This window comes from Oryza glaberrima, chromosome 8 (genome assembly GCF_000147395.1).
Source record: "Oryza glaberrima chromosome 8, OglaRS2, whole genome shotgun sequence".
Lineage (NCBI taxonomy): Eukaryota > Viridiplantae > Streptophyta > Magnoliopsida > Poales > Poaceae > Oryza > Oryza glaberrima.
Genome location: NC_068333.1, coordinates 2,081,529 through 2,153,617, shown reverse-complemented (window position 1 = coordinate 2,153,617; position 72,089 = coordinate 2,081,529). Strand labels below are relative to the sequence as shown.

The following is a 72,089-nucleotide window of genomic DNA, read 5'->3' as shown; positions in this document are numbered from 1 at the left end:
TTGGTGGGGTTGATACTATACTCATGGATACATGCCATCTATATATTTACAATGCCAAAGATATGAACATGTGCACATGCACTGACTTAGTACATGCCGATTCTTTCACTCACAGAGAAACTACTAGTGTTGTTTACACATAAATCCAGGTACAAGAAATGAAGCCAAAGTGGAATTAAATTACAGAACAGGCTGCTGCTTTGCTTTCTGAATGTTCATATATGTACACAAGAATATTCATGAGTTGGCATGGGAAGCTCTGAGAATTCAGTTAGGAGAAAGTTTCAAGCATTGATCAAGCTTGGTTGTTGATCCAGATTCCGGAGTAGCACTACACCATAATGATCAATTGTTCCAGTTGCTTTAGTTGGTGACTACTTTTTTATGACAAGTAAGTTGTTGCCAATAAATAAATCCTGCTGTAGTACAAACCATCAGCGATCTCCTCGTTGTGTACAATATGATAAGAAAAAAAAACAAGATCGGTGTTAGAAATAATCTTGTTGTATTAGGTGATCATGTTTATTTTGTTGCATAGCATCACACTTAGTTGTAGTAGTAGACTAAGTTCTCAGCTGCATGTAGTGGTTGTTGTGGTGTAGGGAGCTAATCTCCCGGGAAGAACAAAGTGGTAGAGAGTGCTTGTAGTAGATTGGCAGCCAAGTAGATCGTATATGCATGTTGGAATTAGTCTCATGCTTGTGCGGTGAATTAGTCTTGCATGGATTAGTTAGTTATGCATGCACGTGGTGGGTTAGCTCCTTGATGCATGCAGCAAGCACATCGTCAGGACTTGTGGAGATGCGACCAAGGACGTGGGGCATCGTGTGTGTAGAAAGTGGATCAAGTGGCTTCTCATCCAGTGTATGTGTGCATAATTAGTAGTGTATAAATAGCTGCTCATCGCAATCGTTTAGTGCGTTGTGTTAAGAAAAAACAAGCGAAAAGGCACTAGTTGTGCGTGGTGCCACAAATACTGTGTGTTGTGTTCTTCTTCTTCCTTGTGCTTTTCACGTGTAAGTGTGATTTGTGTCCACTGCGTTCGCATGAGTTGCTTTGATTCCCAACAACCGGTGCCCAAGTGTCTAACATGAAACATGAGATTAAAATTAGAAGTACAAGTTTAATTAAATCTGGAATTATGTGTCTCACTGAATGCTCACATGTTTCGTATATCCAAGCTTCAAGTGTCAAGAAACTTCTTCTATGTCGCATGTCCTCATTTGAGACTTTATGTTCCGTTAGTTTTTCACTGGATCCACTTTACGAAATGTTTCACCATGGTTTATACTAGAAGCTTGAAATTTCAGCGTCTTCCAAATCAAAATGCAGAACATAAAAATCTTGAATTTTCTTCATAGAGTGCATTTCATTTTGCACATTGAGAGCAGCTGCACCATAGTTTGCATGCTATTGCAGTGGTGTACAAAATAAACGAGAATCATGTCTTATATATTGGTTACTACCAAGCTAGCTAGGAAAGCACAAGTGGTATATGTGTTCAAAACCATTTGTTAATGGAGAAACTAGCTTGGTACCACTTATACTTACAAACCCAGGTATATATAAGAAATGAGGAAAGTGTCACTGGTTTGCAGCACAAGCTGCACGCTGCTTTCTGAATATCTTCATTTTTTTCTGAATATCTTAATAGAGAAGGATATAGATGAGTCGGCATAGGAGGCTCTGGGAACTATGTTTGGAGAACTTATGGGACATCATGTTTGGTTGCCAATCCATGCTTCAGCTCCACAGAAACACGATGATCGGATCGTCTGCTGGCTCATGTCCAGGATTAGTGAGGTCCCGTCTGCACCAATATCAGTCCAAGTCGATCTGTCCATGCGTACTAATGCATGTGTTTTGTGATTCAAGTCAGCCTTGATGTTTCTATACATATGGTGTGTAAGATGAGAGAACTCCCATCTATTGGCATGGACAGGAGGGTGAGAAAATTCAATTTCAAGAAGCAGTAGAGATGTGATGCTTGGGTTTCAATCCATGCCACACATCGATCCCAAGCATTCATCACCTGGCAATGAGCCCGAGCTAGTTTTACGATTGCTTTCTGATTCTTGTAACATAAATACAAAGACGAATGATATGTTTAATGAAGAAAACCCCCCATAGCATCGACTATAAAGGCAGTGTGGTGGGTACGACAGCTCCCAGACATTTTGCATAGAAGAGAAAACCCCGGAACCCCTACCCCACCCTTACACAGCGGCACCGTAGTCAACCTAGGTTAGACCTTAGACGTGTGCTTTGGCGTGGGACAGACGACAAGGGTATCTTTTTTTCACCCCAGCTTGAAATTGGGGCCCACAGGGAGTTGAACCCAGGACCTAAGGAGTGCTACTAGAGCCACGTAACATCGACTATAAAAGGCACATAAAGTAAATTGAGATATTCCTTGAGGTCTTATCTCTGTAAAAAAGAATATAAGATATGTTATATATGTTCCTCCCCAGACAAATCGATAAGAGTCACAATGCAATTAGAAAATGCATGCATAACTACTTTTGTTGTGATGCACAAGGACACCTGTAGGCACATAAATAATGCAATCTGCCAAGCTGATGTTCTTTCTGTGAATTGATGAGAAAGTAGGAAGGTGGAGTAGTGAGCAAAATTGCAAGGGTAGCTAGGCTGTCACATATAATTAGCATAAGCCTAGACATCCAATTCCATATTCTTCATTGATAAACAATTGGAGATGATAGAGGAAGAGCGTGGCGACCGTAAATGATAGAAAGATAGACTTGACCGATTGGCATGGTAGGCAGCTGGAATTCGGTCTTGAGGACTAGGTAACATTCAAGCTCGTGTTGGAACAGATCTTGTGCAGCTAGTATCAATAGACATCGTTCAATTGTATTGACTGTGATGATACATTGCCTCAGAATTTCTGCCATTAGTCGTGGTACGAGTCACGAGACAAGGGTTCCCAGCATGCTCGATTCTTGTTCATCAACTGGTTTGTGTGGATGTTGGGTGTGGATGTTGCTCAGCAACAGTGGTGACCGATCGAGTAGTGGCTAGCTCTTGATTGCATCCTTAATATATGCTGAATAAAACTTTTGATATTATGTTCAAACTATGTGATCAAGTGCCCATCTGATGTTCAAACTTTTACAGAAAGTAGCACATCAAGATTTTTTTTGTGTTGCAGCAGCTTCAAAGTTGGATGGTTCATATGAGTGGGACATGATTGCTATGGATTTGCGATAACCCCATTGAAGAGAGTTTTGGCAATACAACATCCTCCACGTGGTCCTCAGGCTGTGGTGATGTAGTTATGCTCTCCCTTGTTTATTCACTGCCTTGCAAGACCCATCTGACAGTTTGACAGCCTGACTGTAAAAGTCCATAGCTTCAGCTATAAAAAGCAGGCGAGTAAACTGAATTTGTAGAGATGTTAATGAATACAGATTTATTACTTGCATACATAAAAAGCCAATGGCATGTGTTGATTGTAAAAAGCAGGCAGGGTAAAACTAAAAGGTTCCTTTAGGTCTTACATATGTACCAAAATAAGAAATACACGAAGCATAAAGGAAAAGAGTCCATATGAGAGTTGCATTGAAGAAATGTGTAGAGAACTATGTTGTTATGATACTGGCCATGGGAGGCATCTGGAAATGAAGTGAAGCCATTGAAACTGTAGATCTTCTCATATACTTCAGGAGCAGCCGAAAGCTGTTTCGCAAACTGCCTTTAGGTAACACGCATCTTGCAAGCTGATGATGCAATGTCTGTGACTTGATGTTGATGACAGAGAGGAGTGATCAGTAAAACTAATTAAAAGGGTGGAAGCCATTGCGATATAAGCGTAAGCCTAGGCACTTGTCTTCCTCCATTCATTGTTGATAAATAGTAGTGTCTGATGATACAGGAAAAGTAAAGCGATGGAGAATCACAAACTAAAGTTAAATTCGACCGATTGGCATGGAAGGCAACTGGAATTCAGTTTTGAAGACCTTGTAACTCTCTAGATCTATCAAGATATCTTGCCCACTGAGTGGTATGAGGCATCACTCAGCTGCATAGACTGTTCTGATACCTTGTATCAGAATCTGTGCTGTCTCGCTCATTGGCTTGTTCGGATTGCAGCCCTTTCCAATTGGTTTAATGTTAACAATTATCCTTTCCCCTCAATGGTGGCAACTGATCATCGAGTAGTGGCTAGCTCTTGATTTGCATTGTTATTTCTGAAGAAAATATTTGATTTGATGTTCAAATCGCATGATCAACTGGCTACCTTTGTGCACATAAATTAAAGAGGGGTCCAACTCCAGTGGATCTGGGCCAGATCCCCTAGAGTTGAGGCCAACTCCACCTGGTGGATTTGAATCGATCTCAGCCATCCCAATTGAATCCATATCTCTTTCTTTTTCCTGGAAGCCACACAAAGCCACACAGCCACACACATGTTTGGATAAGGTAGTAGGCTAGCAACAGCAAGAGCCCAGGAGAGTACGCCGACGAGCTTCTCAAGAACTCCGGCAGCCACGCACGTTGGATCCTCAACTCATGGCCGGGGAGCGGATGATTCTCCTCCCTGGCATCTTTCTTGATGGTGTCAACGAGGTGGTCCATGCAATGGTGGAGAAGGCGCCAACGGCGTAGAACTGAGCTCGGTGAGGTCGGCATTCGAGAAGAAGTGTGTGTCAGTGACGATGATGTCAGGGCGAAGCTCCCTACTAGGGATTCCTGCGCCTCGAGTTGAAGCCCTCGACTGGCAGTGCCAACATCCCAACCCATCCACCTCAAATCAAAGCTCAATAATTTGGGGAGTAAGAGGAGACCTCTCTGAAAGGTACTAGCAAATAGGTGTTTGTGTTTTTTTATACTACTACTATGAATTAGTTAATGCTCTTATGTATTGATATGAGATTAGTGTGCACGAAACAAATATTAAATCATTTGCTTCATCGTTCTTGTTATGCAATACAGATATGCATGTGTGATTAAGCAGTCAAACACAAATTTAAAGGGCAATAGCATCCAATTAATTTTCCTGAAGAACGAAGTGCTATAGCATGTTCATGAAGTGCGCACATCTCCATTGAGGTCAACTTGATTCTCTTCTATTTGCATATGTGGAAAAGTTGTGGTAAATCTGTGTTGAAACTGATCAGCAAAAAGATAGGGTGGATTGTGTGGGGAAGAAGAGTGTATATGTTTTTTTTTACAGTGTGGCGGGAGTATAATCACAGTTTTGGAGGGAATAGCTAAAATGGTAAGTATTTTCCCTCAAAATCTACCTGATTAGGGGAGCTAATTAGGACAGAGATTCGGTTGGGTGATCTCAGCTGTAGAAACGAAGGGATGGCTGAGATTGAGGCAAATTCACTAGGTGGAATTGGCCTCAACTCCAGTGGATCTGGAGCCATTAAGGAGTTCTTTTGCAGTACACAATATCAATGATAAGCGTCACTAGCATAAGTAATTGCAGTACAACCATATCTATACACGTTCATTGTATGGGTATTTTCGTAATTGATGTGCTAAAGTAGAAAATTACCCACCATGCTATAGAGGGCAAATAGGTGCTCATCACGATATCGAATCTTCCAAATCGCGTCGCTCTTCTTGGTCGATCATCGGGATTCACGGATCTGTATTCTTTGCCTTTGGGTGGGTACGGCAAATTTACCTTCTACCATCCAAATTTACTTCCATGGCAACGGAGGGAGCCTATTAGCTAGTAAAAGCCATTGTACATGCCTTTTGTTCAGACAAGAAACAAAGATGTACATTTGATGGATGATTTACCATAAAATATTTGGTTCATTCTAGTCACAAACACAGTGAAGGCTGGTGATGCAGGTAGAACATGAAGATTTCAGTTAGTCTTAGCCTGTATTTATTTACAGCTCCCTCCAGTTATAAAAAGAACTAGCATGTCTCACATACATATCCTCTAGAGGAGCTGATCTGTTAGAATACCAGTACAAGAAACTGCAGCTTGTTTCTGCAGGCATGTTTCAGTCGGTGTGATTTAATTCATTCAATTCTTTTTCGGTTAATCCCTCATCATATGAATTAAAGGGGATTAAGTTGAACACAATATTCCCTATTATATTAGTCCATGTTCGATTAATCCCCAAGAGATAGGGATTGGAGGGGATTTATTTCCCACCTATTATGGTATGAAATTATTCTTCTAAATTCACTCCAATATATATATCCTATTCAATCCCCTTCAAACCGAACATAGCCTTATGGTGTAACCCCCTCAGTCGCCTTCCCAAGTCCTCTCTTGGGATTACCTGAAAAGGTCCTACCGAGGACAGGAGGCAGCAGGAGGTTACATTACTCGTTAGCGAAGGCACATGCGGGACTTTGGCCCTGTTTAGTTCCCAAAAACTTTTCACAAAAACATCACATCGAATCTTTGGACACATGTATGGAGCATTAAATATAGATAAAAAGAAAAACTAATTGCACAGTTTGCATGTAAATCGCGAGACGAATTTTTTGAGCCTATTTAGTCCATGATTAACCATAAGTGCTACAGTAACCCATATTTGCTAATGACGAATTAATTAGGCTCAAAAGATTCGTCTCGCGGTTTCCAAGCGAGTTATGAAATTAGTTTTTTCATCCATGTCTAAAAACCCCTTCTAACATTCAGTCAAGCGTCCGATGTGACACACAAAAAAATTTCATTTCAACAACTAAACAAGCCCTTTGTTTCTTTGATGTTGCTTCTTTTCCATAACCGCAGGTTGGAGGATTTGTCCCACTGCTATGATATTCCATTTTGTATTTATCTTTTTTTTTTTGCTTGGAGCATCATTTTCTATGTTAAGCCCAGTGATGCAAAATAACTTCTACTATAAAAAAGATAAGAAATGTAGTTTTTTTTTCTTTCTATGCTCTTATCATCGTCAAACGGCTCATCACATATATACTATGTAAAAATGATAGGCACATAAATTATTCCTACGAGACTTTTTACAGTCCTTGAGGGGAGGAGGTACTAAATCCAGATCGTCTATTTTGTAGGACCTAACGGCTGCAAAGCCTCGGTACCTCGCGGTACCGCGTCTCTAGGAGAGGAGGTACCGAGAGATTTTCGATGGTCTGTACTTTCGCATACCGAATTAGAGGGGAAACGCCACCTCCATCCACCGCGCTAGGTGCTGTCCGGCTGTCCCCGCCGCAAATCGAGCGAGAAACTGATGCGGTAGATGCGCACTACCAGAGAGTGTGAAGCTACCGAGTGCCATAGTAAGTTACCGTGAGTTTTTGTTGGAACTCGGTAAACAAACAAGCATACCGAGTGAATTTGAGAAAAACTCGGGAAGCCAACAGAAAATACCGTGTACCTGCCTAACAGACTCGGTAACCTTGGGACCCACCAATTTTACCGTGGCACGGGCAGTCCCTTTTGGTTTGGCGCGCGAAATTTCCGTTGGCGGGGTGAACGAGACGCGCGGAATTTCCGTTGGCGGGGTGGACGGCGTGTGAAATTTCTTTGGCGCCTGACGATTTCCGTTGGCGCGGGCGGATGACGCGCCACATTTTTGGCTGCACAGTAAATTTTCGAGTGGCCCAGTACAAAGTTGGCCCAAATAGCACCACAAAACCCTACCCCTGAACCGCTCCCCCTTCTCTTCTCCATTCACCCCCTCCGTCGCCGCCTCCTCACTCTCCTCTCATCGCCTCCTCACTTTTCCCCTCTCCGCCGGCCTTGTCGCAGGCAGCTCATGCGACCGCGCGTCCCCATCCTCATCCCTTCACACGGCCGGTGAGCACGGCACTGCACGTCCACGTCCATCCACTGTGATTTGTACGCCATTGTCTAGCCGTTCAGCAAGGCTCCCAATCATCATCGAGCTGGGCATTGAGGCCTGCTGCAACTGCTTCCTCCCAATCTGTGTGGTATGCGTATGTTGATTGGTTCTTGCATCTTTATGCAAATATGGTTCTTGATTTTGGAAAACTACACTTCATTTTCTCTTTGATCTAGTAATATGGTTATATCCTAATGGGAGCTCTGCTGCATCCAGGTCCCCGATGCCGTGACGCACCCCATCCAGTTGGAGGCTGCAGCTGGTGCCGTGCATCCCCTTTCCTCTCGGAGGGACGCAGCATTTTTCAGGTTGTACTGATTTCTCTCTATGTGCCTGCAATTTTAATTTACATGAGAGATGCTCTGAGCGACACAACGAGCAGCACAAGCATGCTGCGGTAGCTGCAGTCGAGAGGCTTGCCAGCCGGCTCAGGGAGTTGCTGTGCCACCGCTGTGCTAACGAGTAGAGCAAAGAGAAAGAATGCACAACTCTGGTTTCTTAACTTCTTCTCCTCTTTTTTATTTTCTATTGCTTAATCTTTGGTTAAGTGTTTCCCCGGTCGCCAAGTTTAGAAACTGTGGTTAGAAATTTCTAGTTCTGTAGTGCACATATGTATTTCAATTATCACAAGTGAAGTTTTGAATTCTAGCTCATCCTATTCTTAGTTAATACTCAATTATTATTTCTCAGTCATCAAAAGAACAAAGTGAGATAATTTTGCAACTAAAAAAATATTATTACAGCAAAAAGAATAGTTTATTTTCCATCCATATGAGAGGCATTCATTCTAGATGAAAAGTCAAATTTCACATCCGTATACTTTGTTGATCAAGTGCGGACAATGCATAATCATTTCCCTCGATACAAATGACACTGCTTAGCCTACTGGTGGCTGTAGACCATGCATATCCTCATATCATATTAGGAAATCTAGCTAGCTTCAGTTCTGAAACTCTAGAATAGTAATGCAAACCAATTAATTACTTGATAACTTTAGTTCTGAAACTCAATATCTTCATAATAAACAGTGCCTTGGTCAAGAACTTGACAATGATTTTGAGAAGGTTGCCACTAGCAGGAATAGCGAAGAAATTTGCAATGACAAGGACTTGAAGCTTCTCAATGGATCATCTGTTCAACACGACGACAATGACTACAAAATCCTACTGTTCTGATTCATTCATAGATAGAAATATCTTGTTTGACGAATATTTGTAAGGTACACACTTCACTTCTTAGTTGGAGATCACTGTGCAAAATTGCTATAACCTATCTCCCAAATGAAAATTTATTTTGTGAACTACCCACAAGTAGTGACCTCTAAATAATCTAGTTGTGTTGTAATCTTATTTGGCACTAAACATGTTTTTTTTTCATAATTTCAGGCATTTAACAATCATGGCAAAACACTAAAGAGTTGATTTGTGCTGTCAATGCACACATTTGGTTAGTCGGCCACTAACATTTGTCTATATATTGCCTCATTGGGAGAGGTTGTAAGAATTGAGAATCATACTATTTCTATTACATCATGTGCAGCCAGTTTGTAGATCCATTAAAATTTTGTTGTTGTACCGTGATGTTCCTATTAATACTGGGAGAATTTGCAGCTAATGTTCACTTGACATGTTCCTGTGATGTATCCCTACGCTCTGCTTTTCATGTTTGCTTGTTGCTGCGTTTCAGTGTAGTACGATAATGAATTTTTGAAATTCCTATAATCACGTATTCAATGTTACCTAGTGTTAGTAGCTCTCGGTAAGTTATCTAATGGTACCGTGTGTTTGAATACAACACGGTAACATTTTATTCCTTCCCGTGAGTTCCTACCTCTCGGTAACACCCTGTTCCGTTTCCGCAAGCCGTCCTATGCCGTTCAATACATTGTTACCGAGAAAGTGCTTTCACCCGGTAATTTTTCTTGTAATACCGAGTGTACAGGCGTAGTCTCACGGGAAAATTTGCACGGTAAAGGTGCGAGGCTGCCGAGTGTCTGTTCCCGAGAGTCTGCTCTCGGGAAGCTCTGTTCCCGAGTTTTTTGGGTATGTTACCGAGAGTTTTTGGCACACAGTAGCTTCTCGCTCCCTAGTAGTGGCGGCAGCCTCCCAGGCGGTTCGTGGTCCTATCCTGATCGCTGGCTCGAGTACTACCCGATCTCCTCCCTCCTCCTCGGTGCTAGTCCAGCGGAGGCGGCGGCGGACGACAGCTGCGGAGACCCCTCGGATGGCGGGGGCGGTGGTCAGGTGACGGTGCCTACTTCAGGGTAACCTCAGGGAATTGTTGTGGTTATGCAAGTAAAGAGAGGAGGTGGTCACTGCCCAGCCCTGCATCATGGTACGAAGTTGAGGCCAATAGAAGACAATAGCTCCACGTCCAGGATGAGGCGATGGAGAAATGAATGTTCTGAATGATTGAAAATTCTTGTTGAGACTGGAGAGATGAATTAGCCTATTGACTAGGAAACATACATATTACTTATCAAGAACTTCATATTTTGGGTTTCTCTCATCCAAAATTTTCAACAAGGATGAACATGAGAAATTGATTTAAATTGAACTCCCTCCTGCTGGGTCTGCATATGAGGTGTTGGGCACTTTGGCAGAGTGGCCAGGTTAAATTCAGTGGCCAAGCTATTATGGAATCAAGACAGCACGAAGCCGCATAGGAGGAGCTCTAAGCACGAGCAGGCTCGACTCTCGAGTGCACAGGCGGACAAGCTCGAGCATGACGGGTGGCGCGACGGGCGAGTTCGATAGGTCGGTGGATGAGCTCGACGAATCAGAGCAATCTGGAAGGAGGCGAGTCGGAATGAGATCGACGGCAGCACAAAGGGCGAGTTCCATAGTGGCGCTACGTTGAATGAATCCCACCTTGGTGTGGAGATTTTACTTCCCATCATACCCTTTGGTAATGGACGGTTGGATATGAATGGTATCTCATGGTACCTCGTACCTCATAGTACCTCATGGTACCTCCTCAAGAATGGAAAATATGCTCATATTTGTTTTAAGTAATGAAAATGATTTATATCTCTGACTTCTGCCATGAGGCACATAGCCAGAAGAGTGTTCAACAAATAAAAAAGAGACATAGGGTGTCCTTTGAAAAGAACGATGCTGACATAATCAGGAAGAACTCACGGTCCAATGTATTAATATTAATATATAGCACAAGTTCTGATCCTGTATGGTTTTGTATGTAGCCAAATATGATGTATGTATACTCGGCATGAGAGGCACAAGGAATTCGAATCAAATACATCACACCATGTCACCATGTGTATGTCATTGAGCCCCAAAACCATGCGCCATGGCTGGCATGTAATTACATTATCTAGAAAATCACTGCCAAGATATGCCGGCAACACAGTATCTTCCTTCTGAATTCTGATCAAGCCCACAGTTTCTTGGAAGAGACCTGTGTTTCTGAATTGCACACCTAGACTATTGATCAAGAAATAGATGCAGCTCAATTGATTAACTCTCATGCGTTCTTCCCAAGTGAATTGTGTAGATCTCCACCACGGTTACAGGGTTGAATGAAGGTGTGTATTCTTATGTGCTTCCAGCATATATCTCACTATAATTGTAATAAACGCCTACTTTTTTAGATAATGGGCAGCTCCTGGCCTTTGCATTATAAGGTGAATGCACACGGCCAAATAAAGTACAAATAGGTACATAGACCCTGCAGTTTAACAAAATGATGACACAACCAGCGCCTAAGGATTACATCCAAATAAGCAAGTTTCAAACACGCAAGAGAGGAAACTACATCAAAATAATAAATGCCTACTGATCAAACTACATCCAATAAAAGTGAATTCATGCATAGGTGCTAGTTTTTTTTTTTGTCAATGTGTTCAACATACAAGAAGGTGATAAATAAACTACTCTAAATAGGCATAACACATAAAGTAGCTGTTAGGCAGTGTTATAGTGTGTAAAGCTATTATAATCATTATATGCTTTTTGATCATAACTCAATACATAGTTCATTCCACATTTTTCTTCTCTTATAAAGTATTAAAGTCTAACAAAAGATAGTTCAATTTTTCCAAGAAGAACGTTTCAACTAGCATAGGAAAAAGTACGAATTACACCCCAAACTATCACGGTCGACCGAATTACCACCCTAAACCTAAAATCCAGACATCGTTCACCACGAACTTTCAATACTGGACAAATTACCCCCCTCGACCCAATCCAGAGCGGTTTTGTCCTACGTGGCGTACGCGTGGCAGTTCAGTCAGCATTTTATTTATAAAAAATGTGGGACCCACCTGTCATACTCCGCTTCCACTCTTCCTCTCTCTACCACTCTCTCTCTCTCTCTTCCTCTCTCTCTTCTCTCTCTCTCACTCTCTCTCTCTCGTGGGTCGGTGGTAGACAGTGGGCGGCGCGGGGCGCGGCACGGCTGCGATGGTGACCATGACGAGTAGCCGCCCCCTCGGTGCGGGGACGGACGGAGGCAGCGACGGCGATGCGGGACGCGGAGGCGACGTCGGCGGAGGACGCGGAGGCGGAGGCGATGGCGGTGCGGGACACAGAGGAGGGAGCGGGAGGGAACTCCGGTGAACTTCCTCCGGTGCAGGAAGGTCTCCGCCACGCCGTGCATGCCGCATCCGTGTCCGCCGTCCACGCCTGCCCACCGCTTGCCCCCGCCTCCGTTCGTTCCCATGCCGAGGGGGCGACTGCTCGTCGTGGCCTTCATCCATCCGTCCGTCCCGCGTCGCCGCCACCTCCTCGTACCCTGCCGCCGCCGCCTCCTCGTCCCCCACCGCTGCCGCCTCCTCGTCCCGCTTCACCCGCTGCCTCTGCCTCCACGTCCAGCGCCGCCGCCACCTCCTCGTCTCCCGTCGCTACCACCTCCGTGTCCCCCACCGCACCGCCTCCTCCTCCTCATCCCCCCCCCCCGGCACTGCCTCTGCGTCCCACGGTGCCGTCCACCGTCGTTCACAGTGAGAGAGAGTGAGAGTGTGTGTGTGTGTGTTTGAGAGAGAGGAAGAGTGAGAGAGAGAGTGGTAGAAAGAAAAGAGAGAGAGGAAGAGTGGAAGAGGAGTATGACTAGTGGGTCCCATATTTTTTTATAAATAAAATACTGACTGGACTGCCACGCCTACGCCACGTAGGATAAAACCGCTCTGGATTGGGTCGAGGGGGTAATTTGTCCGGTATTAAAAGTTCAGGGTGAATGATGTTTGGTTTTCGGGTTTAGAGGAGTAATTCGGTCAACCGCGATAGTTCGGTGGGGGGATTCATACTTTTTCCAATAGCATATATATGGCACAAAGCTTACTCAACTTGTAGCTACAGCCCTTATTACATACTACTTGGGTATTGTCATGGGAGGCAATGGGAATCCAGTTTCTAGAAGGAAGATCCAATATTGCTCGACGTAAAACTCAATCACAATGGCTAAGTCAAAATGGAGCTCACAATATAGTTGTTGTTCGAGCTGTAACTTCCTTGGTGGAAGACGCTCCAGAGTCCAAGTTCGTCAGTTGCAGAAAGGAGAGAGAGGAGTCGATTCGGTGCAATTAATCCATCATGGTGGTAGAGGCTGCAAACGCGTCTTGTGCCAAAACATGGTATTGCTCCTGTCAAAAAAAAAAAACATGGTATTGCTGATTTGGCAATGTATTAAACAAAATTTTCATTAATCATTTGGTTTTCTAAAATATTACTGTTTGGCATAGTCACCAACTTGCAGAATAAGGTAGTCTTGTTCTTTTTATTGGCAGGGAAGTGTATGACGATAATCGGTGAATACCGAAAATGTAACGAGGGTTAGTCAGCTTGATCTGGAAAATAAAAGAATTACTGAGAAATTAGAGCTAAGATAAGCTAGCCCTGCATGTTCTTTGCTCGGGTTATTACTTTGACTAAATTAGAATAAAAAAAATCCAGGTGACACTAAGGAGAAACTTAGCGTCAATTATTCAAGAACATGGGGCTGGGGCATCAAGCAGAGCCGCAACACATATTTTAAAGGGTAGTTGTATCATTCTTAAGAAAGCATCATGATGTACCATATTTTTTAATGTAAAGTTTAGTACCTCCAAATATTTTCTAATGTATCAAAGTGTAAATTTTATGTACCTCGAGATACCATAAAATTTCTTTATTTTAAAAGCTACATCTATCACGATTTAAAATCCGAATCATGGTTTATTCTTTAAGGGCTAGGGACGCCAGTCCCATGGTTGCCAAACTTGACTTTTCAAGAGAAACATACTAGCCTGTTCCAAAAAAGACAAACCCTAGCTACGAACCTGGATATATGCGTGTTTCAAAGTTGAAACCATGCCTACATAAACTTCAGTTTCAACTTTCAGAGGAAGAATGTGCTTGCATGGCAGTCCATGTTCCGGGGCTAAACAAGATTACATGAGTCATAACTCACTGACGCGTGCTTGTGCGCATTTCAACACTCCATTCGTTGTTCAGCAGGGATGCGTCTTCCGAATTCGTGTACCCTGTGGATGGAGAAATACGATTAGTAAACGTGTATATATGTGACAGTTTATTCGGAAAGGGAGGCTTCAGGAGATTAATTTTGAGAATGCGATGCCACAAAGGTGATTGAATGGGTGTATATAGTAGGAACATTTTCCATGGAAGCTTTGGTTTAAATTAGGAATTTGCATTGCAAAAGGATACATGCACGAGCCACTGGGCTTTCACACGCACATCAAGTTCCATTCGCGCCAGTCACTTCTCTCCTTTAATTATCACTAGGTGCGTGAGCAATGTATTAATTTGTCTTTTGCAAAATGGATTCCAGTTCGTTTAAAAGAAAAATATTCGACCTGAGTACGTTTTGTAGAATGAGAAGGAAATGGAACCTGTGTAGACTGAATTGTCCTGACAACGAAATAGTTACTTAGCTATATGAGAAATCAGAATATTGTTCTTGTATTTTAGTTATGCTTAATTATTTGATAGATTGATTCAGTAAGATATACTCCATCCGTCCCTAAATATTTGATGCCGTTGACTTTTTAAAATATATTTGACTGTTCGTCTTATTCGAAACATTTAAGTAATTATTAATTCTTTTCCTATCATTTGATTCATGGTTAAATATATTTTTATGTATATATATAGTTTTATATGTTTCATTAAAGGTATTGAATAAGACCAATGGTTAAACATGTTTAAAAAAATTAATGGCATCAAATATTTAGGGACGGGGGAGTACCTGGCTAGAACTATATAAGAAAATTCAGGTTTTTAACCTCCTACTACAGGCCAATGCTTCCCACATAACATGACCGAAACATGAATTAATTACCGTGTTTAATTATAGAGTGGCAAGAAACCTATTCAGTTTGGAAAAGAGACAAATTTAACAATGTTCACTTGATGGGGTAACAGTGTTAGTGGCTGGAAATTAATGCAGTCTGCTTCAGAAATTTGGATATATGCCATCGTCAAAAGTGGGCTGAGCTGGCATGTCATCCAGTGTGATTCGATAAAATGCTACTATTAACATGGCGCCATGTTTGGTAGAATACATTTCTACCATTTCTGGACCCCCCCCCCCCCCCCCCCCCCCCGGGTCTCTTCACATGTGTGCTGATGGAAATGCGCCACTGGATGAATTGACAAACCTGGGCACATCGAACATGGCTGATGACTTGCCGCATCACTGCATTTCGTCTCTGTCAGCCAACTTTTGACGATGGCATACATCTAAATTTCTCCCATGAATCATTGGGGGTCACGAGCGAGTGCATGTAGGTGTACGTTCATAGTGATGAGGATGCACGCATTATGAGAGCGTACTATTAGTTTTGTACTGTATTATTTTATTAAAAAAAAAGAAACGCTGATGGATCAAATGGGCCAACATCTACGGAGATTTTTATATGGGCATCTGTGTGCAACTCAGTTCACCTTCATGGAGAATATAGATGGGGAAAAGTCCACAAAATCCTTCTGTGGTTTGGGCTTGTTACATAATCCGCCTAAAGAAGGAATAAGTTCATCTGAGGTCCCTTAACTTGTCAACGAATCCGATTTTCGTCCCTCGAATGGAAAACCAGACACAACGGGTCCCTCAACTATCAAAACTGGCTCAGATTAGGTCCCTCGGCAGTTTTGAGGGTGGTTTTGGCTGACGTGGCGTCTACGTGGCTAATTTGACTAGGTCTTCGTATGACGTGGCATTGACGTGGCGCTTACGTGGCAATTTGATCCAAAAAATAATAAAACCCGTGGGACCCACATGTCAGTTTCATACACAAATTAATAAAAAAAATGGTGGGGCCCACGTGGGCCCCACATGTCATCCTCACCCCTTTTCTTCCTCCTCTCTCCCCATCTCCCCTCTCTCTCCTCACTGACCGGTGGAGTGGGGCGGCGGCAACCAGAGGCCGGTGGAGCGGCGGCGGCCGGTGGAGCGGGGCGGCCGAATCGGAGCAGGGCGGCCGCCCGGCCGCTCCGCCCGCGATGCCCAACCGGACGGCACCACCCCTCCTCGCTCGGTAGTCGCACGCACCGCCTCCCTCCTCGCCCGGCCACCTCCGCCGACGTCCTCAATGGTCACATCCGGGTTGGAGCTGCCCTTCGTCGCCCGGCCGCCGAGCGCCGCCTCTCCTCGCCCGGCCGCCGCGTGCCACCTCTCCTCGCCGGGCCGCCGAGCGCCGCCTCCCTCCTAACCGGGCCGAGCGCCGCCTCCCTCCTCGCCCGGCCGCCGCGCGTCGCCTCTCCTCGCCCGGCCGCCGCGCACCGCCTCTCCTCGCCGAGCCGCCGAGCGCCGCCTCCCTCCTCGTCGGGCCACCGAGCACCTCCTCCCTCCTCGCTGGGCCGCCACGCGTCGTCTCCCTCGCCCGGACGCCGCGCGCCGCCTCTCCTCGCCCGGCCGCCGAGCGCCGCCTCCCTCCTCGCCGGGCCGCCGAGCGCCGCCTCCCTCCTCACCCGGCCGCCGCGTGTCGCCTCTCCTCGCCCGGCCGCCGCGCGCCGCCTCTCCTCGCCGGGCCGCCGAGCGCGCCTCCCTCCTCGCCGGGCCGCCGCGCGCCGCCTCTCCTCGCCGGGCCGCCGAGCGCGCCTCCCTCCTCGCCGGGCCGCCGCGCGCCGCCTCCCTCCTCTCCCGGCCGCCGCGAGCTGCCATCCCTCACCCGGACACCGCGCCGCCTCGGGGATGGGAGAAGGGAGAGAGGAGGAAGAAAAGGGGTGAGGATGACATGTGGGGCCCACGTGGGCCCCACCATTTTTTTTTATTAATTTGTGTATGAAACTGACATGTGGGTCCCACGGGTTTTATTATTTTTTTGGATCAAATTGCCACGTAAGCGCCACGTCAATGCCACGTCAGACGAAGACCTAGTCAAATTAGCCACGGAGGCGCCACGTCAGCCAAAACCACCCTCAAAACCGCCGAGGGACCTAATCTGAGCCGGTTTTGATAGTTGAGGGACCCGTTGTGTCTGGTTTTCCATTCGAGGGACGAAAATCGGATTCGTTGACAAGTTAAGGGACCTCAGATGAACTTATTCCCCTAAAGAAACAAGTAAGTTTGGCCTTCTTTGGAGAAGACTATCCACCAGCCTTTTATTTTTGGATCCCATATATAAAATCCACCAGCATTTAGAAGCTTGACACAATCACACAAACCAGGGATAGTGTTTCCTGGTTTTCGGTATTTTTTTAGATAATGGAAATGGATTATTCTCTGGCCTCTGTCCGTAGGCACACAGCCAAAAAGTCCAGAAGTGAACAGCAAAGAGATTAAAAAAAAAGACGAGATAGGACAAACCCCCAACTTCTACCAATAATATGATCTACTAAAATAATGTTGATTTTCGGTATGGATTTACATTTACTAAGTTCATGGATTATCTCCAGCTAGTGAGATCGCACGAGTCATCACCAGGGTTTACCTTACCGCCGGTAACCGCGCGGTTATCGCGGTTACCGGGCTTATCGCGGGGTACGGTAATATTAATACCGCGGTAACCTCCTTAAATTCAAATAAATTTAAAAAATAATTTGAATTTTTGATAAATTTTGCACAGTTACCGCGGTTACCGCGCGATAACCGTGCTTACCGCTGGGGCGCGGTAACCCCGGCCCCGACGGTTTGGAAAACCCTGGACATCACAAGCACCAGCCGGGAGCTTGCCTTGTGAGTATATAAGATTGAACTCGTGTACACTTTCTTCATCAGTTATCATCACAAGTTCATAGGCCAAATTGGATGCTTCATGCTTGCATGGGTCACCAAACTGAAGCTCTAGCTTCTTCCTCTCTGCTTCTGTTTCTACAAGTGTTTCAGCTTCTGCTGCCTGAATCTTCACTGGCCTTTGATATCTGGTGGAGCCGTTGGCCGCCTGCGAAAACCTATTTGAAGCATGTCGAAGCCTGATGACTGATCTGGCTGTTACTTATTTTGTTTCAACAGGAAAAAAAAAACATAAACATTATTATTTAATGATTGATCACCCCAAACCTGGAATTAACAATCATTTATAGTGATTGTGGTACATATATGGATTGATGCTTTACCTACTGCAGGTAGGTAATCTCACAATTACATCCTCTGTTTTGAAATATGTGATGTATTGATTTTTTTAATAACATTTGACCATTTACTTATAAAAAAGTTAGTGAAAATATGCGAAATTATAAGCCATGCTGAAAAGTATTTTTAATGATAAAATAAGTCATACCAAAATAAATGATGATTACATAGTCTTTAATATGATGAATAATCACATATCATCTTCAGAACTCAACAACGATATGTTTTAAAATGTAGGTACGTAGTAATTTTCTTTGCATATATGGTACAATTTTTGTGAACTTTAACCGTGAACTCAGGACCAAAAGGTGGATAAATAGGGACAACACAAAGTAGTCCACTCTTCCAGGAAGGCGTCTTCCAACTGTAAATGTCACAGGTTTGAATCTTCACTGGCTTGCAGCTAGCTACAACTATTGATAACAATACATATTTGGCAATTGGTATGGGAGGCAACAGGAGTCCATCTTCTAGATCCTTAATCAAGTATGGCTCAGTGCAAAATCCGAACGGTATTACTGCCATACAGTGAAACTCAGCATCTGCCTTTGGCTCGAGCTCATACTTTCTTGGTGGAACTTGATCTCAGAGATAGTGCTGGAATATGCTGCTAAAAAGAGATGCAAGAGATCTGAGATGTGCGAGAGTCTAACAGGATGCTGTATATGGTTCTTGGCATTGAGGGAGAAGATCAAGAAACAGATAATTAGAGAGCAGATTATTATACCTGTAAACCACAGCCGGTGCTGTAACAGTTCATGAGCTATTGCAGAATACTTCTTTGCTGATCACATTTACTTAATTATTTATCTTATGTCAACACAAGAATTAGTAGAGGAACATCCGCACTATATATTAATAAAGGCTGATCGATCATCCCAAAACATAAATTAACGGTCATTGGGTTCTGAACAGGCAGTACAAATACAGTGTCGGTGTGGATTCATGCTTGCGCACTGCAGAAGTACATTAAATCTGAAAATGCATGTCGCATTGTCAAGTACAACCGACAAGCGTGGACAAAGCAGCCGATGGCATGAAGAAAAGCAAGAGCAGCCAATGGCATGAAGGGGATTACCGTTTGATTGCATTTGACGCATGAATGCAAGCAATGTCCAAGGCAGGAGGAGGTTGGAACAGAATGAGAATGCGTCTGCATTTGGCCGTTTTGTATATCTAAACCTAGGCAAGTTTTGTTAGGGTAAAGCAGCCTGTAGAATTCATGGATGAATTTGTGATGTCAATTCATGGATGATTTTGTGATGTTTCTATGTGGATGATTTTGTTGTTGAGTTCGGTGTGAAATCAATATGCAAGTAGAAAAAACAATAAAAAGAAAAGAAAAGAAAAGGAGGCGACAGTCACGTGGTGTTATTATTTTTACTCCCGGTTGGTAACCTCAACCGGGACAAAAGATGCATCTTTAGTCCCAGGTATTTGAACCGGGACTAAAAACCACCGTCTTTAGTCCTGGATTCTTCCTCTCAGTTCGCTACCCAGGAATAAAGGGGTTGCGAACCAGGAGAGAAGAGGGTATCTCCAGTAGTGCAACTAAAGCACATAATTTGGGTTATTAATTTTTTTTAATTCACTAGTATATTTGTCGGTAACTCGTTTCCCCGGTGATAGGGCGGGAGGCCTTGGTACTCTTTTTCGTCGGAGCCGGACCTGCCGACGCTGACGATGATGCCACCACCTATATCCTCTTTCTCTTATCCTTCTTCTCCTTCTTCTTCATTGGAGCCACTGCCACTCCCGTTCCTCTGCCGCCATCAATAGTATCCCTCGCTCTAGCTTGAGTCCACTTTCGGCCACTAGCCACCAGAGCCGGAGCTGGATTGCCCTCCGACGAGTTGCTTTCTCCACCCTCGGAGGGGGAAGGGGAGGATGGCGCTGCCCTCGTCGACGACGTCAGTTTGAGTGCCATCGTCTCGCCATTCGAGTTGCGTCGGAGGCCGAGAGGCGGCACTAGGTTTAATTACGATGGCGAAATCAGCTGTGCTGAAGCGGGCTGTTGTCATGCTGAAGCCCGTGAAGCATCCAACCAGCACAAGGTGGGAGGAGCTCTGGTTTGGTTTATGTTTTTGCCGATACAAAATTTTGGCATGTTTTTGCATGGCAAATTTTGGTAAGGCAAAGTTGTGCCTCGATGGAAGACAGAATAGTTTGTCAACTATTTTACTAGGCTAGCCAAAATTTGGCCTCAAACCAAGTAATGACTATTGAAATTCCCAAATATTGGTAAAGTGGTAAAGCCCATTTAAGCCACAAGCTAAACTAGCCCAAGGAGTCGTCTGTTGGCATCTCCGCGATGAGCAGATCAGCAAAGCAAGAGGATTGGAGTAAGTGGGCTACGCTGATGTGGCGTGTGTCGATGGGTTGGCTCAGTACTGCAGAAAAAGAAGATGGGATGAAGCGAGGGGTTATCTACGAATTTTACAGGGAGGATGCGGGCGGCTCCATGAAAAAAAAAATGCCCTGCTTCCACTCTCTTTCTCTCTCTCTCAGATTGAGATCGAAGGGCTTATAATCGCCGAGTGCAGGAGTAACTTAGACATGTGCATAGGATGCGCTGCCTACGTGTCCTTTCATGGTGCACACACAAGATGTAGTGTAAATAAGACATGTACACCATGTCAATATGGTAGTTACAAATCCACACGCCTATCCTTCGTTATTGAATACCAATCCTTTTAAAAAGGATGACTCTTCCTTACAAATGCTAGTAATAATCTTGACGCCGGTAACAGTATGCCCATTTATTCTACTTGTCATATGAAAATGTCACAAACATTTTGTATATTTAGACAATGATAGTGGTTAGGAATGGGAGGAGCTAGGCATTCAGTTTCAAGTTCATACAGAGCCATTTCTAGTATCTCACAAATTATTTGGTTCAGAAGACTGCTATTTCAACAAATGAGTATAGCACATTCTTCATAATATCCATAATTCACGGGTGAGGGATTTTGTATACGATGGGGGTTTCATAGTACCTGCATGTAAGTCACTCAAGAAACCTCTCTTGAATGGATAATCAGATGCTTATGTCTAAATTTCAAAGGAAACTATCCAAGAGCCCATGCATTGCAATGGCAAAAAATTGAGTTTCTATCTTAGCTTATAAAGTTGAGTAAGCACATATTTAGTAAAAATTGAATAGAATAGTTACGTTGTACATAATAAATTGATTAGTTACTTGACCCTCAAATTGTTCACTATACAAATCTTGTCCGCCATACAGGTTTAATTTCAAACAATGAATATATCGATTGAATTATGGGGAGTGCCATTAGTGAAATGGGAAAGGACTCGTGGGAGGGTGGGGGTGATTAATGGGGTCCATTTGTCAACTCGGTTACTTTTTTAGATAATTGAAAGAATCCCAGCCTTTGCGGTGAGGTCATTGATATTTGATATGATGAATATCACATAATGTGTTGTAAGTACTTATTGGAGCTAGAGGTTAAGTTTATGAATTTGCAGCTTCTAAAGAGTCACGATTTTTGTATTTGATTGAGAAAGATCACAAATGTTAAGTCATGCTATTCATATGATTGTTTTAATCTTCAGTAGGCCGATCATCATATATATACCTTATTATATCTGCACATATGAGTTTTGTAAATTCTGCACGAAAGCTATTTTAGCTTTGTGATCCTGATTATTGTTTGATTCACATTATAAAATGTCATTGTAGCATTATAGCACGGGCCTATTACTAATTTAAGTAAATACACAATTCTATTTCATAAACAATTGTGTTCGGCGGACTAACCCCTATAATATGTTATTCATTTGCACACCATGACATCAGGGCTGATCTTCATCTTATTTACTTTATTCACTATTAATATTGTCATCAAAGTCTCGTATTTGTTATGGTTGGCCTAGTATGGCATTTCTAGGCGGTTCAAGGACTATGGACATCGAAAAATATCAAACTAATTAAGACGTATTTGGAGAAAATAAAACAACATTAACAATCCTAAGATGAAACATAATAATCTGATTGGCTATTCTGCCCCATGAGTTCTATTGCATCTTCTTTAAATGCCCAGTAGGCAGTACATCATTATTTATTCATCAAGGAAAGGGCAGGCTCAGGATATCTCGGTCCCCAAACTCTATACTCTTGACGATAAATAGAGGGAGGAAAACTTTTTGCACTGATATGCAAGAGCTAGGCAGCTTCAGCATTCTAAACCATCTTATACATCCATCATAGGCATGAGAAGCAATGGGAAACTTGTTTCAAGCACAAAGAGGGTACATCGTCTACCACTGAAAGAAATAATTAGCCATAAATGCTAGGACATGTGCGAAGTCTAGGATTTGAACTCGGCTGAATTGGTTCCACCACAAGAAACCTAACCAGTTGAACTACGCTCACTTTGCAACCATTTATTAGCAATTTTGATCAAATGGTAGTACAATTGCAACAGGTAAGATCTTGTATTGAATAAGAAAAGTAATGATTTGTTTTACATTTATCACTAATAGTAACACTGTAAATAAGGTAAGTGGACTAATTAGTGAAAATGATTACATTTTAAAACATAACGTAATCCAATTATGCTTACAACAAATGCAAAGTTTCAATACAATTTTTTGAATTGTATTTAAAATCAGTGATTACACCCGTGAAGGCAATATTTCAAAGCAAATATGACGACATATAGACATAAAATCAGTTTATATTTTTTTAAAAAAAATAAAAACACAACAGAAATTGTGTGAGATGTTCCAATATTTGACTGTATTTTTGTGTGTGTTCACATATCACAAATTTGAGATTAAATTGACATGCATATGCATGCATGTCTCCATATAAAAATAGCACGAGTACATGCAAGCAGATGTTTAAGTTGGATAGGGTGATCATGACCATTTACCATATTGGTATATTTATTGCAACGAGAAAATATAATTTTGTTAAGAAAAGTATGTAAAATAATCAATGGCTGGGATTTGTTGTACCCCTCTACATGCAGGTAAGAAAGGAGCACTGTGAAAGACCTCGACAGCAAGGGTTCCTCTTACACAGCGACTGCAAGAATGACAAGAGTGATGGCATCGGCGCCGGATGCTTTGCCTGTTCTGTGTTGACAAACTTGAGTGGAGCCATGAAAGAAAATCTTCCATGGTATAAAGTATAAACTAGCTTTGTTCTTACACTTCTCATTGTCACTTCGATTGAAATCTCTCTTAACCTATAATTATTTTTCCTGAAGAGATGAGAAATCACGCGCAAGAATGTCTTTTCTAGTAACAACCATCTAACTAACTGAGAAAAACCAACAAGCCTATAATTTTTTTTTAATCATCTTGCGCACCTCTATATTTTTTAGATAATAGAAATGGGTTACATCTCCGGCCACTGTCCGTAGGCACAGTCAAAAAGTCCAGGAGTGAACAGAAAAGAGCTTAAAAAAGACAAGATGAGACAAACCCCCAACTTCTGCCAATAATATGATATACTAAAATAATATTTTTAAAATCACGTAACATACTTCTGCCAATTAATGCAACGTTGATTTGTAGCAGTAGCAGCATCTCCATGAGAAAAACCACCAAGGTGTGAGGAGTAACAGAAACTGTCTGGAGAGGAGACTTCTTTCTCTTCTAGTGTGTATAAGAGATTGGAAAGGTTTTTCCTTTTATCTGAATACAGCTGATAAGATAATTAGTGAGACTCACTAGTCATGGGAAGCACCAGGAGCTTTGCCTTCTGAGTTATATAAAAGATATATAGAACCACTGGTGGAGAAACCATCTTTCGTCGGTCGGCCGAATTCCACAATAGTCCCGGTTCTTTAGTCCCGGTTAAAAAGGGTAACGGGCATATTTGATCTTTAGTCTCGGTTGATAACACCAACCGGGACTAAAGATCCCGGTTCAAATGTTGTCATGGCTTGTCAGGCCCCCCGGGATCTTTAGTCCTGGTTTGTAAAGTCAGCCCCCCCCGGGATCTTTAACTCTTTTAGTTTTCCTTCACCGGCTGGTCATCATCACAAGTTCACAACACGCTTTCATGGTTGACCGAACTGAATTAGCTCTTCTTCCCCTCTACATCTCTTCCTAAAGATGTAATCCTCCATAGTGTTCTTGTCCCCAGTTTTTAAACATGTCTCATCATGAGATTCAATTCGTCCATAGCTCACCCGATACCAAGAATCCGGTATGGCTATGCCATATTGTGTATATATGCTTGGCATGGGAGACCCTAGGAATATGGTTTCAAAGATAACAGGAAGACATTGCTTTCATCCTAGTCCATGTCCAAGGCTGGACATGTTTACAAGAGTGATAGCTTAAACATTGCATCCTAATAGGCAAAGGTTAACATGCCTGAATCTCCACCTCAAGAATGCAACATGAACTGGCCGTGTCAGCATAATTGATCGAGTGCCAGATCCTAGCTCACCATGCATGGAACCTCTATGATATAGGGATGTAAACGGTATGGAAATATATCAATCATACAGATACCGTTTTGTCGGGTCCCAAAACTAATGATTCGGAAACCGACATGTTTAGACTGTATCAAGCCCTGGATCAGTAGATTGATACAGGTTCAACAATCTGGATCTTCATTGCATATATTTGATTAAGGTTTCAAAGGAGATATTATTACAAAATATAAGGGTATTTACAAGCTTGTGGCTAACTAATACAGCAGAAGCTATAGAATGACTCAACTCTAATGTTTTGCTATAGACTTAAACCATTTATCTAATCTATACTTGAGAATTAAGTTAGAATAGAACTAACTTATGATTGAACTCCCGGCTTCGACAAGACTCCAAATTAACTCTGAAAAAGGGGTTGAAGCAAGGGGTGAGTACAACGTACTCAGCAAGCTATTATATTCAATAATAAATGTATGAAATGGTAATATTTGAGTAGAGCTAGGTTTAATTGCAGAAAGCTGAGAATAAAGAAGTAGAAATCCTGAAATGTTTGATATGCAACAGTATTTAATAAAGTTTGAAATTATGTTTCTAACCAAGATGCCATAGTGAGTCCCAATGCTCGATAACCGCGAGCACGGCTATTCGAATAGTTTTGATAATATTCATACTGCAGTAGATGTACGCTTTACCCGCAATCCATGACATGCTAATATTCATTAGCTTAGTCATGGCAAAGCTTTTCGGTTTCTAACATCAGTGGTACCTGTTCCATGAACTATAATCCCTATGCGCTCTGAACGTAACGTTATCAGCAGCGAGAGGAGTTCTGGCGTTCCCGAGGTTTTTAGAGAGAACTGGTTGAGAGACCCCCGTCATCTCAATCAGGTTTTCATAATTCACACACACAGCTCGCGAGATAATCAAGATATTTACCTGCGCCTCGGTAAATATCACAATCGCCCTGTTCGGCGTAAGTTTGCCTCCTGCGCGAGGACTTAAAAAGAACCACTATACAGAGGTACCACCTTTGCTAGATAACTTAATCAGCTAGGTCTATGCCCATACGAGAATTGCGGTCGTACTCGTATGTTCTTCACATGTACTTGGCAATCTTATGTCGGTTGGAACAGTACTAGCCACCCGGAAATCAACCATTTCTACCGTACTGTTCCAATCTAAGTTCATTAAATTTTATGCATAATCTAACTAGGCATGGCTAAGCAAAATCTAGCATATCTGGTTTGCTATGTTCAGGTTATGCATTTGAAATCATGTATGACTAATGCATAGAACAGAGATATAGAATATAGGGTATTTATGCTCAAAGGAGAGGAATAATAACTTGCCTTGCTCCAACGCAAATAAATCCGAGATGGGCAACCTGATTATCCGATCCTTGAAATATCACAGGTTGCCATCCAAAATATAACGGACTCCACTGAAGAAGAGGAAGATCTAAATTCAATAAAAGCCATAGAATAACAAGAAAACGACAAATGGTTAAGAGGGCTAGGGTTTAGGGTATAGCCTATCTTTTCTATAGGGTATAGGGATTACTGGGCTAATATTTTATGTGCAGATTCTAAAGGGTTGGAGGCTAAGGTGGATAGGAGATTAAGCAATTAGGGTCGCTTATATTTGATGCATGGGCTTATGTGGTTTGGAGGATAGGAAATATACTGGATAAATAATGTGGTTAAGTAGGCATGTAGCTGGTATAGGTCAAGGTCGGGCTTTGATAGAACAGTGGCTAGAGTTTAGTTGTTCTCGAGACGATGCTGAAGTAGGATAGCATATCGGCTCGTAATTCTTGCATAGGCTATGGGTAGTTGGAGGGTAAATGGTTGAGATTATTCTGGCGGGGAGTCTGGCTAATAAGCTGACTAAGGTTTCAATTGTCTAAGCCGATATCGAGGTAGGATAAATATCGGCTAGGGTTTGGGTATTCGCTAGTCGTCGCTAAAGCATGACGACTAGGTTTCGTATCTTCTCTAGCCGGTGTCAATAGACAATATAACGGCTAGAGGGATGGGAGGTTTGTGCAGGTTTAGTGGGGCGGAAGTGTTACTCCGACAACCGTGAGTGGCGGCGGAGCGGCTAGGATCACACAGAGCCCGAGAGCTAACTGTGCGGCGTGCTATGGAGGTCGAGGGAATAGTGAAGCTCCAACCGCTGTACGCATCGAGGCATGGGGTGCTAGGAGCAGCACTTCGACCTTAGGTTTGGTTTTGCCGGGCTTTACAACCAACGGTCCGACGTCGAGGATAGAAAAACCGTGAACGTCCCCATGGAAGGCGTAAAGTTCCAACCGGCGGCTTTTTAGTAGCTAATGGGTATTTTGGGGTAAAAGAAAATATTTGAAAAAGGCAAATATAAATTCAAATGATATTTGAATAAATTCAAATAAAATTATAAAATAACAAATTAGGCATCAAAATGAAGCATTTGAATTTATATGAATTTAGGTCCAAGTTTCACTGGAATCAGATCTACGGTTTAGGAGATATGGGCTTCTAAAGAATAGGATTTGAATTAAATCTAGAAAATATGAAATAGTACTGTGCAGGGGCCCACCTGTCAGCCTTTCCTTTCCTCTTTCTTTTCTCTTTCTTCTTCCTTCTTCCTCCTCCCGTTCTCTTCCTCTTTTCTGTTGCCGAGTGAGTTGAGAGGAGGAGAGGAGGGGCGCTGGCTCTCCGGTGGATGGAAGACTGCGACGCCGGTGGCAACACATGTTCCCGAGCGACGCGCATCCGGGGAGGGTGATAGTCGGCAGAGGAAGTGAGAGAGGAAGCTGGAACGGCGCAGGCAAGAGCTCTGCTCCGGCGGCAAAAGAGGAGGTTGTGGTGGCTTGTTTTAAAGGGGAAGGGAAAGGGGAAAGGGGTGAAATGGATTCGCCTCGATGAGACGAAGCTAGTGGCGCGAGGGCTTGGCCGACAACGCTCCGGTGAGGGAGATCGACTAGTGGTGGCCATGGCCTAACATGGCCAGGAGAGAGAGAGAAAAGCTCGGCTTGTGTGGGGGAGAAAGGGACTTCACCGTATATTTATAGGCTTCGGAGGTCGGTTGCTCAAGTCGGTTCGCAGAGGAGGAGGGCGACGAAGGCACGGCTGCAGCGACGTGAAGGAAAGAATGACGGCACCGGTTCTTTCCTCCCATTGGACGTTGGAGTCGGTTCGGCTTGCAGATGTCGTCAGCGAGTTGAGGTGGTGGCTGACGTAAGATTGGGCGGCAGAGGAGGAAGGCAAGGCACGGCGTCGGTGGAGTGGGGGCGAAGAGAACGGCGCCGGCTTGATTCCTTAGCGGCGAGGTTTGCGGCGGCGTGCGCCGTGCACGGCACGCGCACTGAGAGGAGGGAGGCGGCTGGGTTGTGGGCTGAATTGGGCCGGCTCGGCTTAGCTGGGCCGGAAGCCCAAGAGGAAGGAGGAAAATAGAAGGAAAAAGGATTGGGCCAAAAGGAAGAAAGAACGAAGTTTCGGCCCGATGACAAAAGGAAAGAAGTCTAATTTGTATACTTGATTTGAATAACTGGGTTTTGCGAAGAATTTGAATTTAGAGAGAATTCACAAAGGAGATTTCCTAATTTATTTGAGTGCAATGTTTAGAGGTGGAGTTTGAGGGAATTTATTTGGAAGCACTCAAATAGGAAAGGAAATTAATAGTATTCCTCAAAATATTTTTGGGAATGTGGTAGGAAAATAGGTGGAGGCAAAAGGATATGATTTGAACCCTAAAATATATGGCATAGGTTTCAAGGAATTGTTTGAGGCTAAAAGGAAATTTAGGTGACAAGGATATAATTTATTTTCTTAGCACAAGAGCAATTATTCACAATATTTGTAATAATATTATTCTTGTGCCAAGAAGGAAATCAAGCCACAGGAATTAAATTAGCGGCTAGATCAAAAGGAGGAATTTAGATATTTGGCGATAAATAAGAATAGGTTTGGAATCAAAGGATAGGTTTAAAATCAAAGGATGGGTCGACAATTAATTCCAATAAAATTGGAATCGTTTGGTTTAGGTTCTAGGACAATAGTGGAGAATTTCTTGGACCATAATTCATAAAAATAGAAAGGGGTTTTCAAACTAAATTTGAATAAAAGAATTTTAGTCAAAAGAAGGTTTTAAACCAAATCAAGAAATACCTCAATTTAACCAAATATATTTTAAATGAAAAACACAAAAGAACTTAAATACCAGAGAGGTTTTGTGCGAGTTAGTTCTAGGAGGTCCCTCTAATTATATTGTTCTAAGTTTAGGAGGTTATTGAAAACATAAGAATCGGCATGATGCAGGATTGGAAAATGACACATTTTCAGGATGTTACACGTTTCCCGAAAAAAATAATAAAAAGATATCGTCACAGATTGTTTTCAATTGTAAAATTTAATTTTTCTAATTTATGTGTGTTTTATTGAAGTTGTTGCTAAATAGTTAAATTCATAAATATGATATATTCTCAATGGAACTGCTACTGTTTTCCGTAAAAATTTAAAAATAATATCATTTCTGATCATTTTCATCCCTACTGTGGGATGGTACCTTTAGATCGAAGATGACCTGCCATGCCTGCGAGTGCAGTGCTTAGTCCATTATCCAAAGGAAAGATTAATTTGTGCTTTATTAATTGTCTAAAAAAATGTTTGTGCCTAGCTAATTCATTATTTAAAAAATACTCGCCAAAATCAGGAACAGAACATCTAACTTTTTACATACTATAATTGAAACATTGAGAAGAATAAATACTGAGAAATGGCACCAACGAGTGTGTACGGAGTAACATTACAACAAAAATGCCTTTACAATACTTATGAAGCATTTTAAAGATATTGACAAGTGTCTTTTGGTGAATTGTCTCTACTAAAATGCCTCTGTGCCTATGAGTGAGTAGAGGCATTAAACTAACCCTCTCAATCCTCAAACTAACAAATGTGAAAAATTAGAAAAAAATTATTTTTCCCGCTATTACCAATCATCGAACTCAATAACTTTTTGAAAAAAAAAAGAATTGTGTTCATGAAATCTTAATCTCAAGTCAATACTTGAACATATGGGCCTTGTATTACTTATAACTACTTATTTAGCATATATTAAGATTCTAAAAGTATCTCTACAGAGGTTAAAATGCGTAAAAATACCCCTACATATGAGGCAAATTATAAGTGCCAAAAAGGGGACTATAAATTGTCTCTACAAGATAAATTTACACAAACTTTGCTAATAATGTCTATGAATTGTCTCTATATATACTACTAAAAGTATGCTAAGCCATTTTTAAGTAACTTTCTGGATGAGTGGAAGTCCAAGAAACTCATTTTTTTCCTTTCCAAAATGAGGTCTTGGTGCAAAATTCTGTACACCAATTCTCTGTTCTTGAACATTAGCAGAGCAGGGATATGACCTACCATATTTCATTTTATCACTTGGCATGTAGTTAATCATTTTATTTTCATATGAGAAGTTGAAAGAAACATGATACTAACTGTCAAAAGCTAGATTTTTTTAGTACCGTTTAAATTAGTAGGAAACTAGTGTAACTGCTATAGTAAATCCATACCTGTAGGTATTCCATATTTAAAATCTATTCATGTAGATGTAGGGGGTTGGAATATTGATGCCATACATTAAATTTTAATCACAGGGTGTATCATTAAGATGACATTGTCCGTGCTACATATGCTAGCTGTGAGATTGTTCGAGCAAAGGGCTCCAGTTCTCTGGTGAACATGTTGCCAGTGATTGTTAATTCCAAGTGCAACACCAGGATAAAAAACAGGTTTGGGTTTCTATTCTGAACAAGTTGAGCAAAAACATAGAAAGATGCATGGACATGTATATAACAATCTTAACTACCTGGATGGACTTGTAGCCAAATGATATATATTTTTGGCCTGGGAGGCATAGGGAATTCAGCACAAACAAAATACACCGTGTCTACGTTGCTCAGCTGCAAAACCATGCGCCATATACGATAGCCATGTAATTTCATGACATGAAAGATGACTGCTAAGAGCTGCCATCCATACCATATCTTCGTTACGAGTTCATCTTGGACCAGATCAAATCTTTTGGGTTACGAGGCAAACTGGACTGAGACTGAAGTGACTAAGGGGACACACTTTCATGTGCTCTTATGTGCTATGCGCAAATGAATGGGGTTTTGACCTCAACCTCTACGCAGTGGCTTTTGCTAGAGTAACTTGAAGTTTTCTATTGTGTTCTTGCCTGCGTGCTGCATGTATATATCTCACTAATTTAATTAATTTGAGCGTTAATCTACTGAGAAATTAGAGTGTAAGGTTTCATGGAAAACAACATTATTAGTACTTGTTGGTGTAAAAGTAATACTTCCAAGATGATGTTAGTTACCTTTTGTTTCAGTGGAACTAATTAATTCAGGCAAAGAAATTCTCCCACAAGTAAAACCAAAAAAGTGTATAAAATCTACCAATATACATCCAACAGGTTGATACTAGTCCAATCTTTCCAAGAAGGCTGCTTCCAATGGTAAATGGTTCAATGAAAGCTTCCCTGACTTGTAGCTATCGCTATAGCTACTGGTCACACCAGGAAAACAGGTTACAGATCCTTAACAATTTATGGCTCATCTGTCGACAGTCACTACTACAGAAGGCTGGATAGGTGCTGGTTTTCCCAACTGGCACCCAGATAGCGGCACTAATAACTCGGTGAATTCAGGCTAATACCTCGCCAGTGTCATTTCCATTATTGCATCACCGGATCATCTCTGCTAATACATAGTAATCAGTACTGCTTTCTATAGGAATTGTATAATTGCACCTGTGGATCCACCCCTGTTTGCGGATCAAAGCACCATGGCTACCATGAAAGGAACTTGACACCAGGCTGTTGCTCGATCGAGCTTGATGTCATTTTCTAAGTAGAACATGCTCCAGATTTTCAGGAATCTTTTGGTCTGTCTCAATGAAGAAAATTTCCATTGATCTCTTGGTTTTAAAACGCTCCAGTAATCTTTCTGTGTGGTCTGCCGGATGAATTGATAATAAGATGCAACAATTTGCCAACTACCTTTGTTTTGTTGTCTTCTTCTTCTTTTTTTTTTTTGAAATGTGTTTTGTCCAAGTATGTGCTTTATATGTATATTTATATACAAATTCATATAGAAGTTACTGAATCTAGACGAGTGATGGAAGATACGAAACATCTTATAATGTGAAATATGGATGGACTAGTAATTTTCTCTGCATGCATGGTACAATTTTCGCAAAATTCAATAGCGGGCTCAAGACCAAAGAGTGGATAAAAAGAGACAACACAAACTAGTCTGCTGTTCCAAGAAGGCCACTTCCAACTGTAAATGTCACAAGCAGCATCACTGGCTTGCAGCTACAACGATTGATAATGATACATACATGGGCCACATGGCAATTGGCATGGAAGGCAACAGGAGTCCAGCTTCCAGATCCTTATTCAAGTATGGCACAATGCAAAATCACAATGGTATAACTGCCATACAATGAGACTCAGAATCTGCCTTTGGCCCAAGCTCAATACTTTTTTGGTTGAACTCCCTGCCAGTGTTTGAGTCGTAGTACTCTGGCCTGCAGAAATGCTAGGGATCTCAATCATGTGAGAGTCTGCAGGTAAGATGCTCCACATCTGCATGAACAGTGAAGCAATGCACAATATGCACGGTACTGCTTAACATTGGTACGGAACATTAATTAGGAAATAGATAATTGTATATGTAACGACAACTAGTGTTGTAACAGTAGTAATATCATCAACTAGTGTTGTAACAGTAGTAGTAATCGTTTAGAGAAATTTTATGGTTCTTAAGAAAGTACCTCGAGATATCTAAATTAATTTTACACTAAAAAATGTGTTACCTTCCAAGATACCTTTTAACAGTGGTCAAATTACCCAATTGTGGAAGATCAAAGCTTCCTTTATCTGAAAAAAAGTGCTTTAACACAGATGACGAGGTATTGCAGCAAATATATTTACTGATCACAGTTACTCCCTCTGTTTTACGTTATAAAATGTTTTGACTTTGGTCAAAGTTGAACTGCTCCAAGTTTGACCAAGTTTATAGAAAAAAAGTAATATTTTTGATCCAAGATAAATTTATTATAAAAATATATTTAATTATTAATTTAATAAAACTTATTTGGTAATGTAAATATTACTATATATATTCGTCTATAAACTTAGTCAAACTTGAAACAGTTTGACTTTGACCAAAGTCAAAACATCCTATAACCTGAAACGGAGGGAGTACTTAATTATTTTCAGTCAACACAATAACTGATAGAGAACATCTACACTGTATTAAAGGCTAATCATTACAAAATAGTAGTATATAAGAGAGAATCTAGGAAATGACATTGACAAACACCAAAATCCAAGAAATGGAATCAACAAGTGCGAGTTTCATAAAATGGTATCGCTATTAGGGTTCAATCCATCCCACACCATTAAATATAGTGTTCATCCTATAGCACTTAACGAAGGGATGCTAACGGAACCCTAACAGCGATGATATTTCTGAGACAAAATCGCTTGTACGATGGAATTTCTTGGAATTGAGTGCTTTTCAATTGTATTTCTTGGATTTTCTCAATATATAATGAGTAAAGTGCACAAGTAGTTCCTAAACTTATGGGGGTGTGTCATCTAGATCTCTAAATTCTCAAGATGTATTTTTGGATACTCGAGTTATACAGGTCAAAACATGCTCCAACCCCTGATGTGGCATGCTACGATGACACCTACATATCAGTATAGGACCAACATGTCAGTCACACAGAAAAATATATAATCAAAACTACTGTTTCGCACAATTTGAGAGAGTGAGAGGAGAAAAATGTTTCTTAGTTTTATATTTTTCTATTTGGGACCGCCCGTGAAATATATAATTAACTGTTATTGGGTTGTGAACTTTTGATACAGCTACAATGTGAAAGCTCGAAGATGTTGCCTACACGGGTAGGGGGGGGGAAGCGTTCCTAAATAATACTAAAAACAATCGCATCGGTCAAATCTTAACAGGGCCCAGAACTCCTGGTGAAGAACACCGAAACTTCCTGGCAGCTCGGAAATTCTGAAGTTCTTTGACAGGAACTTCCGGTGTTCAAGCAAATTTGAATTCTGACTTCAAATGTAATGAAACTACAGGCCTATCCATACCAATGACCATGAATAGAGGAGATGGAAATTGTGACAAGGGCTTGAGCCGGTAGATGGACAACCCAGCATCTCATCCTTCCCAGCTAATTTTTTTGCGATCAATAAAACAGATTAATCAATACACATCTCCAGCATTTCAGAAACTTGGAGATACGAGAACCCCACTCGAAGTGGTGGAGACAAGAGGGGACAGACCTGACCGTCTTCAACAATTTTTTTATATATATAACCATCAGCTAGGTAAGAGCAGGTACAATAGCAAACTATAAAACAGCTATAAACACATTTCGAGAAGATAAGAGAGAAGAGAGAAGAGCAGCGGGCTATACATATTTGTAGCCAGCTGCAACACGAACTCAAAGATGCATGTGTGTATGACATGTGAGACCATATATTAATTGTGTAGTATATGTTTATTGGTAACTATTATATGAATTGGCTATTAAATTGACTATAAATGATTTGGAGCCAGCAATTGGCTATACTATTAAACTTGCTCTAACCAATCTCTCGTTCCCAACCTCAATCTCTTGGTTACCGTGCACACGCTTCTCAAACTGCTAAACGGTGCGTGTTTTGAATAAAAAATTATAAAAAAGTTGCTTTAAAAAATCATATTAATCCATTTTTAAAGTATTTTAAGCTAATAATCAATTAATCAATTGTAGCTACTAACCCTAACCCAAGAACACAGCAAGTAATACTCCGCATATTAGGCCTCCTCCAAGAGACCAAGATACGTAGCATGTGTAAATCTGGCTCTTCCACTGTCTTTCATGGTGCGCATGCATAATGTACTGCAAACGAGACATGCAAGCCATGATTGTCAATAGTAGTTACAAGGCGCTACATGCCTCCTTAGAGCAAGTTTAATAATATAGCCCACTGCTAGCTCCAAATCATCTATAGCCAATGTAATAGCCAATTTATACAATAATTGCTTACTATACAATTAGTACTTGGTCTCACTTGTCATACACACATTACGTCTTGGAGTCCGTGCTGCAGCTAGCTACATATCTGTAGTCCGCTGCTCTTCTCTCTCTTCCTTTATCTCTTTAAAATATGCTTATAGCTGGCTTATAGCCCACTATTGTACTTGCTCTTGCATACCGGAGTTACCGAACACCGCTCCTTTTAATCGATTACTCTTTCTTCCAAATGCCACTAATAATATCACTGGTGCCAGCGACATTCCCGTTTCTTCTGCTTGTCATAGGAAAAATATGAAAGTACTTCTCTATATTTGGACAATGATAGTGACTAGGAATGGGAGGAACTAGGAATTCAGTTTCAAGTTCATACAGAGCCATTGCTAGTATCTCCCAAAATTTTCAGTTCGGAAGACTGCTATTTCAACATTGAGTATAGCACATTCTTAGTAGTAGTTTTAACTCATATATAGTAGCTACAATTGACTCAAGAAATCTCTCTTAAATACATAATCAAATGATTATGTTTAATTTTCAAAGAAAGTATTACACATGCATGCTAGTGCTCTATGTGATGTATTTTTCAAATACTATTGTTTTTTCTTCACACTACTGGAGAAACCATCTTTACCGATCGGCCAAAATCCACGTAGCCCCGGTTCATTAAAAAACTGGGATTAAAAAATCATCTTTAGCCCTGGTTGAAAAGCCCATAACCATTGTATGATCACCAACCGGGACATTTTTAGTCTTGATTGAAAAAGTGTCCACCTCCTTACTCTTTTTATTTCCGGTTGGAAACACCAACCGGGACTAAAAATCGGTGCATAGTATATAATCCCTCGCCCTTATCCTCTAGCAACCACCTCTTCCCTTATCCTCCTCCTCTCTTTTCTTATCCTCTCTTATCCCCTCAAGAGCAAGCAAATCGGGAGCGCGCGGTGGCAAAGGGAGGCCTGCGCGGCAGCGGCCAGACGGTGTAGGTGGGCGGTGGCGCGACGCCTTTGCCAGTGGGGAGGCAGGAGGCGGCTGCGACTTCGCTGATTGTTTTTGGTCCTTTTTTTTTTTTTGAGAATTTGGTATTCATTGCATGGATCTAAGATGTATATTCTGTGATGTATTTGATTTGTGTGTGATATGAATATGTGTGTATTTGTGATGATTTTTTTAGAACTTGTGATGTAATCTTTTTTAGAATTTGTGATGTATCTGTAGATGATCAATTTGAGGATTTGGAAATGATCTTTTGTTGATGATCGATTTGGAGATTTCACGATTTATGGATGACCTGGGAATGTAGTGAAATCAATATTTAATGTTAAAAAACAATGAAAAATATAAAAAAAAACAACCAGACCTGGCCTGGCTCATCTTTAGTCCCGGACTAAAAATTGATTTTTAATCTCAGTTATTTCAACCGGGACTAAGGTATGTCCCGGATTCGTAGTGAGGGGGTTACAAACCGGGATTAAAAACCATTTCTCCAGCAGTGTCAGAACCAAATTACCAAAATGACGTCTCATTTCAATTTCTTGAAAAGATCTTATAACAGTGCTTCTAAAAACTTTAAAAACCCTAAACAGAAAGGACTATTGCTATTTTAGGTTCAATCGGAACACAGCTTTGCCTTACCAAACTTACCAAAATTTTGTGCTGGTTGGATGCTTTGCGGGCTTGGCAGGCCGGCCTTGCTTTAATTGTCGTGGGCTCGGCCGCTGATGGCAGCCCAAGAATCTCCACCTCCGTTCGCCGCCGCCGCCGCCGCAACTCGAGCGAGCGGCGATATGGCATCCCCTCCTTCCCCCGGCGAGGGTGGACAAAGCCACACATCGGAAAGGAATCCGGAGAAGATACAAGATCAGTTGGCGGCGTCGTCGTCGTCGTCAGCAGCGGCGGCGAAGAAGAGGAAGAGTAGCGAGACAACCACCGCCGGTAGTACCACCTTGGCCTCCCGCCCTCTCCCTCCTCGCTACCCGCCTTATCCCACCTTACCACCGGGGACTCGTCCTACCAGAAAATATTTGGATTCCGTCCTTGACTGGGCCAAGGAGCGCCGCCGGATCGCCAAACTCTCCAAGAAAGGTTCAATTCAATCCTCCTTCAATTTCTTTCCTTCTTGTTTCTACAATTACAATTTGTTTTGATCCATGGCCACTGACCGCCATCCATCCTTCTTTTCGTGCGTTAGCTCAATGTAAAGATATCCCCACTCTCAGGGATTTGCCCATGGATCCCATCACTGCAGATGCCGTCGTCACATCACAAGACAAGGCCATGGTGCTGCGTGTGGCTCGCTCCGTTGTCAGTGTTTCATCCACAATGCCTGGTAGTAACACAGTTATCTAAGGCTCAATTCGTTATTTTTCGTTCATATGATTCATATTTCTCCTAGGTAGCTATTGATGGTTGATAAATGGCATTCGATGACTTTGCAGATGGGGGTGGATTGATTTCCCGGTGCACTGGCGTCGTAATTGGTTGGGATGGGGCTAACAAACGTGCCAAGATCCTCACTGCTGCTTCTGTTGTTTGTGACTTCAATGGTGAATTGCATAACCCAGCACTCAAGGTACATAACTCTCTTCTTTGAATTATATATATATGCCCTGTGTATGTATAGTCTATGTTAAATGCTTCATATCTCATAACTGTAGTTGATCATGTCGTCTGCAATTCGTTTTAACTTTTTGAGTTACCAATTGCTGCCTGTTGTCTGATCGATCCTCTTTGTTTATCATGTAAGTTTCAATTTACGTTGCTGTTAATTAGGGAAGTAATTGCTCATTGTAGCTCAACTTGCTGAATTCTTGAAATTGAATAGAAATCGTGAGGTATTTTAATACAAACTTGAGACTGTTTGGCAAAAAAAAAAAAAAAAGAACAGGTTGCATTGTCCACTTGGCCACCGAGCATTCCATAGGCCTCTTTCCACTTAATATTATCCCACACCAGAAATTCTAGCACTTTGCTTTTGCTCCACAAACCAAAATTATGTAATGTCAAGCAACCCATTAGACAGCAAGTTTCTAGCAATGGGAAATATCTTATAACAGATCTCTATGAGTTTGGACACACACTAACTTCTTCTGTTAAAATATCAATTCTACAAACTCCTTCACCAGCACGTTAATTCTCTTTATGCCACAAAGGTACAATGAAGAAAAACCCCTTCACCCTCGAAACTTCTTAAAAGAGTCAATTTAATTACCTTATCGTGAGCCCTTTCTAAATTATTTACAGTTTATTTCCATGAATTTCATGCACCCAAGCCATCCCTTGATTTCCCGGTAGCATAAGGAGTTCAATTTCCTTGTCAAGTCAATGAGCTTTGCATGGTAGCACTTTCAGCTCGCATTTATATATTATTAGTGTTGGTTCTTGTGAAAGGTAAGTAACACCAATGCATGTTTGTCTAACCATGGCTTAGCACTGTTTTAAGATCTTATTATGTGCCTGGTTGTCTTTTCTTTAGAGATGTGCAGCTGTTACAGAATATGGACATTAAACCTTGCATGCCTTTTTCATGTTATTCTCTGTGATGTTGATTTTTTTTTCTAAATTTTTTGCTCATTCTTCAGTTATCTTAATTAACTCACTTAATGTTTCTAAGGTTCTTATCTATTTTAGTTCTTATGATTTCCTTTTCGCCTATTAGTCCTTTGTATACAAGTTAACTATAGTTGATCAAGTCTCAACTTTCCAGCTATCTGTCAGTATGCCAAATAATACAACAACAGAAGGAAGGTTGTTGTTCTACAATGTGCACTACGGTATTGCTCTTTTGGAAGTCATGGGAGACTACAAGTTGGAGGTCCCTTCTTTTGGATCGGGCACAAACTACGGTCAGGTCATATTTGCATTGGGTAGGGGTGAAAACATGTCTTTAATGGTTAGCCATGGAACAATTTCATGGACAGATTACCCTGTGTTATTGAGGAACCACAATATGTTTCTGAGCTGTGATATTCCTGAGGTATTGATGCATTATTATGCTGGCATTTTAATGCATTCTTATATTCTCGTTAATTTTGGAGTCTCTCTTTAATGTAGGGTGGTTCAGGAGGGCCAGTGGTTGACCATGATGGCAATATGATTGGGATTGCATTTGAAGAAAATCCGGGTCCGGTCGTTATCTCTATCAAGACAATCATGACTTGCATGGAGATGTGGGATCAGTTTAGGTCTGTTCCCTTTTCTTACCTGTTGCTATCTAAATGTAAAATTTATGGGCAGTCATTATTGTTGACAGTGCTTTTTCACCTTTTACCACTCTGTCAACATCCTATCAGCTAATTACAATGTTTCAAGCGCTAGAAAGTATTCAATGGTGTTTATGGTCTCTCTTGTGAATCGTGATCTACTCATGTCAACTGTCTGAACGTGTTCCTGCTTGCTCATTGTTCATTACAATGACATGCTATGCATGAATGCATTTTTCTTAACATGTTCATAATAAATAATATTGAGGATAAATGGTAATAATGGATTGGATGGTATGTTTGCCAATATGCAACAAATTTGATGTTATGGAGGCAATTACCCCATTCCTGCACTGAAATATAAACTGATAGGAGCATGGAACAGTCAATACATCCTTATATGTGCCTTGTAAACTGAAAGACATGGTACTGTTGCCTTATGGAGCCCTTATGGCTTAGCCAAAAAAATATTGTATAGTTTACTTTTGGAACTGATGCTCTAAATCCAACTTATTTTTAGCCGTGTTGCTCGCCCCTTGCTTGGCATGCAATTGAAGTCAGTGGAACTACTGGATGTCTCCATTCAGGAGGAACTCTGTCGTGACTATAATATCACCAGTGGTTTCATTGTGAGTCAGGTATAATACTATTCTGTTACATATATTTTTCTCCTAGTATTTGACTCGTTTGGTCTCATAGGTGATAGCTGATTAATTCATTTTCTCATAGTATTTGACTCTTTTGGTCTCATAGGTGCTCATTGATTCTACTGCTGAAAAGCTTGGTATTAGACGAGGGGACGTGATTGATTTTCAGGATATTGATTGTTCTACTTTATCCCAGGTGAGTAGAACTCTTAGTCTTTATTAATCACTTTACTATGTCTATAAATATAGTATATGGGTTATATTTAAATATTTAATTACACTCTGTGAGCAGTTAGAAGACCACCTCCTTTCTCTTGGTTGGGGATACCTGAAAGGGATGCATTTGACAGCCGATCTGAAGGTACCTTAAAAAGCTATATGTTCAAAAACCAAAAAAAAAAAAATGTTACTTGGTTCTTTAGTATTGAAAGGTAAAAGAAAAAGTTGAACACCCATTTTGTTCTTTTTGTCTATGAAGGTTGAAGTTCATAATCTCTTCGACTCATATAGGGAAAGTATTACTTTCCCTGTACAGTTCACTGATGCTTCTAAGCAGGTTAGTTGAGCTATTGTTCCTTACTTTTGTATTTGTTATCCCTAATTTTATCCTCAACCATTGCAGTTAGTTGTATCATAGGAACCCCAAAAATATTTATATATATATTTGAATGTTTTGTGGTGTGGCTTCATATAGTTTGAAATAAGTTAGTTTCATTATCAGCCCATGCAGCCAGATTTAGAATTCAAAGTTTAACACTGTCATAGCTAACCTGTTGACGATCAAACCATTCAATTTGGATACAATTATTTTTGGCATATAGCTAACTGGATGGCTCAATTATTCAACGATTTGATTAGCATATCGCAAGACATTTATTTCTGTGACCGTAAAAAATTGTTTGTGGAACTGACAAATGTTTTGGAATGTAGGTTAACTAGAGTTGAAGAGGTGCTGCAAGGGATTGAAGTTGCCTAAGTAATATGTCTGACCAAGGGGAGGGATGTCTACTTGTGCCTTTTGGATAATCTGGCAACCTCATTGTGCTTTTGGGACAATTTGGCAAGTCTTACCAGCGATGCAACCTCATTCCTCTAAATGGTTGTGCTGATATAGTTTTGGATGAGATTTTGTAAAGATAGTGTTACTGCGCCTCTTACGCTCTTAGCAGAACACCATGCCCCTCCGTATATATAGCAAGGTCAGATTAGCGCCATTAACTGAATCTAAACTTTGTTTTTTATGAACTCAGACACACACAATCAACACATTACAGCCGCGTGGGCCCACGAATGTGCCCTCAACGACGTGCTGCTACTATATCAGTATTCAGTACTTCCTCCGTTTCACAATGTAATTCATTCTAACATTTACTATATTTATATTGATGTTAATGAATCTAAATAGATATATATGTCTTGATTCATTAATATAAATATGAATGTGGGAAATGCTAGAATGACTTGCATTGTGAAATGAAGGGAGTAGAAGTTTGGAGGACCCCATGTCAGCTGACTATGTATGTGCCAGCTTATTAGCTGCTTCAGTACTAATCCAAAGTTTTTGTAGCGTGAATCCAAAGTGCTTGTGATTGGTTTCTTTTTCTCCTGGGAGAGATTAACGCATGGTTTGCTACTTTGCAAAAGGTTTCCTCTCTAGATACATAATCTAATCTCGAACAGTTCCTCATCATCTGACATCTATTTGTGTTTTTTTTTTTTTTTGGAAAGCCCTCGTATTTGAACTGTAGCTTAGTCTTGTTGAGCTAAAGATAAGAACATTTTTTCTGAAAAAAGAACAATTTTGACACAAACTAGGGATTCTTTTCTTATTGGTTATTGAAAGGTGGATTATTATCTATTTTTAGCGATAATAAATCGCGACATACTAGTTATGTCATTCTCACTATACCCCCATACGATACGGGGGTATGTAGTATATGATTCGTCTATTTCTTAGAGTAGGACAAGTGGAAAGGATAAGGGCCGGTGGTGGGCATTTGGGAAAGTCGGGCCGATCGGGTGTCTTCATTCAAGCGAGGGTACAGAGGAAGAACGAAACGAAGTGAGAGGCCGGGGGGCAGGGAAAAGAGTCGAGTCGATCGACCGGGAGAAGCAAAACGAAATCAGGATTTGGCCGAAAAAGATGCAACGTTATGGATACCATGACCGATCACCATCGAGAAAGAAGAATTTTTCTAAATCACTTCGGGTGAGCGGGTGCGTCAGTTTTATTAAGAAAAAGGAAGCCGTGGTTCTAGCTCATTTCTCTATTTAGAGAACTACCCCTTGTGGGCCTTCTCTATTTAGCTAGTTTGAGGTGGTCCGCGTATGATTCTACCTTCAATTTGAAAAGGGTCGAGAAGCCCTTTATCGAGCGATATAACAGCGGATGCTATTTTCCACACTTTATACTTTTTTGGTATAAAGATAAAGGAGTCGAGTTTACTTATCAATCGATAAATAATCTGTGTTGACATTGGCATTGGGAATAATAGTTCTTTGGATTGGTACTTCCAAAAGTAAATGTTAGTATCCGATTGTGCACTCGGGTAAAGTGGAGGTGATCCTCGGATAAGGTCTAGGGAATGGGACTTGCTATAAGCGCCTACCCGAGATTGGACTCGAGGGTAGGTAAGATAGACAGACCCCGAAAGGAGGGCTCCGACCCGACTGTAGGCTCTGCTATCCGTTAATACTACATGATGCTATCTACCCAGATAGCATCTTATAGTATGCTTGTCTATCTACTGATAGGAATAGGTATTCCTATATATCTTTTATTAATAAATACTTCATAAAGAGAATTAGTACCCCCTCGGAACGAGGGCTCCGTTCCCTCTGCTCTGCTGCCCGGAGGTATAGATCGAGTTTTTATTTTCCAAAGTGTCCCCCAGCACGGGTTGTGGGCTAGGGCTAGCGCTCTACTCCATGAGATCGGTGCTCATCTTCTCCATGTGTGCGCTGGTTGCGGCGGTGCCGTGCCAGGACAGGTCGTCCGCAGCCACCACCCTTATCCTCCTCTATTTTCTTATCCTCTTCCTTTCCTCTCTCTCTCTATTCGATCTTATCCTCTCAAGAGCAAGCAGATCGGGAGGGGCGGTGGCAAAGGGAGGCCTACGCGGCGGCGGCCAGACGGCGCGGAGGGCCGCGCGCCGGGCGGCACCTCTACCAGAGGGGAGGCGGGAGGCGGCTGCGGCATCACTAATTGTTTTTGGTCCTTTTTTTTTTTGAGAATTTGTGATTCATTGCATGGATCTGAAATGTATAATCTGTGATGTATTTGATTTGTATGTGATATGAATATGTGTGTATTTGTGATGATTTTTTAGAACTTGTGATGTAATCCTTTTTAGAATTTGTGATGTATCTGTAGATGATTAGTTTGAGGATTTGGAAATGATCCTTTTGTTCTATGATGATCGATTTGGAGATTTCACGATTTATGGATGATCTAGGAATGTAGTGAAATCAATATTCAATGTTAAAAACAATGAAAAAAAGAAAAAAAAACCAACCAGACCTAGCCTGGCTCATTTTAGTCCCGGACTAAAAATTAATTTTTAATCCCAGTTATTTCAACCGGAACTAAGGTATGTCCCGGATTCGTAGTGAGGGGGTTACAAACCGGGATTAAAAACCTTTTCTCCAGCAGTGTCAGAATCAAAATGACGTCTCATTTCAATTTCTTGAAAAGATCTTATAACAGTACTTCTGAAAAATGTAAAAACCCTAAACATGAAGGACCATTGCTATTTTGGGTTCAATCCGAACACAGCTTTGCCTTACCAAACTTGCCAAAATTTTGTGCTGGTTGGATGTTTAATTTGCGGGCTTGGCAGGCCGGCCTTGCATGAATTGTCGTGGGCTCGGCTGCTGATGGCAGCCCAAGAATCTCCACCTCCGTTCGCCTCCGCCGCCGCCGCAACTCGAGCGACCGGCGATATGCCATCCCCTTCCCCCGGCGAGGGTGGAGAAAGCCACACATCGGAAGGGAATCCGGAGAAGAGAGAGAGGATACAAGATCAGTTGGCGGCGGCGTCATCAGCAGCGGCGGCGGCGGCAGGTCCGGTTCCGAAGAAGAGGAAGAGTAACGAGACAACCACCGCCGGTAGTACCACCTTGGCCTCCCGGCCGCTCCCTCTTCGCTACCCGCCTTATCCCACCTTACCACCGGGGACTCGTCCTACCAGCACAAAATATTTGGATCCCGTCCTTGACAGAAAATATTTGGATTCCGTTCTTGAGTGGGCCAAGGAGCGCCGCCGGATCGCCAAACTCTCCAAGAAAGGTTCAATTCAATCCCCCCTTCAATTTCTTTCCCTCTTCTTTCTACAATTACAATTTGTTTCGATCCATGGCCACTGACTGCCATCCATACTTCTTTTCGTGCGTTAGCTCAATGTAAAGATATCCCCACTCTCAGGGATGATCCCATCACTGCTGATGCCGTCGTCACATCGCAAGACAAGGCCATGGTGCTGCGTGTGGCTCGCTCCGTTGTCAGTGTTTCATCCACAATGCCTGGTAGTAACACAATTATCTAAGGCTCAATTCGTTATTATTTTTCGTTCATATGATTCATATTTCTCCTAGGTAGCTATTGATGGTTGATAAATGGCATTCGATGACTTTGCAGATGGGGGTGGATTGATTTCCCGGTGCACTGGCGTCGTAATCGGTTGGGATGGGGCTAACAAACGTGCCAAGATCCTAACTGCTGCTTCTGTTGTTTGTGACTTCAATGGTGAATTGCATAACCCAGCACTCAAGGTACTTAACTCTCTTCTTTGTTTGAATTATATATATATGCCCTGTGTATAGTCTATGTTAAATGCTTCATAGTTCATAACTGTAGTTGATCATGTCGTCTGCAATTCGTTTTAACTTTTTGAGTTACCAATTGCTGCCTGTTATCTGATTCCTCTTTGTTTATCATGTAAGTTTCAATTTACGTTGCTGTTAATTAGGGAAGTAATTGCTCATTGTAGCTCAACTTGCTGAATTCTTGAAATTGGATAGAAATTGTTTGGTATTTTAAGACAAACTTGAGACTGTTTGGCAAAAAAAAAAAAAAAAAAGGTTGCATTGTCCACTTGGCCACCGAGCATTCCATAGGCCTCTTTCCACTTAATATTATGCCACACCAGAAATTCTAGCCCTTTGCTTTTGCTCCACAAACCAAAATTATGTAGTGTCAAGCAACCCATTAGACAGCAAGTTTCTAGCAATGGGAAATATCTTATAACAGATCTCTATGAGTTTAGACACACACTAACTTCTTCCGTTAATTAACATATCAATTCTACAAACTCCTTCACCAGCATATTAATTCTCTTTATGCCACAAAGGTACAATGAAGAAAAGCCCTTTACCCTCGAAACTTCTTAAAAGAGAGTCAATTTAATCACCTTATTGTGAGCCCTTTCAAAATTATTTACAGTTTATTTCCATGAATTTCATGCACCCAAGCCATCCCTTGATTTCACTGTAGCATAAGGAGTTCAATTTCCTTGTCAAGTCAATGAGCTTTGCATGGTAGCACTTTCAGCTCGCATTTATATATTATAAGTATTGGTTCTTGTGAAAGGTAAGTAACACCAATGCATGTTTGTCTCACCATGGCTTAGCACTGTTTTAATATCTTATTATGCGCCTGGTTGTCTTTTCTTTAGAGATGTGCAGCTGTTACAGAATATGGACATTAAACCTTGCATGCCTTTTTCTTGTTATTCTCTGTGATGTTGATTTTTTTTTTCTAAATTTTTTGCTCATTCTTCAGTTATCTTAATTAACTCACTTAATATTTCTAAGGTTCTTATCTATTTTAGTTCTTATGATTTCCTTTCCGCCTATTAGTCCTTTGTATACAAGTTAACTATAGTTGATCAAGTCTCAACTTTCCAGCTATCTGTCAGTATGCCAAATAATACAACAACAGAAGGAAGGTTGTTGTTCTACAATGTGCACTACGGTATTGCTCTTCTGGAAGTCATGGGAGACTACAAGTTGGAGGTCCCTTCTTTTGGATCGGGCACAAACTACGGTCAGGTCATATTTGCATTGGGTAGGGGTGAAAACATGTCTTTAATGGTTAGCCATGGAACAATTTCATGGACAGATTACCCTGTGTTATTGAGGAACCACAATATGTTTCTGAGCTGTGATATTCCTGAGGTATTGATGCATTATTATGCTGGCATTTTAATGCATTCTTATGTTCTTGTTAATTTTGAAGTCTCTCTTTAATGTAGGGTGGTTCAGGAGGGCCGGTGGTTGACCATGATGGCAATATGATTGGGATTGCATTTGAAGAAAATCCGGGTCCAGTCGTTATCTCTATCAAGACAATCATGACTTGCATGGAGATGTGGGATCAGTTTAGGTTTGTCCCCTTCTCTTACCTGTCGTTATCTAAATGTAAAATTTGTAGGCAGTCATTATTGTTAACAGTTTGCATTTTCACCTTTGGCCACTCTGTCAACATCCTATCAGCTAAGTACACTGTTTCAAGCGCTAGAAAGTATTCGATCGATGGTGTTTATGGTCCCTCTTGTGACTTGAATCTACTCATGACAACTGTCTGAACGTGTTCCTGCTTGCTCATTGATCATTAGTTCATTACAATGACATGCTATGCATGAATGCATTTTTATCTTGAGGTGTGGGGATGGTTCCAGCAGAGTATGTCGTCAGCACGGTTGGATAGAAGGGCTTGGGTTCTGATGACAACCACAAAAACCAGCGTCGTTGCAGCGCAATTTCAGTGACTCAAGTTGACAGTGTGGCAAAAATTGAAATGCATTGTTAATAGAAGTAGCGAAAGCGTAAATCAAGTTTTAAGAGTGGCAATCCTGAAACTGTGACTTCTAAGAGTGAAGAAAACAAACTTTCCCTTATTTATTGAATTTATCCACTTATCTTGAGTGCTGAAGCATAGTAATTTTTATCTTGAAAAGTAGGTATTTGTTGTTATTAGGAACTGTGATCAATTAGGCAGTTATCTCACTTATGGTAGAGTTGTTGATGTATCTTTTGTCTCTTGTTCACAGAAGTTTATTTTATTTGCCAGTTATGGGTTTAAAAATTTATCGTTGTATTTAATGTTTTATTGAATTTAAAGTGTGCGCACAACTTATCGAGGTGGGGGTGACACCACTACCACTAGGTTGATAGGAAAGCTGTCTGGTGTTTTTTTATGTTATCCTTTGTTTGTTAGATCATACAAGTTGGGCCCATCATCTAGATTCTGGATATAATGTCAATGCTCAAATATGGGATGAGTTGCACGTTTAGGAAGGGCAATTTAAATCTCAAACCTCAGGTTTAGTGCAACATACTTTAAAGCTTTTTATTGCTGAAGTCGAACATAAGGAAAAAATAGCATACAAAATGTACCAGTGACCTCATACAATACTAGTAATAATATAATTTATGCATCATATCTGTTAAGAGAGAATTATCCCTACAAAGGCCAATTTGTTCCACATGCCAAAATATGGCCCATTCATTTATATGCTAGCTGAAACACTATCTAGTTTATTCCCTGTCACCCTTATACCACCGCCATCCATGTTCATCATGATTTCTGCTCCTCAACACTCAAGAAGTACTGTAATGTAATCCCCATTTTGCTAAATGTCAAGTGATGAATTGGCTACAGTTGCAAAACTAAAACATCCTGAGCCCTTGTCACCTGATGGCCAACTTTACTGCCATTGCAGCTCCTAGCTTTGCAGCCCCAACAGCCGCTGCTGTTATCACATTGCTGCTCAGTGCCCTATATTGATCGCTGGCTCGCTGCTCACGGCACAGGAGCACATTGATTATGCGATTTTGGTGGTGTCTGAATTATAGCAGACTTTGGCTGCTAGGGGCATGTATGTTTCTATTTTAGTTATTTTGTGTTCTAGCCATAAGAGCAAGTACTATGGGCATCCAAACACAAGCCCCAAGATGCCACGTATGACTAAATGATGAGGTGGAGGAGAGAATAGAGGGGAGAGAGAAATATCCCCCCTCATGCAAGGGGCAATCTCTACACAAACTCTATATGAGAGTGTTAGAGATATTGGGATTGTGTGTCAGATGCAATCTGTTATATATATTACCTCTTAATTTATTGGCGTATGACATGTATGAAATTAGAGGTGATAGCCACCTCTACTATAAAACTTGCTCTAATGGGTGAGTGATTTATTTTTCTTAACCTGTTTATAATAAATTATATTGAGGATAACTGGTACATATATTGCCAATATGCAACAAATTTGATGGTATGGAGGCATGCAATTACCCCATTCCTACACTGAAATATAAACTGATAGGAGCATGGAACAGTCAATACATCCTTATATGTGCCTTGTAAACTGAAAGACATGGTACTGTTGCCTTATGGAGCCCTTGTGGCTTAGCCAAAAAAATATTGTATAGTTAACTTTTGGAACTGATGCTCTAAATCCAACTTATTTTTAGCCGTGTTGCTCGCCCCTTGCTTGGCATGCAATTGAAGTCAGTGGAACTACTGGATGTCTCCATTCAGGAGGAACTCTGTCGTGACTATAATATCACCAGTGGTTTCATTGTGAGTCAGGTATATTACTATTCTGTACATATATTTTTCTCCTAGTATTTGACTCGTTTGGTCTCATAGGTGATAGCTGATTCATTTTCTCATAGTATTTGACTCTTTTGGTCTCATAGGTGCTCGTTGATTCTACTGCTGAAAAGCTTGGAATTAGACGAGGGGACGTGATTGTTTTTCAGGATATTGATTGTTCTACTTTATCCCAGGTGAGTAGAACTCTTAGTCTTTATTAATCACTTTACTATGTCTATAAATATAGTATATGGGATATATTTAAATATTTAATTACACTCTGTGAGCAGTTAGAAGACCACCTCCTTTCTCTTGGTTGGGGATACCTGAAAGGGATGCATTTGACAGTCGATCTGAAGGTACCTTAAAAAGCTATATGTTCAAAAACAAAAATAATGTTACTTGGTTCTTTAGTATTGAAAGGTAAAAGAAGAAGTTGAACACCCATTTTGTTCTTTTTGTCTATGAAGGTTGAAGTTCATAATCTCTTCGACTCATATAGGGAAAGTATTACTTTCCCTGTACAGTTCACTGATGCTTCTAAGCAGGTAACTAGTTGAGTTATTGTTCCTTACTTTTGTATTTGTTATCCCTAATTTTATCCTCAACCATTGCAGTTAGTTGTATCATAGGAACCCCAAAAATATTTATATATATTTTGAAATGTTTTGTGGTGTGGCTTCATATATATAGTTTGAAATAAGTTAGTTTCATTATCAGCCCATGCAGCCAGATTTAGAATTCAAAGTTTTACACTGTCATAGCTAACCTGTTGACAATCAAACCATTCAATTTGGATACATTTATTTTTGGCATATAGCTAACTGGATGACTCAATTAGACAACGATTTGATTAGGATATCGCAAGACATTTATTTCTGTGACTGTAAAAAAATGTTTGTGGAACTGACAAATGTTTTGGAATGTAGGTTAACTAGAGTTGAAGAGGTGCTGCAAGGGATTGAAGATGCCTAGAGTAATACTATGACTGACCAAGGGGAGGGATTTCTACTTGTGCCTTTTGGATAATCTGGCAATCTCATTGTGCTTTTGGGACAATTTGGCACGTCTTACCAGCGATGCAACCTCATTCCTCTAAATGGTTGTGCTGATATAGTTTTGGATGAGATTTTGTAAAGATAGTGTTACTGCGCCTCTTATACGCTCTTAACAGAAAACCATGCCCCCTCCGTATATATAGCAAGGTCAGATTAGCGCCATTAACTGAATCTAAACTATCAACACATTTCAGCCGCGTGGGCCCACGTATGTGCCCTCAACGACGTGCTGCTACTATATCAGTATCAGTACTTCCTCTGTTTCACAATGTAAATCATTCTAGCATTCACTACATTTATATTGATGTTAATAAATCTAAATAGATATATATGTCTAGATTCATTAATATAAATATGAATATGGAAAATACTAGAATAACTTATATTAATATAAATATGAATGTGGAAAATATTAGAATAACTTATATTGTGAAACGAAGGGAGTAGATGTTTGGAGGACCCCATGTCAGCTGACTATGTATGTGTCAGCTTATTGGTTTATATGATTTATAAGCCAGTGAATTTAATGTCCTAATTTTAGTGGTGGAGTCATATATCTATCTCATATAAGCCAAAAAAGCTTCTCCAACCTATCTTTTGGCTTGGCCCTCTTTGTTTAGGCTTAGGCTTATTGGCCTAGACTTTTAAGTCAGCTTATTGGCTTATATGATTTATAAGCCGGTGGATTTAATGTCCTAAGTTTAGTGGTTGAGTCATACATCTACCTCACATAAGCCAAAAAAGCTTTTCCAACCTAGCTTTTGGCTTAATATTGTAAGAGTGGCTTATGGCTTTAAAAAAGCCAAACGAAAAGACTGCTTGTTTGTTTAGACTTAGGTTTTTTGGCTTATAAATTGGCTTATAAGCCTAAATAAAGAGGGCAAACAGGTGCAACCTGTGAAGAACATCAAAGGTTAGCAAGGAGACCATCAAGACGGTGATCCCGACGGCGACGCCCGGCCGGCCGGGATCAAGTGGATTGGTAATTTTGGTGAGATCTGAGAACAAGTGCATGGTCACTTTCATAGCTCCAAAGGGCGGCGTAAGAAGTATGTACTTGGTCTTGTTCTTCACCTGTATATTTATTTTTGTTGTCCAATCAATCTTCCACGTTTTCTGAATAATGAAATCTGGGAGATCAATTTGCCGCGAAGAATTAGCACTTTTAATCACAAGGCTATCTGCCTATATGCTCTGCATGTCTGAGTTAATGAACACCGTGTAGACCATCAAAGGTTTTTCCTACCTCAAAAGCTAGCCATTGAGATAAGGAGCTCCCCCACATAACAACTAATGTGAGACTATTCAACAATCTCCCTGTTCACACATTGTGTTCCTCGGCCGTTCACCATATTGTCACAGTCCCTCAAGTATATAGGCCCTATAGGTATCCAGGGTCCATCAGGCCTTCACACTTTGTTCCTCGGGGTCAGAGATGTTGACCTAGCCAGACTCTGATATCAATTGTATGATCGTAAAAAGTCTTTTCCACTCCAAAAGCTAGCCAACGAGGTGAGGGGCTTCCCCGCTTATATATAGGTCTCTTGTCCTTCCACAACCGTTGTGAGTGTTCAATACACCGATCCTTTTATAAGATGCCTCGTCTTCCTTGCGAACACAAGATTATTTTGGATATTTGGACAATGTTAGTAACCAGGAATGGGAGGAGCTAGGAATTCTGTCTCAAGTCCATACAGAGCCATTGCTAGTTTCTTCAAAACATATGGGTTCATAAGACTGATGTTTCAAGCTCATATCTTTCCCAGTAGCAATAACCAAAGGGGCCTTCAGGTGAGAGTCTGTGTGTAATTTTCGAGCACGGGTACTAATTAAGGGATAATGCATGAAATAGTAATAGCAGTGTACTCAGATCAGAGTGCTAGTAGTAGTAGCTATTGGCAGTCACCAACAGTGTGGAACTTTCATAACACAAACAGCGGTTCTTGGGTAAACCGAGAATGCCTCAACGAGTGCAAAGATTTCTTTCCAAAATTTCATAAGGATATGCTAGCTACCTCCGTTTTTTAGATGGCACCGTTAACTTTTTATCACATGTTTAACTATTAGTCTTATTAAAAAAATTATGATATTATAGATACGGAGTAGGTTAATTAGAGGAAAGGCGGCAGCCAACCGGCCACCGGAGGGGAGGCGACGCCACCAGCGAACTCGATCATCGTCAATTAGTTAGGACTTGGGAGTTCAGAGTGAGTGCACTGAGTAGGAAATACTCAAATTGGTGGTTGGGCCGTTAGAGGGTGGCTAAGGTTGTGTTCTTCCTCCAACTTTCCCAACCCATCTCTCTCATGTTCCATGCATACGCGTTTCAAACCACTAAACGGTGCTTTTTTTTTGCAAATAGTTTCTATACAAAAGTTTCTTTCAAAAATCATATTAATCTATTTTTTAAAAAATAAATAAATACTTAATTAATTATAATAAAATGCATCGCTCCGTTTTATGTGCACGGGAGGTGAGTTCCCAACCTCACCTCCCAAACACAGCCTATGTCGCGGCCAAACCAAGTGCATCACGCGTACGGATACAAACAACTTGGGTCGTTACGGGGTTGGATACAAACATCACGCAGACGAAGCATCGTTAACTTAAGGGACTATATCTACAACTGTCGCAAGTTTTTTTCAGCGGAAAACTTTCAGATTAACTATAATATAGATATTTATAATATAATTATATTATAACTATACTGTAACTATAATATACCAATATATAAGTATGAAAAAATATATATACTCTCTCCGTTTCTAAATAGTTGACACCGTTGACTTTTTAGCACACCTTTGACCATTTCGTCTTATTCAAAAACTTTTGTAAAATATGTAAAACTATATGTATACATAAAAGTATATTTAACAATGAATCAAATGATAGGAAAATAATTAATAATTACTTAATTTTTTTTAATAAGACGAACGGTCAAACATGTTTAAAAAAGTCAACGGCGTCAAATATTTAAAAACGGAGGGAGCAGGATTCCTTCTCTTCCTCCTCTACACTAGCAAGTTATAATCATGGAGGAAATTATCAGCATGCCCATTTCTCCTGCATGTCGTGTGATATTTGGACAGTGATAGTAATTAGGAATGGGATGAAGTAGGAATTCCGTTTCGAGTTCCCACAGAGCCATTGCTAGCCTATGCCAGATGTATTGTCCGCAATAGCTGTTGCTTATTAGAGGTGGGAGATCATGTGGAGGTCAGAGGTTACAGATTCCTTGTACAGTTGTACTCTGATCATCTCTCTTAAGCATCCTGCTAAGAAATTATAGCTCTTCATCACTTCATCAAATGGACTTCTTTGGAGCCATATGGAAAGATAGTACATGTATTTGTTCCTTGTCTATGGCCTAATAATTAAGGTTTACGTATTTTTCGAGTATGGTGGACGACTAATCCAGGCATAAACATATAGCAAACCATGGCACTTGCTCAGATCAGAGTGATAGTGCCAGTCTGCCAGATGAGTCATTTCTGTAAACCGAATGCCTCAACGAGGTAAACAATTATTTCTATACTATCTAATGCTCCCTCCATTTCAGATTATAAGACATTTTCACTTTGGTTAAAGTCAAACTGTTTTAAGTTTCATTAAGTTTATAGACAAATATAGTAATATATTTATAATACTAAATTAATTTCATAAAATCAATAATTGAATATATTTTCATAATAAATTTGTCTTGGGTTAAAAATGTTACTGTTTTTCTCTACAAACTTGGTCAAAGTTATAAGCAGTTTAACTTTGACTAAAATCAAAATGTCTTATAACCTGAATCAGTAATTAAAAGATGGTATGGGTAGCGGTGAATCTACCACAGCTAGTGATCAGTTCATCACCACTCAGCTACTATGCGAGACCTACAAATAATGAGAGAAGATTTTGCTTGTTTCCCAAACCCCTATCAGAAAAAAAATGAGAATCAAATATTATGATTTTCTTTTCATATTTGTGAATGTATTAACAACAAACCTCTAGATCAGCAGGTACAATACATTAGACAATCGGAATAATATTCTTTTTTTTTAAAAAAAAGTTCGTTTCAGGTTGCTATCACCTAGATAGCGTCCTAGCATATGCATGCTCACTTCTCTTTTCTTTTTCCAATGTAAGCATCCGGTTGCTAAGTTGCTTCCTTTGGTTGATTTCTTGGAGCAGGTGCAATAAGGTTTCAAAGTCGGCGATAACAATGCCACGTTGTCTTATACGATGAGCTGGCATGGAGAGAGAATGGAAAAGAGAACAAGCCAGCGACTAAACTGTCGTCGGGCTGCACGCACATTTCAAGAGAAGCGGGCCCACTGCTGTGCATTTGAGGAGGTTATGATCGCTGCTATTGGTCAAGAAAAAGTAAACGAAGAGAAAGAAATGATAGTAAATAATAAAATAGTATCACTATGAACTGTTGGGTAAATAGTATGTTACAATTTATTTACTGTGTATGTGACGTGGGAAATTTTATCGCCGGTAGCTGACGCTATTATTGAACTTGCTCTTATCTAACTTTCTTAGGTGCCCCTCGTGCGATTTTTGTTTTGGACACATGATTTATGCGTTGAGTACATACTTGACACTTGTTCAGGATGGTTCAAGAAAGTTATTCTTTTAGTATACTGATTTGGTGTTCTGAGAGAACGAAGGTAAGGTGTGTACATATATAGATTATTCTGGAGCTATTTTAGAGGTTGTTGTGCTGGTGTTTTGATTATGTGCTTATTTCCAAGAGATTTCATCTCACCAAGCATTGATGATTTATTGACTTGTGTGATATGTGTATGGCTGTATTAGCACCAGCATGTGGTTGTAATCGGAAAAGCACCCTTTACGCCTGCTCGATGGCGTTGCTGGCTCTGGTACCATGGTTAATTTTGCTGTTGAGTAGAACAAATCCGTGTGCAAAACAGTTTATGTAATAAAATTGGATAATCCATAGTTTATTGTTGGGCTAATCACTAGTATAGAAACCCCACATATATATAGTCCCGGTTTGTAAGCCTAATAGGTGTTGGTTCTGTAACCGGCACCACGATAGTTGCACCGATGAGCCAACCGATGAGCCAACCTGATTGGTAGATCAGGCACTACTAGATAGATAAATAGTAGCACTCAGACTCAGATCAGAGTGCTAGTGGCAGAGGAATCATCTCTTTGAACCAAATGCCTTAACAGGCACAATAATAATTTATTTCCGCATATTCCTACAGAGAGTGGGATAGTATAACAATTCGTTCAACAAGACGAGTATGGTGGAAGTGATCAGAGACGCCGGCCTGTCGGAGGGGAAAGAGATGAACTCACCCTAAATCGCGGTTGGGAGTCTAGAGCGAGTGCAAAGGGGACGGTTGATATGATGATCATGGGCCTTTGCTAACTGCCAATGAGTATTTTTCGATATGGGTAGCTCTATAATTCGATGCAATTTAATGGCTTATAATGGGTGGAAAACCAACGAACCCAGGTAGACAATTGTTATGCCGTTTAGACTTGTTTTCTGTTTTTTTTTTAAAAAAAATGAACTGAAGCATAGTCTTGTTGAGCTAAAGATGAGACCATTTTTTTTTAAAAAAAAAATGAACTGAAGCTTACTCCCTTCATCAAAAAAAAATTAACCCTATAAGGGAATGTGACATTTTCTAGTACAACGAATCTGAACAAAGGGATGTCCAGATTTATTGTACTAGGAGATGTCACATTCTTATCTAGATTGTGTCTTTTTTGGGACGGAGGGAGTAGTCTGGTTGACCTAAAGATGAGAACATTTTTTTTTAAAAGAACAATTTTGACACAGAGTAGGGAGTTCTTTTTGTTGATATGGACTTGCAAAAGTTTATGACAATTTTTTATATATGTCATGTGCATGGTGTGTGTAGTGATGTGCATTTATATATGTCTCTTTTGCATAGTACAGTACTTGCATAATTTCAGTTTGAAAAAAAATAGAAAAGGAAAAAAATGTAAACACGATGCAAAGTTATATATAATTCCTACTTTTCTACATAGTACACAATCTTACCAAAACATACTGATACTAAAGGGACATAACTAATTAATTAACCTCCTTAGCACTTGGTTAGGTTGAAAAGAAGGCGTTGACACTCAACGACTAAACGGGTACAACCTGCGAAGAACACCGAGGTTGGCAAGCTGACCATCAAGAACACGGCGATCCCGACGGCGACGCCTGGCCGAGATCTCATCAAGAAGTCCCCGAGCACATGGAACAGCTGTCCATCGCCGCCGCCGCCGGCCGTCTCCCAAACGGAGTACTCCTCCTCCCACTCCGGCGGCGCATCCCGGCTGAAGTACTCTTCCTCCTCCTCGGTAGCCGCCGCCGCCGCCTTTATCTCCGAGATCCTCTGACGCAGCACGGGCATCCCCTCGTCCACCAGCCCAGCCCCGGCGCCGCCGCCGCCGCCGCTGTCGCCGTGGAGGGAGAAGCACCGCACCGCCGCCGGTGATCTCCTCCTGGCTAACGCCACCGTCGTGGTCTGTGGTGATGGACGTCGCCGCCGGGAGCAGCGGTGCAACTCGACGGCGGCGCTCCGGCGGCTGATGGCGTGATGGCATGGAGAGCTTCCAGACGAGTGTTTCATCATCATCATCGTGACCATCTTGACTGTTGAGTGTAGGATTGGAGGAGCAGTACGTGTGAATTGATGATGAATTGTGATGTTGTGATGGCAACTTTTCCTTGGAAGAAGAATCAAGTGCTGCCGGGGTTTATATAGCAAACGAATCGAGTGAAAGTTATGACACACTCACAATTCAAACCAACATACTCCCTCCGTTTCAAAATATTTGACACCGTTGACTTTTTAGCACGTGTTTGATCGTTCGTCTTATTTAAAAAAAATTGTGAAATATGTAAAACTATATGTGTACATGAAAGTATATTTAACAATGAATCAAATGGTATGAAAGGAATAAATAATTACTTAAATTTTTTGAATAAGACGAATGGTTAAACACGTACTAAAAAGTCAACGGTGTCAAACATTTTGAAACGGAGGGAGTATATAGCTATACATCAGTACATTGTACTTGTTGCTTGCCATTTTCATTGTTTAATTATTTTTTAAAACATAGTACAAACAACACTCATATAAATGTATGCACACTTACTTCTATGAACGTGCACACGTACATCCAACCGCTATCAACACCCATCAAATTAAGTTTGGGCCAGTATATCTTGATATTCACGAAGTCACCACGTGTGCTCACTGTCAATGGTTATGTTGCCTACAATGAACAATGCGGATGAATTGAACTTAGAGTACATAAAATGAAGATCGGTTAGGCAAGTTTGGCCCAACAAGGAAGATTTACCCCCAAAAAGGACATAGACAAGGTAACGTAGTTTACACTCACGCTTCCAGACCACCTATTTGGGGACGCAAAGGAGAAAGTGATTTTTTTTCAGATTACCTTAATTACTTTACTGGATTATATCAGTGCCAGCTTAATTAGATGGGAAAATGTTTTCATAACTAACATTTTTTCCTTTTGAATGATCTAGGTATAATGGGTTGTACCTTAATTAACATGACTAGAGTATTTAGTACATGTACAACATGGAAAACGCATGCAGTGTAACTAGTGTACCGCGGGATAATAAACTTCCTAAACTTCTTACTTGTTTTAAAATATATTTCAGCATATATGGCATAATTGGCTTTACTCGTCAAACTTTTAAAATTTTGATCATTTGGTTGCTCTCAAAATATTTAGTTTGAACGCGCATATAGAAACCATATATAGAAAGATTTTCCCTTATACATACTTTATAATATTACGATTATGTTACATCTTATTAGTATCTATACTACTTCTTAAGATAGTATAGTGGTGGTGGCGACCCACCACCATTGGCATGTGGGCCATGATGTAGGAGTAGCTTTTTTCAAGTACTTGTGCAGAGTACGTAGTTGTGTATAGTTTTTAGCCACTCTTGCTTTAGTATACTAACGGTAGCTTTTTTATCTTATTTGCAGGTACTTTTTAGGACAATATATTGGCTTCGGGGTTGGGCTAAAGTATAAATATATGATGATGATGATATCAAGCTAATAAATAATGTATGTCGTAAACTTGAGTCAACGATTATGCACATTTTTACCAACTTCGGATGGAGATTCTCGAATAGAATTCAGTAATCCAGGGTTCTTTTATCTTGTATTGGTGTCTTTTAGTTTGTATTTTCTTTATATTATGTTAGTGTGTGCTGAATTTGTTTATGTGTGGACTTTGTAATAATTGGTTGTAGCTTGTTGAGCAAAGGCCGGAATGTTATTCCATTATCTTAAAAAAACTGTGGTTTTTTTTAAATGAAGAATCTTGTTTCAACCAAGTACTAGATATTAATATTTTTTTCAACATGAATGTATTTTTTCTTTGCTGTTTTGAATAACCCGGTACAAAATAGTGGTGAAAGTCACACTAACTGCAAAGATCAAATAAAGTCGACAGTATCATATATTTAAATACGAATTTAGTATTACTTCTTTACATGCGCGGTTGCTTCCCAAAATGCTAAATTGCCACAGCACTTTAGCCAATAAATCAACTTGCACAATAGTTTCCACCTACAAATCTTTAAATTGCATGTTGTAACCCCCGAAAGGCACAAGCAATGGATGCTACTTTACAAACAACGTTCAGTTTCAGGTTCCCATCACCTGGATAACGTCTTAGCATTAGCATATATGTTCACTTTTTCCTATCTGAAATGGAAGTATTTGATCGGTTGTTAAGTTGCTTGATTTCTTCTCCAACCTTTAATTTGTTAGGCCCTCGTGTGATCCTTGTTTTGTACACATGATTTATGCGTTTATCTGTACTTCTTCAGGATGGCCCAAGAAAGTTATTCTTTTAGCATACTGATTTGGTATTATGAGAGGACGAAGGTAAAGTGTGTACACATGCATGATATGGCTTTATCGTCGGTGTTGATTTTTATATCCTTTTTTCCGATGGATATGTGATGTGTGATGTGTATGGCTGATACTGCCTTCTTTTTTTTAATATACACTTTAACTTTTTAAGAAATCTTCAATCATTCGTTTTATTAAAAATTTTGTGCAAACATAAAAAATATAAGTCATGCTTAAAAACCTATTATAATAAAAAATATAAGTCAAAATAAATAATATTATATTTTTTAAGAAGGTGAATAGTAAAACATATCTTAAAAAGTTTACGGTGGAAGCATATTTTTTTCATATAATGGGATAGCCGGCCTCTGCACGAGTGCTTAGACTGAAACTAACAACAACAAGACCACACAACATCTTGCAAGATGCAACAAAAAGCTTAAAAGATAACACATAGCCAATGAAAAGTCTTAAATGGTTAAACCATATATAAACGGTTATGTGGTCTTTGTGATTGGGACAGACAAGGAGATCGATCCTAGTTGGACCAATTCCATGATATATTGACAAGGATGGAAGATGTGTGCGTAAGTGTGTTGTCAAAAATTGAGGCAGCTCCTGAGCTGGTCGGATGGCCATGTACTTCACCGTCGATTCCTGAAAATAGCCGTTAAATGGGCTTGATTATCCCAAAAACACTATTTATGTTGAAGGAAATTCCATGGAATGAGTTTTCAAAAAGAAAAGAAAACTCTATGAATTACGTGATAGAATCGAAAACGTCATTTCAGTTGATCTTTAATTAGTAGGAGTTGGGGGTTTGTCCCGTCATCTTTTTCTTCTTCTTCTTTTTTATTTGTAAGACTTTTTACTTTGTGTCCATTCGTAGAGGATAGTATAAATCATTTTCACTATTGAAAAAAGAAAAGGAATTACATGCTAGAAACACCGAAATTTGACATCACATTACATCATTTGTATGCAACCGTATGTTCAATTCCCGTAGAAACACTTGAAAAGAATCCTGTTCGAGTAGAATTTTAAAAAAATTTTAAACACAAAACAGGCCATATATAGTAACGAAGCTCAAGCCCTGCTTTGTCACGTGTACATAAGATCGTAGGTTCATACACTGATGTAATTGCATGAGATCAATATATTGAGTTAACCTAGTGATGTTCAGTTTGATTCAATTTGGACTGCGTGCGTGTTTGGTTGAAATTTGGATGGAATGAATTCAAAAGATGTTTGAAGGGATTGGTGGAGATCAGGGGCCCCAGACGGTGATGCCCTGCATCATGGACTTGAACTCGCCGAAGTCGACGCGGCCGTCGCTGTTGCGGTCGACGTTGCAGATCATCTCCCGCACGGTGGCGAGGCTGCCGGCCTCCGGGAGGCCGAGCTTCTTGAGCACCTCCTGGAGCTCCGACGCCGAGATGAACCCGTCGCCGTCGACGTCGAACACCTTGAACGCCTCCCGCATCTCCTCCTCCTCGTCGCCGCCGCCGCCGCCGGGCTCGCCGGCGGCGGCGGCGCCGTCGAGCGAGCCGAAGAGGGCGTCGCCGAGCGCGCGGTGGAGCGCGTCGAAGTCCTCGAAGCGGAGGCCCGCGGCGCCCTCGGGGACGTAGGCGGACACGGTGGCGGCGAGGCCGTCGCGGTCGGCGACGAGGCCCAGCGCGTCGAGCGCCTGCGCCAGCTCGTCCACGGTGATCTCGCCGTCGCCGTTGCGGTCGAACAGGTCGAACACGCGGCGCAGCCGCACCGCGTTCAGGCTGCCGTTCCTCAGCCGGAACGACGCCGACGCCGTCTTCTTCGCCAGCGACGGCTTCGCCGCCGCCACGCTCTGCTTCGCGTCCATCTCCTCTCCTCGCCGGCACAGCTCGAATCCGATCAGACCTTCCCTTTCGCGCGCGCGGATTCTCTCTCTCTCTCTCTCCTTCTCCATGGACGCGGAGCTCTCGTGGCTATAGATAGCTACGGCGACATCGTCGTGGAGCTCGCGTCGCGCGGGCGATGCCATCTTGGGCGACGGGAGGAGCGCGTCCGGGGGGAGCGGACGAAGCCGATGCTTCTGCCTTGGGGGTTCAATTCGGAGTTTAATTCTCCGACCCCTTTTGGCTTTTTTTTAAAAAAGAATCATTTTTCTGATTCAAATCATATAAAAAAATGACAGAAAAAAATATATGGAAAGTGATTGGACTGCAGTCTGCAGAGTAATATCTATCGGTTCTATGGGAATTTCGGCCGAAAAACTTTGAAATTTGAATAAATTTTGCAAGGTTCCCGAAATTTGATTTTTTTTTCTATACGTTAATAATACAATTTTTTTTGCAAGATGGACTGATGTACCATTTGTTATGAAACAACAAGATGATCTCATCCATATAAAATGATGGATCGCAACCGAAGGCAACCGCGCCTCTTACCTAGACGCTCCTTGGCAATGCCCAACCATCACGTCTCCGGTTGCTACCTCTTCCTCATCTATAAATTGTACCGTATTGATCAATAAAGATATCCGCTCATTCTTGTGTTCAATTATCTCTCTCGCTCAATCTCTCTCGCTTAATCAATTCTATTCACAATACCATTTTTCAAAATTTCACGATGGAATGCTGGATGGACACGGAGGAAATATTTCAAATATAAAACTAAAATTTAGCAATACGGAGGTAGAGCATCATGGACAGGGCGGAGTTCTCAGACAAACTAATCAAATAGTATTAAGTAAATACTCCATTTACAGCCCGTAATGCCTCCCATTCCCACTAAGATCTTACAGTAAGCTAAGTGCATTTTTGCACAATCCATGTCTGTGTACCTCTCTACCTTCTTCTGGGTTTTCAGCCTTTTCACTTGGCATCTGAATAAGATGAGTTTTGTTCTTGCAAGAGGAGATTCACAAAGTCTGCAAAGCCTACTCCATTCTATCATTCATGACAGAGATGGTCATTCTGCTTAAAATGGATGGCGAGGCTGAGCGGGAGCAGTTGTTCTTGAGAAACACAAAGCAAGTATACCATGGTTTAATTTCCATCTGCCAACTCAAATGCGCACGCTTTACCGTTAGCAATGTTCGAGCAGTTTGCCATTCATCACAACCTATAGAAATCTAACGAGGTTCAATCAATTGCCTGATTTTCTTTTCTATTTGCCAAGCCCTTGATTCATGAAGCAAGAGAAATGCCTTGACTCCAACTTTTTTACTAGTAAAATCATCTTGGATTTGGACTTGCCATTCCCAAAAATCCAAACTAATTGTTGAGAGACAATATACGCAATAGCTAGGCCGCGGCCCGCATGTGCCTGGTGCAGAGGGCGGAAATGTGATCTTTTCCATTATAAAAAAAGGGAATGCTACATTTCTTGCAAACCAAAATTAAATTTCCTCGCAGAAGGCAGAACACACACATGAAAGCTAAAATGACCAGTAAAAACATTTTGTATCTACAGCGTCACCATTTTTAGCCGCATTAGATACACATGAATGGATGTTTAACTGCATAATAAATTTGCAGGAATCAGTCCATTTGAGAGCTACTCCCTCCGTTTCATAATGTAAGTTATTCTAGCATTTCCCACATTCATATTGATGCTAATGAATCTAGATAGATAATATTGATGCTAATGAATCTAGACATATATATCTATCTAGATTCATTAGCATCAATATAAATGTGGGAAATACTAGAATGACTTACATTGTGAAACGGAGGGAGTATCAAATTTTGGGAGCAACGGATATAATTAGCCATGCCATTGCTTTGCTCACACTAATCTTGACCTTCAAGCTGAGTTCAGACAACTCTAGAGTTCTTCGACAGAAATTTTATGGTAATTGAGAGATACCAGACAAATATTATCTATCTAGATTCATTAGCATCAATATAAATGTGGGAAATGCTAGAATAACTTACATTGTGAAACGGAGGGAGTATCAAATTTTGGGAGCAACGGATATAATTAGCCATGCCATTGCTTTGCTCACACTAATCTTGACCTTCAAGCTGAGTTCAGACAACTCTAGAGTTCTTCGACAGAAATTTTATGGTAATTGAGAGATACCAGACAAATATTACCTGGTTTGGTTATAAAATTTATCTAGTTACGAGGTAGACAAGGTTAGGAAAAAAAATTGTTTTCACAGAACCAAAGGGGAGGCCACCCCTGCTTCCAAGATATATTTATGGTACAAACAAAGCAGTTATTAAAAGTCAGTTGCACAACGTGTAAATGAACCGCATACTTCACTACATACTCGATCATACTAGAAGGGATACCCTCATCTCAATCGGGCGGTAAGCCCCATCTCAATCGGGCACAGCATCCGTCACAGGCTAGAAGTCACTGATGTGAAGAGTTATCTCAATCGGGCAAACGGCCGTCACGAATGAATATATCTCAATCGGGCCCTAAGTGAAACCCGTCACCGATAGCTTTGACCCAGACAACCAGTCAAACTATAGCCCGTCACAGATGACCTATCTCTATCGGGCCACAACTAGCGCCCGTCACAGATGACTACTAACCTTTATCGGGCCTAAACTAAAGCCCGTCACATATGATACTCATCTTAATCGGGCCTAAACTAGAGCTGACTACTGACCTCAATCGGGCCTAAACTAGAGCCCATCACAGATGACCTCATCTCAATCGGGCATTTAGTTATGGCCCGTCACAGATGACTATAATCCACAAAAAAAATAAATTTTGTTTTTTAGCTAGCCTCAGGCCTTTGCTAGCCATACCCGCTGCAAAAATGACAGAAACAAACACAGATATCCAATATCCCCAGCTCCCCAGCATCACCCATTCATATACATATGCATTCACATACACAGACATCATCATATTTCACACAACCACACATTCACAGCCATCTCATATTTCACATCTATTCACATATTTCACATCTATTCAAATATTTATCATATTTCACCTGCAAAACCGAGTTAATTGGATCAAATATTTATTTAGCAAGTCTTAACATAAACATATGAAATATATACATCATCACAATTGCATAATAAGTGTTCATCATTGCCTAAAGATAAAAGTTCAACATTGTTCATCATTTTAGTTTAAGCCTAAACATTCCTTTGGGGTTAATTATTTTGCGGAGGATGAAGCTGGCTATCTCCTCGCGAACCTCCTCAAAGCTGGTAGGCAGAGACTTGGTTATTGTGCCCTACATTGTCATAATTCCAGATTAGTTGATCGATCATATATAAGTACTAAAATGTAGTTAGTTATCACAATTGAGACCACCAACCTCAAACTCAGCCAAAGTCTTCACCTTTTCTCTATACAGAAGGCGCATGTTGTGGCACACATGGAATCCGCATTGGTCACCTATTTGTTGCTTCACCGGGAAGTCTTTTTTGTGGATGAGGGTGTCATGTCCTGTCTTCCTGAGGCCTCCTCTTTGCACGTATTGGGCCCACGCTTCATCTATCGCTAGTTGAATTGGGGTCCAATCATATGCGTTCTTATCAATTCTGGAGTTCAGGTAGTGACATGTACTCCACTTAGGTGTTATGACTAGAAGGATCCAATGGGCACTGCGGCATTAATATAGTGAAAGTTAAATAAGTACTCAAGGTATGTGTCATGTTGTTGTGTATATTTAGTTAACACACTTACTATTGATTATAGGCGCACATAATGTACTTCTTGTCTCGGCAGGACCACAAGGTGTCGTAGATGTAGTTGACCATTCCTTGACGGTCATTCTGGAGATTTGTGACAGTGACCACTTGTGGATCAAGGAAGGCAACTTCCGGTGCATGCTTCTGACACCATTGCCAACTTAACCTACACACAGGATAAACGATCTTGTAAGCAAGTTAAACCGATTGTTATTACCAGATTGAGTTGGGCGACAATACTTACAAGGAGTAGCACTTAAGGAGGCTTGTGTCTACCGCTCGGAGCCTGTAGAGGTCGAAAAGATCCTTGAAGTCGACCACGATATAATTTGTTGGACCAAGGAATGGCTTTCCATCGTGCTCTCCAAGGATATCGGTAGCTTTACTTGGCTTCCTGGCGTTAGATTTCTCCATGTAGTATAAGTGAAGGTCCTTGCAAGCGGTGCCCATTGCGGCAAGCACGTCATCTCCAACCAATGGCATGCCTAGTTGGAACTCATGTGGAGCGACGCATTTCTTCTTGACCTCTTTGCCCTTAGTCTCTTCCTGGCCCTTGCCCAGATCTAGCTTCCTTGGAGCTAGAAGCGAGGCCTGCACCTTTCCTCCCCTTCCTCTTCCCTTTGCTTTGGGTTTATCGAGAGTAATTCTCTGAGGGGAAGTGTGTGCCTTCCTGCTCTTCTTCATCGGTGGGGGTTCATGAATCACCTTGCTGTCGGCCTCCATTCGGTCCTCCCCAAAATCCGTGTCATACTGCAACTGCACATCGTAAGATTGTGCATGACGATCTTGAGCAGGAGGGGCTGAAGGAGCAGAGGCGGGTCTCTTTGGTGGACGACCGCCTGGTGCAGTGGTTGGCCTCGCTGTAACCCTGATCTCAATGAGGTCCTTGGGCCATTGGATGAAGGTACCATGGGCATTTCCTAGTGAGAGGACCTCGTCATTCGGTGGATACTTCAAAGGGAACAACTCGTATTTAGGCTTCACCGAGTCGACTTGAACTTTTGCACAGTCCGCCCTGAGTTGCGCTCCATGCACTCTTGTCTCTGGGGTCGGCTTGTACGCAAGTCCCTCAGCTGCTGGAACCGTGAAGGTCGGCATCACCCTAACTGTGAGGGTGCAGCTCGTTGGTTCCTGCGATAGATTAATCAATTTTTTAGAATATTATATATCATATGGATTCGTTAAGTCTTTCATGTATTGAATAAGTACACGGTTACCATTATGTGGTCGACGGCGCTATCGATCGATGTTGGATTTTCCGCCAACTCAGTTGATGCGCAACTGTTGCGTTTTTGGGTGGGACTTCCTAACTCTTCGTGCGCAGCAACAGCGGCGGCCTGGGGGTTCTGTTGCTCTTCTCAGATCTCTTGCCTAATCTTGGCCCTCATCGACTCGAGCTTTTCGTCGAATTCAGATGTCAGCTCAGCTCTTATCGACGCCCGGATCTTGGCTTCAAGGCGTGCATCTTTCTCCGCCTTGTTGGAAGTCCGCTTCTTGTACTGCCACGCGTAGTCTGGAAATCCATACTTCCAGGGAACAGAAGACCCAACGCCCCGTGTCCGTCCACGATGTTCCTTGTTGCCCAACGCTTTCGTGAGGAGGTCGTCCTCGCGTCTTTGAGAGCAGACCTCTTGCGAGGCTTGTTGCTTGGCAACCAACTCCTTCTGCATTACAATTTAGTGGGGTAAAATAAACTGCACGATGAGAAACAATGCGAACATCTAGTTTGACTAGACACTTACTATAGCTTCGTATACTCGTTGATCTTCTGCATTTGGCATGAAGATTGTGCCATCATCATTCTTCTGGTACCTGGCCCTGGCCCAGTTCCTAGCCCGAGGGTGTGGGATATCGCCAAACACGAGCGGTGTGCACGATTCCTCCGCTTCTTCATCCTCACGCTGCCATTCCTCTTCCTTACCGGCATATCTGGCGGTGCCAAGCCGGTGCGGATGCTGGTTCCTGGTCTGGAGCAAGCGATATGCCTCGCTTCTAGCTCTGGACTCGGGGGTCGACTTCTTCGCATGGAACCTCCCAGACCTATGCCGTGATCCAAGGAAATTTCTCTCTTGGATCTGGATTCGCCGGGTTGTAGACGAACTCGCCAACTAGCTTAGTCTTGAAGTTCTTCCAAGCATTGCCCATAACCTTGAAAGAAGCCCGCCTGAGAAGGTCCTCATGCTCCGCAGGATAATCAAAGCTCTCCTTGAACGTTAGCCAAGCAATGTCCTTCTCTGCAGCCGGCACGAGCTTGATGTCATCTTGCAGAATACTGAATTTCTGCCTCCCTATGACCCCGCAGATAGACCTAAATCGGCTCAATATTTTCCTTGGAGATGTCGGCAACCCTACGGCGTCCACCGCTGTTATGCGGAACCATTCCTTAGGGATTTTGTTCCCTGTCCTAGGAGTACGTGCCCTTGAGGACCCACTAGTTGTCGTCGACATTGGTTCGCCTTGCTGAGACATCGTCTACTTTTTTTTCAAAATAACAAAAATACACAATTGAGTGCTACAATCTATTACAATGAATTGAATGTCACTTATAAAAATAAATGAAACATATAAATAAACTAAAGTGCACATATCACAGTGATAGAATGAATTGAATGGCACATATAAATAAATTACACATATCATCAAATCCTAAAATCATAAATTCACCTCATACCATCTATTCATCCACATATCATGCATCTATCACTAAATTGATTAATGCACCACATTCCATCTATTCATCATCATGTCATCAATCAAAAAAAATCATTCGTTCACCACATATCATCAATCCCTAAAATCATCTATCACTAAAATCATCTATCACTAAATTGATTAATGCACCACATTCCATCTATTCATCATCAAGTCATCAATCACTAAAATCATCTATCACTAAATTCATCCCAACATCCACATTTCATCCCAACATCCACATTTTCATCATTAACCACATGCAGGTAGCAGAGGTAGGCGCGATGGAGGACTCACATGAGGTCGGCCGGGGGTGGCTCGGTGGTGGCGGCGCCGGGCTCGGTGGAGGGCGTCGCCGGTCGTGGAGGGCATCGCCGGTCGCCATTTGAAAACATCTAGTATTTACAAATGCTGTTTAGATTTTTCGTATTGTCAAAATCAATTTCAAGCTGTTGGAACCAAAGTTATATAGACAAATGACCAAAATAAAAGTTGTAGATCCTGATGAGAGGATCAACTTTGTTTTTGACCATATTCCCATTTGAAATCATTTAGTATTTACAAATGCTGTTTAGATTTGTCATATTGTCAAAATTAATTTCAAGCTGTTGGAAACAAAGTTATATAGACAAATGACCAAAATAAAAGTTGTAGATCTTGATAACCTCTACAATTTTGTTGTTGACAATATTTCGATTTGAAATCATTTACTATCCGAAAATATATTATGACTAATAAAATGAATTATTATACAGCAGCTATATATTTTGTACTCACAAATATAAAGACTTATCTGGAAAAATGGAAAAATAGTCATCGGTGACGGGCCTTAGTTCAAGCCCGATAGAGATTAATCTATCTCTATCGGGCATTATCTTAGGGCCCGTCACAGATGTCTCATCCGTGACGGGCCTGAATGTCATCTCAATCGGGCATCATCTGTGACGGGCCCTACGGCAAAGCCCGATTGAGATAGATTAATCTCTATGGGCCGTAAACTAAGGCCCGTCACCGATGACTCATTTTCTATCTTTCATTTGTTGTGAGTGCAAAATATATAGCAGCTGTATAATAATTCATTTTATTAGTCATAATACATTTTCGGATAGTAAAAGATTTCAAATGGAATTATGGTCAACAACAAAGTTGTAGAGCCTTTCAAGATCTACTAGTTTTATTTTGGTCATTTTTATATATAATTTTTTTCCTAACAACTTGAAATTGATTTTGACAATATGACAAATCTAATTAACAGCATTTGTAAATACTAAATGATTTCAAATTGAAATATGGTCAACAACAAAGTTGATCCTCTCATTAGGATCTACAACTTTTATTTTGGTCATTTGTAATAAAACAAAATTAGCCATATTAATGACTACACATATCAAGTCTTTGTAGTAAAACAAAATACTTCATTCATTACAATAGATAAGTACAAATGCATCAGTCACAAGGTTATGCCTTCCGTATGATCTGAACGAGCATATGCCACAGGCTCTTGGGGATCATCGTCAAGGTCAATGTGAGGTCTTAGATGAAGATTATGGTTGTATTCTTCTTCATCGATGACGTTGTCAACTCCTACAATTCGGCGCTTTCCATCCCTCACGATGTGCATCTTCTTGTTTGAAGGGTCTTTTATGTAGAATATCTGCTCGACCTGTTTCGCAAGTACAAATGGTTCATTGGCGTATTCCACCTTAGATAGATCAACTAAAGTGAAACCTTCCTTGTCGGCTTTGACACCAGTGCGTAGATTCACCCAACGGCAGCAGAACAAAGGAACCTTGAACTTGACGTAGTTTAGCTCCCAGATCTCCTCAATGCGGCCATAGTATGTGTTTGACCCAACTTGATCCTGGAATGCATCTATACGGACGCCGCTGTTTTGTACTGTGCTTTTGTCATCTTGTTTGATGGTGTAAAATGTGTATCCATTTATATCGTATCCTTGCCACGTGTCTATGGTCCAAGAGGGTCCCATCCCCAACAACTGTACTGTCTCATTTAGGACATCCGTGGACATTGTCACACGATTCTTGAACCATTCGTTGAACTGAGAATTATGTTCTCTGTTAATCCATGCATCAGATCACCCCAAGTTCTCATCTCGGATTTTCGCTAAGTGCTCCTCAAAGTATGGGCCAACTTCCGCCATATGTTGGAGCACAGCGTAATGAGCCTGCGCATATGACAGTTGATCAGGCCTAATTCTTTTCCTTCCGATTGTGCCAACACCTGACAACCTTCCCTCATGACGAGACGATGGAACTCCGATAGGATCGGCGTCGGACATGTAATTGACACAGAACTCAATAGCCTCCTTGGTCGTGTAACCTTCAATGATGCTCCCCTCGGGTTTAGCTCTGTTACGAACGTACGACTTTAGAACTCCCATGTACCTTTCAAACGGCCACATTTCCCTTAGAAAAGCCGGGCCACATAGTTTTGTTTGCTTCACCAGATGAACAAGGAGATGAACCATTATATCAAAGAAAGACAGTGGGAAAAACATCTCCAGGTGACAGAGGGTATTCACAATATCGGTCTGCAGCCCATCTAGATCTTCTGGATCTATGACCTTCTGTCCAATTGCATTGAAGAAGGCGCACAGACGTTGGATCGTGTGACGCACTTTTGGTGGTAGAATGCCTCTGATAGCAACTGGCAAGATTTGTGTGATTAGCACGTGGCAATCGTGAGACTTCATTCCAACAAGTTTTAGATCGTCCAATTTAACATACTTACTTATCCTCGCTGAATAGCCCGATGGAACTTTAATATCCTTCAAGCATGATAACATTGCAATCTTCTCATCCTTCGACAGTGTGTGGCAGGCTGGAGGGAGGTACACTTTACCTGTCTCTGCATCTCGTATGGGCTGGAGTTCACTGCGAATATTCATGTCCTGTAGATCAAGGCGCGTGTTCAACCCGTCCTTTGTCTTCCCGGGAATATTCAACATCAGGCCAACCAAACTCTCACACACATTCTTTTCTACATGCATGAGATCAATGCAATGACGGACATCAAGATCTTTCCAGTAAGGTAGCCGCCAAAATATGGATTTTTTCTTCCACATACCCTTCTCCTTTGTCTTGCTACGTTTTCTTTTCTTCCCAAACTCATTGCTTATGTCCTTGACCATATTGTGGACCTCATCTCCGGACAAATCTTTGGGAGCAGGCTGAAGTTCTCTCTTACCATTAAAAATTTTCTTCTTTCTTCTAAATGCGTGACGTAGCGGGAGCCACCTCCGGTGACCCATGTATATCATCTTTCGTGATTTCTTCAGCCACCGGCTTCGTGTATGTTCCTTGCAATCGGAGCATGCCTTCTTTCCTTTTATAGTTTGTCCGGAAAGATTACCGAGTGCAGGGTAGTCATTAATGGTGCAGAACAATAGAACTCTTAGCTTGAAGTTCTCCTGACCATATGCATCCCAAGTTTCCACACCTTCTTTCCAAAGAATCTCCAGATCGTCGATAATAGGCTCCAGGAATACATCGATATCATTGCCGGGTTGCCTTGGACCTTGGATTAACAAGCACAACATAATATATTTCCGTTTAAAGCATAACCATGGCGGGAGGTTATAGTTCGCAATAAGAACTGGCCAAGTGCTGTGAGTACTACTCATGTCACCGAAAGGATTCATGCCATCCGTGCACAGACATATCCTCATGTTTCTAGGGTCGGCAGCAAAGTCTTTGTGTTTTCGATCGATATTCCTCCATTCAATCGAATCCGCTGGGTGTCTAAGCATACCGTCATTCCTTCTCTCCGTGGCGTGCCAACGTACTAACTTCGCTTTGTTCGGGTTGGCAAAGATTCTCTTGAAACGATCAATGATAGGTAGATACCACACAACCTTTGCCGGACCACCCCTCTTTGACTTATTTCCTTCGTCAGCACTTTTCTTTCGCTTGTATCGAGAAGCCTTGCAGACAGAACAAGCATCCAAGTCCGCATATTGCTTGTGGTACAATATGCAGTCATTGGGACAAGCGTGAATTCTACGGACCTCTAACCCCAGTGGACACAGAACCTGCTTTGCTTCGTATGTCGTCTCGGGCAATGTGTTCTCAACAGGAAGCATAGCCTTCAAAATTCCTAAAAGATCTGTGAAACTCTTGTCTGTCCATCCACTACTTGCCTTCAGTTTCATTAGGTCCAAGATAACTGACAACTTAGTGTGTTTTGCTTTGCATCCAGCATACAGAGGCGTCTCGGAATCACTTACTAACCTGCTGAACTTCATTCCATCTCTCTCATTCTGGGCTGGGTCCTCAACGTCACGTAACATGTCTTACAGCAGATCGTGATCCACATCAACCATTTCACCGCCCAATGGAGAAGGTATAAACATGTCATGCTCATCTTCATCTTCCTGATTATGCGCACCACTTCTGTCTGCTGCTGCTCCACTTCCTGATTCTTGCTCTCCATGCTTCACCCAACATGTATAGCCCTCCATGAATCCTCATTGTATCAGATGACCGTGTATGTCCTCTCCGCTATCAAACATATTCTCATTCTTGCAATCTACACATGGACAACACATATAATCACTGTTTCTTCTTTTCCGATCCTCCTCCGCGGCGTTCATAAAATTTATTACGCCCTTTCTGTACTCCGTAGAATGACGTTTCAAATTTTTCGCATACATCCAACTTCGATCAATTGCTACAAAATAAAAAAAAACAAATTAGAGGCACATATTGTAAGATCAGTATTGCAAAAGTAAGACATGATGAAATTGCTCAATTAATGAATAATATTACTCACTTGATTGATCCATTTTGATCACTTTTGGGAATTTAATTTCTGTTTTCCTTGGAAAAAGGACAAAAAATCGCCCCCTACAGCCTCCCACCAAAATAGTGAACAGTGAGATACAGTTACACTAGGTGGTGGAGGGTATTTATACTGTGCAACAAATATCTGTAACGGCCCTAAAACAATCAACCGTGACGGGCATACAAGTAATCTCTATCGGGCCTTAATAAAAGCCCGTAAAAAAAGAGTGTCATCTGTGACGGGCATTAAACTTATCTCAATCGGGCCTCTAGTTGGAGCCCGTCACAGATGACCCTCATCTGTGACGGGCTTCTTTTAGGGCCCGATTTAGATATGGAACCCTCATCTCAATCGGGCCTCAACTATAGCCCGTCACAGATGACCCTCGTCTGTGACGGGCTTCTTTTTGGGCCCGATTGAGATATGGAACCCTCATCTCAATCGGGCCTCAACTATAGCCCGTCACAGATAAGTGTCATCCGTGACGGGCTTTAGTTTTATACCCATATACCAAGGCTGTGCGACCATATCTCAATCGGACGAAACTTCGGTCCAATTGAGATTACTTCCTTGTGACGGCCCGCAAATTCTAGTCTTGTTATGGGCCGTCACAGATGGAAGGATCTGTACTAGTGTCAATAGCTGTAGGCATCATCGATCCATTGTTGATCTCTTCCTGTAAATTTGCAAAGCCAGGATATTTCA

General features: G+C 41.3%; 3 protein-coding genes and 1 long non-coding RNA gene across 7 annotated transcripts; 2 read left to right on the top strand and 2 right to left on the bottom strand.

The window, feature by feature from the left end:
• The first annotated feature begins 4,329 nt into the window (after positions 1-4,329).
• LOC127783243 (uncharacterized) lies at positions 4,330-9,447 on the top strand. 2 transcript variants are annotated; one of them, XR_008019257.1, is made up of 4 exons: positions 4,330-4,819; positions 4,957-5,073; positions 8,022-9,024; positions 9,191-9,447. It is a non-coding gene; the product is annotated as an uncharacterized LOC127783243 (long non-coding RNA). The 2 variants fall into 2 exon arrangements; XR_008019256.1 differs by lacking the exon at positions 4,957-5,073 and having other exon boundaries at positions 4,336-4,819.
• Positions 9,448-36,548: 27,101 nt separating this feature from the next.
• LOC127782205 (putative protease Do-like 14) lies at positions 36,549-50,005 on the top strand. Of its 3 annotated transcripts, none has more exons than XM_052309290.1 (10): positions 36,549-36,933; positions 37,040-37,177; positions 37,287-37,420; positions 38,555-38,824; positions 38,902-39,032; positions 39,571-39,688; positions 39,804-39,893; positions 39,990-40,058; positions 40,176-40,253; positions 49,223-50,005. In XM_052309290.1, exons 1-10 carry the CDS (start codon positions 36,570-36,572, stop codon positions 49,229-49,231), a joined length of 1,401 nt encoding a protein of 466 aa, XP_052165250.1. In that variant the 5' UTR covers positions 36,549-36,569; the 3' UTR covers positions 49,232-50,005. The 3 variants fall into 3 exon arrangements, with proteins under 3 accessions (XP_052165250.1, XP_052165251.1, XP_052165249.1); XM_052309291.1 differs by lacking the exon at positions 49,223-50,005 and adding an exon at positions 40,628-41,384; XM_052309289.1 differs by lacking the exons at positions 36,549-36,933; positions 37,040-37,177; positions 37,287-37,420; ... (4 more) ...; positions 39,990-40,058; positions 40,176-40,253 and adding exons at positions 43,561-43,985; positions 44,093-44,221; positions 44,334-44,467; ... (4 more) ...; positions 48,584-48,652; positions 48,764-48,841 and having other exon boundaries at positions 49,223-49,678.
• Positions 50,006-55,137: 5,132 nt separating this feature from the next.
• LOC127782725 (uncharacterized) lies at positions 55,138-56,056 on the bottom strand. The gene has a single exon (XM_052309994.1). It carries the CDS (start codon positions 55,978-55,980, stop codon positions 55,429-55,431), a length of 552 nt encoding a protein of 183 aa, XP_052165954.1. The 5' UTR covers positions 55,981-56,056; the 3' UTR covers positions 55,138-55,428.
• Positions 56,057-59,319: 3,263 nt separating this feature from the next.
• Positions 59,320-60,319, bottom strand: LOC127782706 (probable calcium-binding protein CML32). The gene has a single exon (XM_052309974.1). The coding sequence runs from the start codon at positions 60,260-60,262 to the stop codon at positions 59,510-59,512; it is 753 nt and encodes a 250-aa protein (XP_052165934.1). The 5' UTR covers positions 60,263-60,319; the 3' UTR covers positions 59,320-59,509.
• Between the last annotated feature and the right edge of the window lie 11,770 nt (positions 60,320-72,089).

Coding starts and splice junctions, on each gene's coding strand:
- LOC127782205 (XM_052309289.1), top strand. CDS start 43,574: ATGGCAGCCCAAGAATCTCCACCTCCGTTCGCCTCCGCCGCCGCCGCA. Junction 46,080..48,169: donor GAGATGTGGGATCAGTTTAG/GTTTGTCCCCTT, acceptor ACTTATTTTTAG/CCGTGTTGCTCGCCCCTTGC. Junction 48,488..48,583: donor ATTGTTCTACTTTATCCCAG/GTGAGTAGAACT, acceptor CTCTGTGAGCAG/TTAGAAGACCACCTCCTTTC.
- LOC127782725 (XM_052309994.1), bottom strand. CDS start 55,980: ATGGTCACGATGATGATGATGAAACACTCGTCTGGAAGCTCTCCATGC.
- LOC127782706 (XM_052309974.1), bottom strand. CDS start 60,262: ATGGCATCGCCCGCGCGACGCGAGCTCCACGACGATGTCGCCGTAGCT.